The sequence below is a fragment of the Monodon monoceros genome, unplaced genomic scaffold, assembly GCF_005190385.1.
Source record: "Monodon monoceros isolate NGI ecotype Baffin Bay Population unplaced genomic scaffold, NGI_Narwhal_1 Super_Scaffold_12, whole genome shotgun sequence".
NCBI lineage: Eukaryota > Metazoa > Chordata > Mammalia > Artiodactyla > Monodontidae > Monodon > Monodon monoceros.
This window is the reverse complement of record NW_021703768.1, coordinates 161,863,980-161,933,977: the sequence shown is the minus strand read 5'-3', so window position 1 is coordinate 161,933,977 and position 69,998 is coordinate 161,863,980. Positions and strand designations below refer to the sequence as shown.

Below are 69,998 nucleotides of genomic sequence, written 5' to 3'. Positions count from 1 at the left end.
AAAGCCATGTGGCTCCCGTCATGCCTGGGAATATCCCATCTCAACCCCCACCCATCACACTCAGGCTACAGTCTAAGCTCCCAGGCTTCGCCCACAAAGCCCCCCGGCGAGGCCACTACCCCTCCTTCTGGGCCACTCTCCTCCTCCTTTAACTAGCTCCACTCCAGCCACGTGGGCTTTGTCAAAAACACCAAGCTTCTCCTGGCCTCAGAGCCTTTGCACTTGCTGTGCCCTCCGCCAGGACGGCCCTTCCTCAGGTTAGGTACTCCCTTCTCATTCCTCAGGTCTAAGCCTTAGGGTCACCTGAAGTGACCAAAACAGGGAGGAGGCACAGGGTCCGTCAGGTCTGGAAGCTCAGCCCCGGTTCCCCATCAGCAGAACTGACCCCGGGGACAGGAGAGAGGTTCCTCCCTATAGAGAAGCTGCTTCCCCAGCCCCCCAGGATCCTCCAGGGCAATTCCCTCCTCCCCCACGCCTACCTTCTTCCCCTCTGCCCACTCCAACCTCAGGCTCCCAAGCATACCTCTGTGAGGGGCCGGGGCCTCTTCTCCACTGCAAACTCCGTGTGGCACAGCTCACAGTAGCTGGTATTGGATGAGGAAAGCCATCTCTCCAGACAGCTCTTGTGCACGGCGCCCAGCGTGCCGGTGCAACCACATGGAGACAGCAAGCTCTCCCCATTTGCTCCCTCATGGCAGATCCTGCAGAATGGACCATCGCTAGACACAGAGATGGGACACATGAGTAACGATCAAGTTTCCTGCCTATGCCTACTTCACATGCACTGGATCACAAGCTCAGCATCGCCCCTATATGCTGCTACTTGGCAAACTCCTACTCATCCTTCAATGCCCGGCTCCAAATATCCTTTCCCTTGGGAAGCCTTCACAGACTCCCACAGATGGAGTGATGTGCTCCCTCCCCAAGATTCCCATGGCACCTTTTTCGGCCCAGGGTGAGCATCACTTGTACCTGCCTGCCCAGCGTCCACTCCTCCTTCTCCTACAATGCCACCCTGATTGTGCTGGGCAACCAATCCACTCTCAACTCTTGGTCCTCAAGACGACACCCCTAATGACCTCAGGCCTGACCAATCAAAACACCATACGTCCCTGGTCACAGGGGCCGATTCAGGGAACAGCATGTGTGATGCAATCAGAGCCACTGGGAATTGATTCCTGAAATTCTTTTTTTTTTTTTTTTTCCCTAAACTCCAGAACTACAGGCAGCATGGCTGATGTAAGTCTGGAGCTGCTGGCAGCAGCCTGGTCCCCACATGGAGTCTGTAAATGATGCCAAAACAGAGGGAAACAGAGGAAGGTGGAGCCAAGAGATAAGGAGAAGCAGAGTCTCAAGGACACCATCAGAAGCTCTGGATCCAGCCGCACCTGAAGGCCATGCTACCTAAGAAACCTGTGCGTCCAGGGAGAAGAGCTCCCTGGCTCTTCTGCTCTAGTGAGGCTCGGAAAACAGACATAAAAAGCGTCTGCAGGAAGCTGCTTCAGGGAAGTCTCGGCCCCAGCTTGGTCTCTGGGGATGCTGGGTCCTTCCTGGGGCAGCTCAGGAGGCCAGGGGCGTGGCCTTGGTGGCCCCAGCGGCTGTCCAGCACATGAGTCATTGTTTTCCAGACATTTCTGCCCAGAGAGAGGACTGGGGGAACACACGGAGGAGGCGGAGCAGGAGAGCTGTTTTCCAGATAACGCCAGTTTCCCCTCAGAAACTTTCTATCCTTTTCTCAGTGTCTCCTGCTGTGGGACGGGGCCTGGCTGCTTTGAAACCCAAGAGCTGAGCTGACCCCTCAGGTCTGCTTTCTGGTCCTCAATCCTGTGCCTGGGCTGCTACTTTTTCCTCCAAGGTCAAAAGGGTATGCCCGGTTCCCCTCTGCTCCCACACTCCCCACACACATCAAGTGAACAGGAAAGGGATCCTTGCTCCGGAAACCAAGCCGGGAAGTGGAAGTGACGAGGACCTTGAGGGAGAGCCACGTCGGTTTTGGGGTTTGTCCCTGAAGAACCCTACTTCAGAGGTGCAAGTTCAGAGAAAACAAAACACAAGAAAACAAAGCACACACTGATTTATGATTGAGCACTGATGAGGTCCCATGCACAATTTGGAGGGCAACATCTGGGTTAATTTTTCTCATTCTCACAGGGAGCCTGGGAGGAAGGTGCTCTTTTTGCCCCTTTTTACAGACAGGGAAACTGAGGCATCGAGGGGTTAACCTGTTTTTTGTTTTTGGTTTTTTTGGGTTTTTTTGGGTTTTTTTTTTTTCGGTATGTGGGCCTCTCACTGTCGTGGCCTCTCCCATTGCGGAGCACAGGCTCCGGACGTGCAGGCTCAGCGGCCATGGCTCACGGGCCCAGCCGCTCCATGGCATGTGGGATCTTCCCAGACCAGGGCACGAACCCGTGTCCCCTGCATCGGCAGGCGGACTCTCAACCACTGCGCCACCAGGGAAGCCCTGGGGTTAACCTGTTTGTGCAGAAGTAACACAGCCAGTCGTCGGGCACAGCTGGGATTGGAACCCAGGAAGTCACTCCAGGGCCTGTATACTCTGAGCCACTAGGCTGTCTGCCACCAATAGTAGGGCAAGAGAAATGGGCTTTACTCCCGAAATTCTGGCAGGAAAATCATGCAAATGATACAGCTGAGGAGGAAATGGGACGGGGGAGCGGGTGAGACATCCACAGATCCCAGTGGGGCTGCCCAGAGCGTGCTCCGTGGGCAGAAGGGAGATGGAAACGGAAGCCATGGGGAATCGGGCAGCGGGAGGAGGCCAGGTGGAAGGGCTGGGGGGTGTGGAAATGCTCAGGGCAGCTTCCAGGAGAGCCTGGCTCACAGACCAGGGGGCGGAGAGAACGGAGGCCTCACAGAGGCCAGAGGGGCCCCAGATGCTGGCCCTCAAGCCTGAGCCTTTGTGGATTGTCCTGGGCCCTGGAGATACCTCCTGGGCCTTCCTCTTTGTCCTCTGAAGGTTTCAGGGTCCAGAACTTTCTGCCCCACTTGGGGTGCCATGCGCCCCCAGGAATCAGGGTCTCCTCTGAAGTTAAATGGAAGGCTTGATTTTATGGTCATGGAACCAGCCAGGTGCTGGGGACAGTATCTTTCAGCTCCACCCTTGCTGCTCCCAGATGGCACATGGCTGGGAGGAGAAGTTACAGGGTGAGTGAAGAGAAGGAGGGGGACAGTGACCTGCTTGTGTGGCCTCTGCCGATCCCAGCACCTCCCAGCAGTGGCAGTGGAGGATCCTCATTTCCTCCTGGGGAGATCGGCCAGGGGGCTGTAAAGAGGGCCCCGTCCCTGGATGATGACAACCCTTTGGGAAAACAGCAGCCCTCTCTCTGGGAAGGGTTGTTCTGCCCTGGCCTTCAGTCTGGGCAAGTTGGGATTGAGTTGGGGGGCTTCCCTGGTGGCGCAGTGGTTGAGAGTCCGCCTGCCGATGCAGGGGACACGGGCTCGTGTCCCGGTCTGGGAAGATCCCACATGCCGCGGAGCAGCTGGGCCCGTGAGCCATGGCCACTGAGCCTGCGCATCCGGAGCCTGTGCTCCGCAACGGGAGAAGCCACAACAGTGAGAGGCTCCCGTATCGCAAGAAAAAAAAAAAAAGGCAGAGGGGGACTTCCCTGGCGGTCCAGTGGTTAAGACTCCGTGCTTCCACTGCAGGGAGTACGGGTTCGATCCCTGGCTGGGGAACTAAGATCCCACATGCCTCACGGTGCAACCCCAAAACAAAACAAAACAAAAAGGCAGAAGAGACAGCCGTCAAAAAGAACGAAATTTTGCCATTTGCAGCAACATGGATGGACTTGGAGGGTGTTATGCTGAGTGAAATGAGTCAGACAGAGAAAGACAATTACTATATGCTTATGTGTGGAATCTAAAAAATACAAGAAACTAGTGAGTATAACAACACACAAAGCAGACTCAGAGATATAGAGAACAAACTAGTGGTTACCAGAGGGGAGAGGGAGGAGAAGGGCAACGTGAGGGTCGGGAAGCGGGAGGTACGAACTATTGGGTGTAAGATAGGTTACAGGGATGTCTTGTACAGCACCGGGAATAGAGCCAATATTTTGTAATAACTGTAAATGGACTGTAACCTTTAAAAATTATATAAAAAATTTAAAAATTAAAAAAAAAATAGCACTACCATACAATCCAGCCAAAAAAATAAAAAATGGCAGAGGGGTAGATCGGGAGGGCCCTGCGGTTGGTCTCAGTGGGCAGAGCTGTCCTGACCACCAGCTGCCCGCGGAGGGGCCACTCTGGTACCGCTGCTTGCCTGGGTCTCTGAGGGCTGCAGGGGAGGCTGATGGGACCGAACAGGCTTCTCCTCCTTCCCCCCACACCCAAGGGGGAGCCCTAGGTTCAAGCCTCAGCTCTGCTCAGTGACACTGGCAGGGGTCCAGCTCCCTCTGGGACTCGGTTTCCCCGGGTGTAAAAAGGGAGGGTGGGGCAAGGTGACGTCAACTCTCACTGGCCCCCAGGAACCCCATGGAGGGAGACTTCCTCCCTGCCCCCCACCCCGGCAGCTCTGGCTAGGAGGCCCCTGGGCCCACCAAGGGTCCCCTTGCTCCCAGCCTGGCTCAAGAAGCACAGACCCTGTCCTGACTTCAGGGGGTCTGATGGAGATGCAGACATAAAAACCAAGACCCTGGAGGAAGCCCAGAAGGAGAACTCCAATCTCATCTGGGCTTAGGCAAGGCTTCCAGAAAGAAGTGATGCCAGGCAAAGACTTACAGGGTGACTGGCAGTGGGCTCCCTCCAAAGCACTGCAAGGCTTCCATCTGCTTCTTTTTATGTTTTGAATGAAAAGCTTATGAATTGACTCTGACACCTGCTACAACACAGATGAACCCTGAAGACATGATGCTCAGTGAAAGAAGCCATCACAAAAGGACAAATACTGTCTGATTCCACTCACAGGGGGTCCCTACAGGAGTCAAATCCACAGAGACAGAAAGTAGACGGTGGGGGCCAGGGGCTGGGAAATGAGTGTCTAATGAGGACAGAGTTTCAGTTTTGCAAGATCAAAACATTTATGGGGTTGAATGGTGGTGATGGTTGCACAACACTGTGAATGTACTTAAAGCCACTGAACTGTACACTTTAAAATGGCCAAGAGAGCTTCCCTGGTGGCGCAGTGGTTAAGAATCCGCCTGCCAACGCAGGGCACACGGGTTCGAGCCCTGGTCCGGGAAGAACCCACATGCCACGGAGCAACTAAGCCCGTGCGCCACAACTACTGAGCCTGCACTCTAGAGCCCATGAGCCACGACTACTGAGTCTGCATGCCACAGCTACTGAAGCTGCGCACCTAGAGTCCATGCTCTGCAACAAGAGAAGCCACCACAATGAGAAGCCCGCACACCGCAACGAAGAGTAGCCCCTGCTCGCCACAACTAGAGAAAGCCCGCGTGCAGCAACGAAGACCCAACACAGCCAAAGATAAATAAATAAAATAAATTAATTAAAAAAAAATAAAAATAAAATGGCCAAGAAGCTAAATTGTGTTATATCGTAACAATAAAAAAAAATTGGAAAGAAAAGCTTATGAATTAAATTGTCTCAAGTAAACATCATGAAAATACATTAAACTTGAAAAACTGGTGGCCAGATTAAATCTTAATGAGTTAAAGTGGATTTAAATTTGTGTGGGGTTTCCTTAAATCTCTTTTCCTTGGAACTGGTGACAAGTTGATGAACCAGGCAGACTCAGCTCACACGTGGGTCTGGAAGGCTGGCACTGAGGTTTAAATACATTTATCAAATGCTTATGAGGTGGCAAAGCCCCTTGCGGGCACTTTATGTGGACCACGGCCACGTACTCTCAAAACAACCCAGTGAGGAAGGTGTCCCCAGTTTAAAGATACGGGGGTGAAGCAACTTTTCCCAGGTTGTACAGGGAGAGAGGCTTCTACTCAGGACCTGAGCCCAGGCACCCTGAGTCCACAGCCAGCCATTTCCTCAAGCAGCCTCCCCAAGACGTGAGCTACTCACCAACATCGGACCTTCAGATTTTACCCAGTAATCTGGAGTTTCTGCTTTTCGTGAAGAATCAGACCTGGCTAGCCAGTTTCCACGTGGTGATTACTGGTTTATTTGCCCACCTGGCCCCTCTAGGTGGCTGGATTTCTTTTTTGTTTTTTTTCTGGCCCGCGGCTAGTGGGATCTTAGTTCCCCGACCAGAGATCGAACCCAGGCCCCGGCAATGAAAGCACCAAGCCCTAACCACTGGACCACCAGGGAATTCCCGCAGTTGGATTTCTGACCCCAGGCAGGGCTGGGAGGAAACCCCTTGGGCCCGAGAGCGAAGTGAGTGAAGGCAAAGATCCCTGCTTGGCCACCACTAACCTCGGTGTGTCCAAGGCCCGGATGACAGTTGAGAGGAGCCGGCCGTCCCTTGAAGTCACCTGTGCCACATACTGGGGTGGCCCGAGGCCCGTGGCCTCCACGACCTTGGAGAAGGCGGGGCTGTCGGAGCAGTCGCACAGGGAGCCAGGGAGGTGACAGCAGTCACCCGTCGTCATGGCCACAGGGAGCCCCGCGTCCTCAGGGCCCGAGGCCCATGGTCCCAGGAGCCTGGGGAGAGGCCGGCAGGAAGATTAAGGGCAAGGTTAGCAAGCCACACACTGAATCCAGCTCTCTGAGCCTCGGTTGCCCAATCTGTACAATGGGGCTTTGGAGGGGGCTGTGAGGATTCAATAAGGTCACACATGCAGCTCAGCCCAGGCCTGGCACATCTCAGGGGCTTGATTATATTACCTCTGACCCTCCTAAGAAAGGCCAGCCCGGCCCAGCCTGCAAAGCATGCAGGTCACCCCCAATATCACCTTTCCAGACATAATAACAGCACCTAACAGTGATTGAACACCTTCTGTGCAGCAGGCCCTGTGTTTGGCGCTTTCCAGGAACAGAACCATGCCCGCCAACCATGTAGAGACTGTTCTCCATGGATTGGATTGCTGGGCCTGGGCTCATGCCCACCTTCGAGTGGGCCAGAACTGAGCTAGAAACTTGGCCCAGCAGACCAGGATGGTGAGTCACTTTGACCCTCCTGGTTGACGGCCTCTTGTGGGGCTCTGAACTCCTTGATAACTCAGGCTATCAAGGAAGTGGCCCAGGCAGTCTCTGTCCCCACCCACCAGAGCAGCTGCTCTAACCCATGCCTCTGTCCCCAAGGAGAGGCCACCGGAGCAATCTGGAGTCTGCTCTGGGTGGGAGACTTCAGCAGGATTCTGTCCCCCACCCCAGGGTCTGACCTGACAAAAGGAACCCTTGGCAAGCTCTTCTTCCGTCACAGAACCAGCCAGCGAGTCTTGTGTGTTTCGAGAATTTCATGAAAGTAACAGAGGCCTCTTGAAGCCAATACAGGTGCTCTGGAGCTAAGGATCTCTGTCCCAAACTTGTCTTATACTCCACCGTTTGTCCCTAGGAACTATGATCCAGAGACCCCCTGAAACACTCGCTGAAGTCCCCCCACAATTGTTTTTTACCAACCCTTGCCAGCCAAACTCTGAGATCCAAAGAGGGGTGGGAGGGAAGCAGTGTAAGTCACCGGCTAACTTTTTGCACCAGGACAGTCTGCTGCCAGATCAACAGTCTCTGAACAGCTCAGCCAGAAGACCTCCAGGCTCAGCAGGCCCTTCTGAGCCTCTATAGTTGGGCTGCTGTTGGCCACACAAGCAAGTGTCAGCCCAGAGGCAGGAGGAGGCTGGGAGGAAGGCCGCATGACTGAGATAACATCCTCAGGGCAGTGGCCAGGCCTGCCATGTTGTGTACACTGCTGTCCCTTCCGAGTGCCTGCAACCAGAATTTCCAGCTCAGAGGCCAGCAGGGAAGTCGCTGGGCTACCCAAGGGAATGCAGGCAGAGGGGAATCCACTCCTCTTGCCCCTCCAAGGATTGGCCTTCACATTTCTGCAAGTGATTGGGCATCACAAGAAACATCACAGCTACTGTATATTAAATTCTATCATTTCTTTTACTGTCAGGGGAAAAACAAAAACACTGGTAAAATCTGCTAATGCAAGGCCTGCAAATCACCAAAATAATAATAGCAGCTACTGTTTATTAAGTACCTACTGCAAGCCGGGTACTGTGCTAAGCTTACTGAACTCAAACAGTTGTTATAAGTGTCCCCTTCAAAGGTCACCTCCCCAGAGAGGCCTTCCCTGACCACTCTGGTCAAAGTGCCATTGGTGTCCACATTATTGCCCTTACAGAATGTACCCCTCTCTGAAATGCTCTTTCCTTTTTTTTTTTGAGAGGCCAATGCCGCCTTTATTCCTGAGTCAGCAGCTACTGGAGAGAGTGCTCAGGCATACGGCCACAGTGGGCTCCCTCTCGATCCATTCAAGAACCGGGCAACGGCCAGACCCAGGGGGTCCAGTGACTCAGCGGCCTTAGGAACAGCGCAGAAGGCTCTCTGCCTACGGGCCTGAAATGCTCTTATTTCTTTCCCTTTTTTTCTTTTTTGGTCGCGCCGCACGGCTTGTGGGATCTTAGCTCACCGACTAGGGATTGAACCTGGACCCTCAGCAGTGAAAGAGCAGAGTCCTAACCACTGGACCGCCAGGGGATTCCCATGAAATGCTCTTATTTCTTCATCTACTGGTTTAACCACGTCTGTCTTCCACTCATCAGTGTCTCCAGCACCTGGCCCTATGTCTAGTACAGAGTTCCTGCATTAATTTTTCAGCTCCTCCTCTGTGTAAGTGCAGGGTTGGGAGAGCCAGGTCTCTTGACCCCGCCCCCCAGACCCTGGTCGGCCAGCACCCATGATGGGAATCAGAAATATTTAGAGGCTAGAGATCTGTGCAAAGCACAGAGGCTTGGGCTTGCAAGAGGCCAAACTCGAGGCTGGATGCAAGGATAGGGTGGCTGCAGCTCTGGGGCTGCTGGGATGGCAGAGTGAGCCAATGCCTCAAGCAAACTTGGCCCAGTGCTTGAGAGATGGATTTCACTGAGCCTTCACAACAAAACTATGACGTAAGTCCAATAATTACCCCCATCTGACAGGTGAGGAGACTGAGGCTCAGAGAGGGGCAGCTTCTTGCCCAAGATCACACAGCTAAGTCAGGACAGTGCCAGGATTTGAACTTAGTCCAGTGAGTGGGTCTGGGACTCAAGAAATCTGGGTTCTTTTAAGTCCTGACTCTGTTACTAATGCTGTCTGTCCTGGAACAAGACACTTGGCTTCTCTGGGCCTCATTTTTCTCCTTTGTCAAATAAGTTGATGAAGCTAGTGGACTGTGTCTGCTGAGGGCTTCCTGCGAAGGAGCAGCCAGGCTCAATTCCTCCAGCGAAGCTCGCCCTTGGCTAGGCTTGTCTGGGGTGGCGCTGGGGAACCACAACCTTTCCACACCTACCCAGACTCCTTTTTTCTGAGGGTAGGAAACCAAGGGAAGAAGAGTCAGAGGGCCCTAGCTCCCCACAGTGTCATCTCAGTCCAGCTGCCTTGCTCTCTGGGCCTCAGTTTTCTCTTCTGTATAATGGGGGTCCCAGTGAAACCCAGCTCATACATGCATAAATATGAGAAAGTCGATAAATATTAGCTCTTATGATAATTACCGTCATCAGCTTACAGAGCTGTTGGTAGGGTTTGATGAAACAAGGCACAGCCAGTGCCTGGCACACAGTAAGCGCTCAACAAATGCTCACTGCTATTATTTTTTAGGATAAACATGGAGCCTGTGAAATGCATTCATTCCTCCTCACTTACCACAGAGAGGCTCCTGTATGCCCTTCAGTACTTGAATGGCCCTGCACTGAAGGCCAGGCTCTAATCGCAGCTCTGATCATTACTCGCTGTGTAGCCCTGAGCAAAAGGCTTGACCTCTCTGAGCCTTGATTCCTCATCCGTATAGCAGGGAACGTTTCTAGTACTTCCACTTAATATTGTCGCTAGAGGACTAAATGACCTAATCCTATAAATTCTGGCTACCCCGTTTTGAGCACCCACGAACAGCAAGGCACTCTGCTAACCAAGTGCCTGGGTCATTATATTTACTATTTTCCTGGCAGAGCCCCTCTGAGGAGGAGGTTGGGGAAGGTGACTGGTCATTTACTGACCGCCTACTGTGTGCAGAGCGCTTTCCTCATTTGCCACCTCCTGATTCCTCCCAACAGCCCAATTAGGTTGGTACTAGGATGACCCGGTTTCACAGATGAGGAGACCGAGGCTCAGAGAGGCACCTACTGTGTGCCGGCCCCCAGAGGACCTCCTGCCTTCTGCAAAGACGGAAATTGCGATCACCTAGTCCCTGGGAAGGCTGAGGCCGACTGTCCGAGCCCGGCCGTCCCGCCTGGGGGCCGGGCTCGGGCCTCAAACTCGGGGCCAGCCCGCGGATCGGCACCCTCCGGCCCCATCCTCCCGCCCGTGCCTACCTGATCCGCGGCCGGGCCGGGCGGCCGCGCAGGCCCCTCCGCTTGCCCGGGCCCTGGTCCCGGCCCGGCCGGTCTCGTCAGCGCCGCTAGCTCCGCTCCGGCCGGCACCTGCGTCGGGACACCGCCCGCCAAGCAGACGGCGCCACGAACCAATGGCGACCGCCTCTCGCCTACACTGGCCAATCGCCGTAGAAGTCCCGCCCTGGGAGGCGGGGCCAGAGGCGACGGGGACGTCCTGGGCCGCACAGGCCCGGCGGCGCCGCAGCTGCTGGCCCCGCCCCTGCTGCGTCCTGGCTCCACCCCAGTCTATGCCCCGCCCCCATCCCTGGCCCCGCCCCATGCCGACTCTGGGCACGAGCGGGGCACGTGGCGCCACCTGCAGAAGACCAGTTAATAAATAAAACCATTACAGAATTCAACGCGAGGGAGGGCGGGAGGGAGTGAGACGCAAGAGGGAAGAGATATGGGAACGTATGTATATGTATAACTGATTCACTTTGTTATAAAGCAGAAACTAACACACCATTGTAAAGCAATTATACCCCAATAAAGATGTTAAAAAAAACAAAAAGAATTCAACGCGACACTAGCGAAGGGATTTGTAAGTGTTCCTCACCTCTCTTAGGCTTCTCGCCAATCCTGGGGGAGGGATGAACCGTCCGATTACATTTTACAGAGAGGAACTACAGAAGTCTAGAGAGGTTAAGGGGCCGTGGAAGAGCCTAAAGCCAACATCATTTATTTATCATTCACATTCATTCATACATACAACAAATTCATTCATTAGATGTAATAAGCATCAATAAGAGGGCCTATTATGAGCCAGGCACTGTGCTAGGCGCTGTGGACACAATGTTGAGTAAATATTGCTGCCCTCATGGACCTCAGTCTAGGGAATGACATAGACATTAAGCAGTCAATTATGTAATTCTTAATTACAAAGGTGATAAATTATAGCGAGTGAGGGAGGCATATCATGGAATATTTGGAAAGTCCAAAAGTATTTCCCTAAAGAAGCAATGGAACTGACAATGGTGAAGAGCTTGAGGTGGGATGCAAAGAGCTTGAGGTGGGATGGAGAATGGCCTCAATACTCCTTTCTTCCCCTTCCCCTGCCTTTATTGAATGTGTAGATCAGCTCAATTACCTTAATCAAATTCTTCTGTGCTGTACTAGCTTACATTTTTCAAAAATGGAACAATAAGGGCTTCCCTGGTGGCACAGTGGTTGAGAGTCCGCCTGCCGATGCAGGGGACACGGGTTCGTGCCCCGGTCCGGGAAGATCCCACATGCCGCAGAGCGGCTGGGCCCGTGAGCCATGGCCGCTGCGCCTGCGCGTCCGGAGCCTATGCTCCGCAACGGGAGAGGCCACAACGGTGAGAGGCCCGCGTACCGCAAAAAAAAAAAAAAAAAAAAGGAACAATAAATCATAACAGTTTTTAAAAGGTTACCTATAGAGGGAAGGGGTAAAATAGAAGGGACAAAGATAGAAGCTAGACTTTTAAAACTGTACCTTGTTTTGGATATCTGACTTTACAACCATGTAAATATTTTATATAACTTTAAAACAAAATTTTAAATATAAGATATCCCTAAAAACAAAAATAAGATAAAACGAATTAACCTGTGTATCCAGTTGGTGACAAAACAACGCAGAGATGAACTAGTGACTTTAAAACTCCACAGTTTGATTGTACATACCACTATATTGGTGGTGGTGGTGTTAAAATTGTTATTCTGAGCTTGTTGCACATTTAGTCTGGGATAAAGAAAAGGAGTGATTATGTTGGTGTCAAGAACTGAGCTTTTCAGAGGGAGTGAAGGAGGTACAGATGTAAGATTGATCACATTAAAGAAAAACCCTGTGGTCTTGAATTTGAATTGGGAGTATCATGATATATTTTATCTTTATAAAAAGCAAACATTTCCTATCTCTGTCCACTGAAAAAAAAGTCTGAAACAAAGACCAACCTTCTTAATAAGCACCCCATACGCCCAGATCGTGGTCTCTAAATACCATTTCCAATTGAAAGAAGCCAGGAACACTGAGGAAAAATCTGATTCTGAGTCAGGGGCAGGAAATGTACAGACAAAAATGGTACATCTTGATATACCAGAAAGGGAGTTATCAAAGACATTACCTGGTAAGATAATGTCAATGGGAGCCAATAAGAAGCTTCCATTGTCCACAAACTGGACAATTTGATCCTCAATAAGGATAATGATTGCAGATCAAAATGCATCAAATGTTCAACTTTGTGCATTTGGGTTTTTAATTTTTTATCTTAAAATAATGTCAAATTTACATAAAAGTTGCAGAAAGAATGCAAGAGCTCCCATAAACACTTTGCCCAGATTCCCCAATTGTTAACATTTTTGAATCCTTTGAGTATAAGATACACACATGGTGTCTCATTAACCCTTAATTCTTCAGTGTTTCTTTCTTTCTTTGAGGCAGGCGGGCTTCTCTCTAGTTGTGGCAAGTGGGCTCAGTAGTTGAGGTGCACGGGCTTAGTTGCCCCGACGCATGTGGGATCTTAGTTCCCTGACCAGTGATCAAACCCGCATCCCCTGCATTGGAAGACAGATTCTTAATCACTGGACCACCAGTGAAGTCCCTAGTGTTTCTTTCTTTCTTTTTTTTTTTTAACCGATTGGTTTTCTTAACTTTTTAAAATTTATTAATTAATTAATTTTTATTTTTGGCTGCGTTGTGTCTTCATTGCTCCCCTTGGGCTTTCTCTAGTTGTGGCGAGCAGGGGCTACTCTTCGTTGCGGTGCACGGGCTTCTCATTGCAGTGGCTTCTCTTTTTGCAGAGCACGGGCGCTAGGCACGCAGGCTTCAGTAGTTGTGGCACGTGGGCTCAGTAGTTGTAGCTCACAGGCTCTAGAACGCAGGCTCAGTAGCTGTGGCGCACAGGCTTAGTTGCTCCACAGCATGGGGGAATCTTCCCGGACCAGGGCTTGAACTTGTTTCCCCTGCATTGGCAGGCGTATTCTTAACCACTGCACCACCGGAGAAGTCCGTTTCTTTCTTTTTTTTTTTTTTTTTTTTTTTTTGCGGTACTCGGGCCTCTCACTGTTGTGGCCTCTCCCGTTGCAGAGCACAGGCTCCGGACGCGCAGGCTCAACGGCCATGGCTCACGGGCCCAGCTGCTCCACGGCATGTGGGATCTTCCCGGACCGGGGCACGAACCCATGTCCCCTGCATCGGCAGGCAGACTCTCAACAACTGCGCCACCAGAGAAGCCCCCCAGTTTATTTCTTAAGTAAAGCACATTCTTCCACATAATCACAGTATGATCTTCAAAATCAGGAAATTAATATGGATCCAATATCACCAGGTAATTCCCAAATCCCATTCAGAGTTTCAGTAAAGTTCTTTAAATCTCCAGCATCCGTCCCAGGATCACATGTTGTATTTTGCTGTCTAATTCAGTCTCCTGCAGTCTGGAACAATTCCTCATTCTTTCCTTGTCTTTTATGACCTTGATATTTTTGGAGATTACTGGCTAGTTATTTTGTAGAAAGCCTCTCAATTTGCTTTTCTTTAATATTTCCTCATGACATGCATTTAGGACAGAAACCACAGAAGTGATGTTGTATTCTCAGTGCATGTATCAGGAGGCAAAGAATGTTGATTTCTTCCACTACTTATAACCTACCCTAATTATATTAACCTGATTATGTTAAAACGGTGTCTTCCAGGGACTTCCCCTGAGGTCCAGTTGTTAAGACTTTCCCTTCCAATGCAGGGGGTGTGGGTTCCATCCCTGGTCAGGGAGCTAAGATCTCACATGCCTGGCGGCCAAAAAACCAAAACATAAAACGAAGCAATATTGTAACAAATTCAATAAAGGTTTTAAAAATGGTCCACATACTCAGTGGTTAAGAATCCGCCTGCCAAGGCAGGGGACAAGGGTTCAAGCCCTGGTCCGGGAAGTTCTCACATGCCGCGGAGCAACAAAGCCCGTGCGCCACAGCTACTGAGTCTGCGCTCTAGAGCCCACGAGCCACAACTACTGAAGCCCGCGTGCCTAGAGCCCGTGTTCAGCCAACGCACTGAGAAGCCCATGCACTGCAACGAAGAGTAGACCCCGCTTGCCGCAGCTAGAGAAAGTGCGCACGCAACAAGGAAGACCTAGCTCAGCCAAAAATGAATAAATAAAATAAAAATAAAAATGGTCCACATCAAAAATATATTTTTTTAAAAAAATTAATTAATTAATTAATTAAATGGGGTCTTCCAGGTTTCTCCACCATGAGTTAACGTTGCACTTATCAGTAAGTGCCTTATTGGAAAATACCGTGAAACTGATTTAACATCTGCTCCTCAACAGACCTTCACCCACCAGATTTAATATTCATTGATGATTCTTGCCTGAATTAAATTTTGTTGCTGTTGTTAGCAAAGAGGGTTTTATTTTTAGTTACAAGAATTCTGGAGGAGGATGGCTGCTGGCATTGATTTGGTCAAGTGATATTAGGGTTAATGACCTAGATTCTCTTGGCCTTTTTCTCATGTAGCTAGATGGCTGCTGTGGCTCCAGGCAGCACATCCTCAATGAAGGCAGGAAAAAGGGAGTGGCACAGAGGTGTCCACCACGTCTGTCTCTTCTATCAGATAATGGTTGCTAAATGATGATTGTTTTCTAATTCCATCTTTGGCACTTCCTTCCTTATCGGCTCAACAAGATGTTCCAGAGTGGTTTTTTTCTTGAAATTTTACCGGCCCCAGCTCTGGACTCCACCCTTTCTCCAAGGAGCTTTCCTTCTGTTAAGTGGGGAATGATATTTAGAAACCAAGATCTGGGTGCCAGGTGGGCTCATTGCTACCACAGTATCATTATTTTTTTTAAGTTTTTTTTTTTAAAAAAAACAAATTTATTTATTTATTTTTGGCTGCTGGGTCTTCGCTGCTGCGCGCAGGCTTTCTCTAGTTGCGGCTAGCGGGGACTACTCTTCTTTGTCGTGCGCGGGCTTCTCATTGCGGTGGCTTCTCTTGTTGCGGAGCACAGGCTCTAGGTACGCGGGCTTCAGTAGTTGTGCCTCACGGGGCTCTAGAGCGCAGGCTCAGTAGTTGTGGCGTATGGGCTTAGTTGCTCCGTGTCATGTGGGATCTTCCCGGACCAGGGCTCGAACCCGTGTCCCCTGCATTGGCAGGCGGATTCCTAATCTCTGCGCCACCAGGGAAGGCCAGTGTCATTATTTCTTGCTTCTCTCATTGTAATATGTTACAATATGTCCCTATATTATCTTATGTCTTTAAACCCATGAGTGCACACCAATATCTCTAATTCTACTGAAGCCCGCGCGCCTAGAGCCTGTGCTCCGCAACAAGAGAAGCCACTGCGATGAGAAGCCCCCACTCACCGCAACAAGAGAAAGCCCGCGTGCAGCAATGAAGACCCAACGCAGCCAAAAATAAATAAAATAAATAAATTTATATTAAAAAAAAGTGTCTGGCACAGAAAGAACACGCTGTGCTTAGTAAATCACTGAATGTAGAGTAACTGAAACAACATCGCTGTACTGTGACCCCCAAGGGCACAGGGTCACATCATTCTTGTTCTCAGGTATGTGCCCCAGGGCTGGCCAATCACAGAGGCTCCAGAAAGGTTTGATTTTTTTTTTTTTTTTTTGGCTACGCTGCGGGACATCCGGGATCTTAGTTCCCGTAATCAGGGATGAACCGGTGCCTCCTGCAGTGGAAGCGCAGAGTCCTAACCACCGGACTACCGGGGGAAGTCCCAGATTTCATCTTCTGACTGCTTGAAACCCTTCAGGGTGCCTCACCACTTTTCCTGGCCCTCCCGACCTCTCCTTCCACCATCCGCCCTCTCCACGCCCTGCCCCGTCCAAACCCAGGGGAGTCAGCGCCCCCAAGGGCTGTTATGAACGGCCCCCACCAGACCCGCAGCTCTCCCACCAACGGCCTTGGCCCAGGATACCCCTTTGGCCTGGACCACACACCCTTAGTTCACCACCCCTTTCGGAACATTCCCTGTGGCTCTGAGCTCCTCGGGAGAGATGTGTCTGGGCTCACCCATCCCTCCAGGCAGGGCAGCCAGTGCCTGGAGGGCGTGCATCCCCCTCTCTGGTGGCTCTCCTAGGGGTCAAGGTCACAAGTGGCTTTAGCCAGAGGCTGGAGCTTCGAGAACAGCTGCCGGCACTCAGGTGAGAGGAAACACACGTTGGGTCATGTGATCAGTGCAGGGTAGGGTGGAGGGCCCATATAGGCCTGGGGGGATGGCTATAAGCCTCCTCTGCAGTGGCAAGTGGCCCTCAAGCCAGCCCTGCCACCCGGACCAGCGGGAGAAGCTGGGTCCTGAGGAGAGGCAGAGCAACAGTTGCCCCCCGGCCTGTGCACTTCTCCTCTATCACCAGTGTGTCCCCCCCACCCCCCACCGTGGGCCCTCCTCATAGGTCAGTCTGGGATGGAGGGAGCTGGGGTGGGACTGGCATCGCCAACCTCCCTGGGCAAGGTGACAGGTGAGGTGGTGGCTAGGTGGGTGGGCAGTGGATGAAAGCAGTGAACCCCAACCGGGAGGGCTGAGAACAGGGAGCAGCGGGCACAGCCCACCCCTTCCCAAGGGGCACCCTCTAGTCTTAGGGCTGGCTGTCTAGGGCCAGGGAGTTTACCTGCCCAAGCCCTCGCCTTCCCTTCCTCCCTGCCACACGGGCAGCAAGAAGAAGGTCCACCCAACCACACCCTCACCCACCCCAGGAACCCCGTGGTCAGCTCAGGGTGCTCCGCGTTGTCCGGGGGGCGGGGGTTGGGGCTGAGCCAGGGCTGCTGGAGCTTGCAGCGAGGGACCCTGGCTCGGGAGCGCCGCCTGGTGGAGAGAAAGAAGACAAAGGCGCAGCGGCAGGTTTCTGTACAGGAAGTCGGATTATACATTTTAGTAACCGGGCGAGAGAAACGAGGCATCGGGGCAACAGTGCAGGGGCCACAGGAAGAATAAGAGATCGAGAGCTAGGGTTTGGCATAAATCTTACAAAGTGTATAAAGAATCTGTGTTTCTCTACAATAACAAAAAAACCAAAGGCTACAAGAGCGGTTGTATATACAAAACACGGAGATATTGCTTCACTTGCAAACAGGTTCCTGACCAGACAGGGAGACAAGACAGAGAGAAGGGCACAGGGAGGGGGTGGTGGGTGGAGAGCGCGCCGCGTGCAAAAAGGAGGGTAAGGTGGGGAGAGGGTCTTCTCCCAGCATAAATCTACAGGCAGGAACTGGAGTTGCGCACGCACGGGAGAGGTCGAAGGCATGTGCGCTGCTGGCTGTGCGCGGGGGAGCGGGATGCCGAGAGCCAAGAGTGTCCGTCTGCCTGGCCCCTGGCGCCTTGCTCTTCGGGCTTCAGCCTGGAATGGGGCTCTGGGTGGGGACCGGGGGCCAGCTGGGCCAGAGAGGGAGGGCGGCGATTGCTCCCCGGAGGCTACCGTGGAAAACTGGAGAAGCCTGCTCGGTGTGCCCATCCTCTTGGCCTCTGGCCGGCCCGGTCCATCCTGCCACCCTCCCCTCCCTGCCCCGCTGAGATGCCCACTGGGACCCAAGGACAGCAGGTGCAGCAGCCGGGGCTTCTAGCTTTCCTTGGGCGGGACAGGAGATGCCGCTCAACTCCTGTTCTTCGTGTGGAGCTCGATGGGAGGGCAGGAGCCAGTCACAGAGGGGCGGAGGGGGTGGGCAGGGAGGACAGGGCAGTGAGGGGTGGGCGGAGGACGAGGACGTGCACGCACGCTGAGACCAGGCGCGGGGCGGTCACAGGTTCTGGCAGCACTGCAGCTTGTTGGGTTTCTGTCCGTCGGTGGTGGGTGGCACGCTGATGTCCACCACGTTGTTTCCTGGGGACTCGTCGTGCGCTGCGCGGTCCGCGATCTGCTTCTGTGACACGATGCGGTAGATCTCTGCGGTGGGCGGGGGCGGGGAGAACGACACAGGGTGAATGCACTGTGTGCCCCCAATCTCGGTTACCTCCCCCTCCCACAGGACTCATCTGGATGTCACCTCCTCACGGTAGCGCCCTGGATGCTGAGTTGGAACCCCTTCCAAAGGCTCCCACTGTGCCCTGTGCGCCCCCATCACGTCAGGGGGAGCCATGCCATGGGCTGGGCTCCTGGAGGCTCCCTGCCCATCCCCAATGCTGGCTGTGTACTCAGCAAGGGAAGGACCCGTATCTGTTTGCAGATGTAACTCCCAGCACAGGTATCTCATTCTTTAAGATCAGAGGCCCTCCTCCCTCAGGAGAAACTCCCAGAAGCCCAGCGGCTCTGGGACCCTGAGGCCACCTGCCTCCCCAGCTGACCCTGTGGGCTGCTCTCTAGTGAAGCCATGGCAGGGCCCATCTACGGGAGCTGGGCTGAGAGGGTCTCTGTGCCCTGAGTGCCAGCAGGGGTGGGATCTGGCCTCACGCTGTGGAAGGTGCCCTGTCTGTCCTCGTGTCCAGACTGAACAGCAGTTTTAAGGAAGGAAGGTTCAGGGGCTGCGTTCTGGAGCACGTGACCCGTGTGGCTGGTGCCCTTCCCACGCCCACCCTCTGTGATCCCAGCTGGGCCCTGTGACCACCTGTGAGAATGTTCTTGAAAGCTTCCTCTACGTTGGTGGAATCCAAGGCTGAGGTCTCAATGAAGGACAAGTTGTTCTTTTCTGAAAGAGAGAATATTTGCCCAGGTGAGTCAGCTGGTGGAGGGGGGGGAGGGTAGTCCCCTATACCCTCCTCTTGGGGACCGTGGCTGCCTGTCCGCTCACCTGGCCCAGGAAATGAAGGGCTGGGGCCGAAGGGGTAGGATGGAGATGCCCACCCCTGCAGCCATGGGCACGGCCAGGGAAGATGCACCTGGTGCAGGGGAGCTGCCTGCATTCCAGATGCTTCTCGGATGCTTCAGTCAGAGTCTTGCTCTCAGGAGTGTGGCACCTAGAGGCCCTGGCCAGAGCAGATGGCCCGGACTGACACCTAGCAGCCCTCTGGCCATGCCCTCTGGCCCGGCGTGCGCTCACCTGCGAAGGCGCGGGCCTCATCCGTGGGCACGGCCCGCAGGTGGCGCAGGTCGCTCTTGTTGCCCACCAGCATGATGACGATGTTGCTGTCGGCGTGGTCCCGCAGCTCCTTCAGCCAGCGCTCCACGTTCTCGTAAGTCAGGTGCTTGGCGATGTCGTACACCAGCAGCGCACCCACGGCACCACGGTAGTACCTGCAGGGATGGGGGCAGGGCCCAGGCGTGAGCCGAGCCCGCGTCCCTGGGGGCCCCCCAGGCTCTGTGGGCAGTGGCTCCTTGGCCCGAGGGGTGGCCATCAGGGCCTTGAGGGAGGGGTGCGTGTCCTGAGGCCCCGGCTCCACTCCCCAGATTCAGCTCAGGAATGGGGAGGCCTAAGAAGGGAGGTTTGGGATCTGGGATCAGAAGACACCCACGGGGTCAGCCATCAAAAGGGGAGGAGGAAAACAGTAACTATGCAGGGAAAGGGCAGAAGCTCTAACGCCTGCCGTGGCCCTGCCCGCCCAGAGCACCAAGGAAATGGATGGACGCACATCCACTCCAAGGGATCAAGGAGCCGAGAAGGTGACCAGGCCTCGGTGGAGGGATTCCAGAAGACAGCAAGTGACTGACAGGGAATGGCCAGGAGTTGGGAGGGTCAGGGAAGAGGCAGTCGAGGGGGTCCTGATGGTGGTGTGGCCACAGGAGGGCCAGGGGTGCCAGGGCTGCACCTGGAAAAGGAAGGCTGGGAACACGGCTGGGCAGGGCGGGTCGAGCAGGCAGGCTGGGGAGCGGGCAGAGCCTGATAACAGCCCTCACCGTGTAGCCAGCACCCAGCGACACTGCAGTGCCTCAGTGGGACGCCAGGGGTCAGAGGGGCTGTGGGACATGCCCACCTGGGGTCACAGCCTGACCAAGCCTGGGCACTGGCCTTTCAGAGGGTCCCACAGCTCCTGGGGGTCTTGTCCCTCCACCGTGTGCCCCCTGCTCTCGGGTCTGTGCTCTCCCCTTCCCCCGCCCCCCCCCAGCCCAACTCCTACCCATCTCTTGGGGCCCTCGGCCTCCCCGGCCCCTCCACTCACGCCGAGGTGATGGCGCGGTAGCGCTCCTGGCCGGCGGTGTCCCAGATCTGTGCCTTGATGGTCTTGCCGTCCACCTGGATGCTGCGGGTGGCGAACTCCACGCCGATCGTGCTCTTGCTCTCCAGGTTGAACTCGTTGCGGGTGAAGCGCGACAGCAGGTTGCTCTTCCCCACGCCCGAGTCCCCGATGAGCACCACTGTGGGGGCGGGGAGGGATACGAGTGAGCCTCCCTGGGTCAGAGGGGGGGCAGCGCCCCCGAGCCAAGACCCCACACGCTGCCCACGTCCACCCACAGAACCTTCACAGTGGCGCCCCGGGTGCTGCAGACACGCGACAGCCAGTGACGGGGCAGAGTTGGAGCTGTCTTGGGGCCACTGGCCCGAGGCACCACGCTTCCTGGTACAGAAGCAAATAGGGTCCTTCAGAGCAGGGTTGCCCCTGCTCTGATGGGACACAGGGATCCAGTCATCCCGGCAGAAGGCAGCTTGGGGATCCATCAACTCCCAAACCTCCACAGTGCCCTGGTGACCTGGGCAGCCAGGCATGCCTGAGAAAGCCCCAGGGCTGGGTGACCTTGGGCAAATCACTTAACGTCTCTGGGCTGCCTTTTCCACAGGTGTGAAAAGGGAGACAGTAACGAGAGCCACGGGAGGGGGACATGGGAATGCCTGGGATCAGAACTCAGCCAGCATCTCGTACGCTAAGACGGGGCAGGGGTGGGGGGGTCAGATCGTCCTGCAGGGAGGTGGGAACAAGGGCCCTCCTGAGCAGCACAGGGCAGAGCAGGGCAGGCATAGGCGGGTCTTTCCCTCCATCCCTCCCTTTATTGAGCTTCCTGCCCCCACCTGTAGAAGCCCTGCCTCTAGGGGCCCAGCCACTCCAAGCTCTAGGCTGGAGGGTCCTGGAGGGGCTCGGGCCTGGAGGGCTGTGCTCAGACCCAGGACAAAATGGGGACTCGTGTCAGTGTGTGCATAGGTGTGTGTGCGGCGCAAAAGAAACAGCCTTTCTTTCCGGACGTCCCAGCTGGAAACCACAGGGACCCCCAAGTGTGGGCCTTAGGCTCTGGTACCCCAGGGTGGCTCTGGCTTGTGGGGAGCCACGGGGGCTGCAGACTTGGTCACCCAAGGCCCCGATGAAAAGTTTTTCCTTGATGAGAACTTCTACGTGTATGTGTTCAGATTCCTGCTGCTTCTTACCACTTTCACTGCTCCCCGACCCCAGGCCATCATCACTCCCGTCACTCCCTGTTGCTGTGACAGCCTCCTCCCTGGTGCCCGCCCTTAAATTTACTCTCAGCTTCAGCCAACAGGCTGTTTTCCTCTTGGCCGCCAGAGGGTGCCTGTGAGCACCCTGCGTGGGTCCCATCCCTCCTCTGCCTACAGCCTTCCAGGGCTCCCACCTCCAAAGTCCTCCTGGCAGCCCTCAGGGCCGTGCATGACCTGCCCCGTCCCCTCCCTGCCCTCACCTCCTGCCTCTCTCTCCCTCGCTCACTCTGCTCCAGACACACAGGCCTCCCTGCAACGCTACCCTTTGCCTGGAGTGTTCTTCCCTGGGTACCCACCAGGTTCCTGCCCTCATCTCCTCTGTGTGGCCCCTTGGATGGCACTTGATCGAGGAGGCTCCCTGAAGCCATCCTCTTAAAACCTCCCTCCCAGGACTTCGCTGACGGTCCAGTGGTTAAGACTCCACACTTCCACCGCAGGGGGCCCAGGTTCGATCCCTGGTCGGGGAACTAGATCCCTCGCGCTGCAACTACGAGCCGGCATGCCGCAACTAAAGATCCCGCACGCCGCAACTAAAACCCGGCACAGCCAAATAAATAAATAAATAAATATATTTTTAAAAACCCCAAAACCCACTCCCCCCAACACTCCCCATTCCCCTCCCCTACCTTTCCCCCATAGCTCTCCCTACCCTCTCACACTCACCAGGTTTCCCTTATAGATTTTTTCTTGTCATTCTGCCTCGAGGGCAGCCATCTCAGACAGTCTGGCTCCCTGCTGTATCCCCAGGACCTGGTGCACTGCCCGGCGCACGGGACGCACCTGAGCAATGCCTGTCGAATGAACAAACGCCAAAGTGGCTGGCGGAGCTTCCCAGGCCCACCTCCCCCGACACTGGGAGATGGCCAGGTCACCATCCTTGGGCCACAAGTAAGGAGGGAGCGGGCCAGGCAGCCCCCAGGACCCAGCACCCTCTCTGGACAGGCTGCTTTAGAGCCAAGAACAACAAGAACAGGAAGAACGTCCCGTGCTGAGAAAGCTCTGGATGTGCCATCATCTCACATATGCATCACATGACCCATTTTACAGATGAGAAACTGAGGTGCAGACGAGGGAATGACCAGCTTAAGACACGTGGTCACCAAAGGCAGAGCTGGGGTCTGAGTCCGTGCATGACTGCAGGCTCACTCCCACCCCCCAACCAAGCGCAGCAACTTGCCCAGGGCCACCCAGCTGGAGAGTGGTCCAGCAGGATGTGAATGCAGGTTTTCTGGATCCAGGGCTGAGCTCAGGGGTCTGGGTTCAGCTTCCTCCTCTCCTACCATCTGGGGTATCCTGAACCCCTAGAGTAGCTAGCAAACTCCTATTTGTCCTTCAAAATCCCTGGGTGCAGGCTTCTTCTCTTCTCCCAAACCACCACGTGGCCTAGCCCACAACACCTGTGATGACAGTGTCAGCGTCCTCCCCTGACACTGGGGGCACCCAGCATAAGAATGCCAAGTTGACTTCAGAGAAAGGTGGAAAGGGGTGAATGGACATGGGCCTGGGGCTGAGGGTCAAGGGCGCCCAGCCGTGCCAGTGGGGCCATGACTGGACTGACTGTCCACACCCTCACCCCGTCACCTCGTGCCCACGGCAGCTGCAGGAAGCTGGCCAAAGCCAGGGAGGTCTGTACATACTTCTCATATCCTCAGGAACAGAACAGGAAATGAGGAGGAGGGTCCTTTTGGGCCCTTGCCTGTATCCTCCCCACCCTCTCACTCCCTTCCCAGCCCTGTCCAGCTGTCCAGCCTCGGGGTCCCCTTTGCCACATCGGGGTTCTGCCCCGGCCCAGCCAACCATCTCCTCAGCCCCTCAGGCCGGGCCCAGCCCTAAAGGCTTTGTTACGGAGCTCTCAGGGCCACCCCAGCGACAGATGTTCATGTTATCGTGTGCAGTTGGAGGCGCTCAATACAGAGTGACCAAGTTCCCTGGCCCAAGGCCGGCCAGAGCAGAACAACGGCCACCAGCCGCTGCCCGGACAAATGGCGGGGAGGCGGGGCTGCCCCCGCAGTCCCTGGCACGCGGTGCCCAATGCAGAAGTGGCCAGCAGGGCAGCGGCCGGGCTGGTCCCGTGTGCAGGCTGGGAATGAGAATGGCATTGTCGAAGATACAAGTCATCTGTTGTCTCCAGGAAAGAAAGGGCCCTTGAGGACGCAGCCCCCAGCATTTCCACAGGAGTTGGTGGCATCACTGGCCGGGACACGGTCCCCCTGGGCACACCAGTTGGCTGGCAGAGCAGGCAAGCCCAGTTGGCAAAAACAAAGAGCTGGCACCTCCTGGAAGCCCTTGGTCCTCTGGCCCGCCCCACGACAGCGTGGCACATCTGGGGCCCCCATTCTGACACTCAGGTCACCGAGTGGCCATTGGGGGCGCTCGGCTCCCCGACTCCAGGCAGAGCAGGGCTCCACCCCTCCCCCAGGAAGCAGGCGCTGCAGATCCCAGGCCCCAGGGACTGGCAGGGGAGGAAGAGCCAGAGCTATTCCCCGGGGGAATCAGAGAGCAGAGGACAGGTGCCCCAAACCAGGGCACAGGCAGGGCCACCATTCATAATGGGGGGAGCTGGTGTGCTCGGGTCCCAGACCAGCTGGCCAGGTGTGAGGTCTGCTCAGGCTGGAGAGCCAGGAGGCTGCCTCGGGAGCACCTGGTGAGCTCTGGGGCCGGCCTGTTCCCTGGGAATGAGTGAGTGGTGGGAGCTCTGGGAAGGCCTTGGTGGCCCTTGGGGACCTAGCTGCTCGCACTGTGGCCCCTGCCGCCCAGTCCATCAGAGGAGAGTTTGGGCGCCCCCGGGGATTGATCGGCAGGCTGGGAAAATGGCCCTTCGCTGAAAAGGATAAAATGTTAGCAGAATAAATGTGAGGATCTATAATTAGGTACAAATAAACAACCTCACTCCTGGCGGGGGGTGGGGGGATGAGCAGGGAGGAAAACAAGCCACACGGGGACTGTGGGGGGTGGGGTGGAACACCCAGAGGGATCTGCTGGCCTCTGCTGGGGGGTCAGGGGAGCCAACCTGTGACGTGGCTGCCAAAAAAAGCAAGTCAGTGGTGGGAAGGCTGGAGGGGGGGGGCAGCCAGTGTCCCACGTGAGAGGTGTGGCCCCTCTGTGCCCAGGGCAGGGCCAGGGGAAGGTGACTGAAGCCTGGGGGAGGCTGGGCACGGGATGGGGGATGAGAGGATCACATCCCCCCTCCACTCCTGAAGGACTCCCCGCACCAGGCAGCAGGGCTGGGGAGATGTACGGTGAGAGTACCGGTCCTTGTCAACCCTTCTGGTCCTTGTCAACCCTTCTGGCACAGCTGTGTCCTGGACACCTCTGTACTGCCTAGGCCTGACCCTCTGCAGGCCACGGGGTCTCAGGAGGGTCTGTGGGGTGCAGTGTATTCACGTTTCAGTCTACCTGCCATATTTATGGCCAGTGATGCCATGATGGCGGCCTGCCTACCTGCTGGCTTCCTTCCTTCCTTCTATGAGTCAGAAAGAATTTCCTTTTCCTATTTAAGTGAGACAAAAACTGAGTGGATTTAAAAACAAATATTAGGGGACTTCCCTGGTGGCGCAGTGGTTAAGAATCCACCTGCCAATGCAGGGGACACAGGTTCAAGCCCTGGTCTGGGAAGATCCTACATGCCGCAGAGCAACTAAGCCCATGCACCACAACTACTGAGCCTGTGTGCCACAACTACTGAAGCCCATGCGCCTAGAGCCTGTGCTCCACAACAAGAGAAGCCACTGCAATGAGAAGCACGCGCACTGTATCGAAGAGTAGCCCCCGCTCGCCGCAACTAAAGAAAGCCCGCATGTGCACAGCAACAGACACAACACAGACAAAAATTTAAAATAAATTTATAAAAACAAACAAACAAATATTAAAAGATAATAGAGGGTCCTCCAACAAGGCGTTACGTGTGAAGGTGAGGTCTCAGAGGACCAGTTTGGTAAACGCTGACCTTGTGAGTTACACTTTCGCTTCTGACCTGGCTTGAGACAGTCAGCAGGGCACCTGCTCTACTCAGAAAAGGAGCCCAGTGGGAGAGGGCAACGGGGCAGGCAGGCACCGCCCCCGCCCCCCCCACACCGCTGTGGCACTAGTGTTTCCAGGAAGAGGACTCCGGAGATGAATCCTGAGAAGCGCACAGCCTGCTCCCTTGCCCCTGACCCAATAACTGGACTTCTGGGAACATACTTCAAGGAAATAACCCAAAGGGCAAACGATGACTCTTGCAAACACTTGGAGCTGGGTTATTTACAACAGCAAACGGCTGAAAATAACAAGTGGGGAATGACCACGGAAACACTGGGAGGAACGCCCCCTGCCCTTGTAGTAACACATCCAGGTGGGTGCCAGCCAGGACCTGGGGAGCAGCTGCCTCAGGGTGGGCTGGGTAGAGACAAGCACCAGCTGCAGCAGGACTGGCGTCCAGTCCACCTATCACCCGTCCCCAAGGCCCTGACAGAGCTTCCTCTGCCTCTAAAGTGAGACCCCAAGGTTCAGTCGGCACAAGGGCCTGGGCCCAATGCCTGCCGACCACACAGCCTCACTTGGCAGCAACGTATCAGCCTGCAGGCAGCTCCTCGAGCCCATGGTGCTGTGTGACAACTCCGGACCTTTGCATGGGGACTCGCTCTGCCCAGAAACCTTTTACCACGTGGATATCCCAGGTAGGAAGTGCTCCATCCCATTTTCTACATTCCCAAGGTCCCCAGAACCCCAGACCCAACCAGGAATAATACCATAGACACACAGTGTCACACAGGCCACACTCCCAGGGATGGCCAAGCTCCCCCAACGAGGGAAAGATGTCAATGGCTGGCATGGGAAGCACACCCTCACGCAGCAGGCAGCATGGCAAAGGTGTCCTGTGTGCATCCAGGGGTTAGCTCTCAAGGGTGACCAATGCCAGCCAGGGAGCCCAGCACAGCAGCACAGGACCTGGCCAAAGCCTAGGTTCGCAGAGAAGGTACTGGAAAGTCAGTGACCCCTAAGCTGCCTGACCTTCCTAGGCCTTACTTGAGGCTCCTAGAGTCCTCTGTTGCCTTGGCAGGGAAGATCCTCCAGCAGGTTGGAGGAGACCGTCTGACAACCCCAGTCCCAGATCTTGGCCACAAGTCCCCCCAGATACACTCCTTAAGTGGTCTGGGTTCAAATCTTGCTTTAATACTTAAACTGTCCCTCCAGTTTCCAGGTCCATAAAGAGAGATGCTGGATAATATGGATCTCACAGGGTTGTGGTGAGGATTTCAATGAATTCATGTGTGTAAAGTGCTTAGAGAAGTGCAGGTGCTTGGACAGCGCTCTCAAGAGCTCTAAGAGTTAAGACATAATTATTGCTGTTAACCACCAGGCCTGGGTTCAGCACACACAGTCCCCCGCCACCACCCCAGGTGCCCCTACACGCAATTCCGACTCTGCTCCCCAATCCAGGGTAAACACCCCCACCCCTGCCACACACGCACCTCAACCCCCATTGTCCGCCCCTCCCTTCCCGGGCTCCGCCCCCAGATGCACTGCCACCAATCAAGACTGGCCCCTCCTACTCCATGAGAGCACCACCCCCACCCGCCCACCCTAGCCCACTTATTGGACACGCCTACCACATCATAGCCCCGCCTCTAACGGACACGCCCCCATCACGAAGGGAGCTTTCCACCCAGCCCGGCCCGCCAAATGCTGGGGCGACCCCGCCCCCTCTGAATGCCCCGCCCCTAACGGCCTCTCCCACTGCCCCGGGCCCCACCCCCCTGGGCCCTGGCCCCGCCTCGGAGCATCCCGGGCCCCCAAACCTCTCTGGACAGCCTGACCTGCATGGCTGCGCATCCCGACCCGAACTTGACCAAGCCCGGCCTGCACTGGCCATCCCGGCTGCCTGGCCTGCCAGGCCCCAAGCCTCGGGCTCCGGCCTGGGCCCAGAGGCTTGGAGCGCAGCCTGGGTGCTTGCCCGGCGCCTTGCCGCCGCCCGCTCGCCCGTCTGTGCCCCACCAACCGCACCTTTGAATAGGTAGTCGTACTCGTCGTCCCGAGTCCCCATTGTCCTGGCGCTTCCGGCGGGATTGGCGACTTCGCAGCCCCACCACAAACACCCGACGGGGGCGGAGCCGGCGCCGCGCAGAGTGGCGGCCGGATGGCCAATCAGCGATGGATGGCGTAGCGACCGGCACCCAGAGAAGCCAATAAGAGGCGGAAGCAGAGCCCCCGGGGTGGGCGCCGCCGGAGATCCACCTTCTTCTCCCTCGGTCTCCTGGAGAAAGGCGGAAGGAATGCGGACCTTTATGAAGTGACGGCCTCGCCAGCCTATCACAGGGGAGATCTGGAAGGCGGGGAGGAAAACTGGAAGAATGAAACGGATTGACGGAGAGAGTAGCCAATGAGGGGTTTGATTCAGACAGTACCGGACCAGCAGAGGACCTGTCCGGGAGGGGAAATGGGGCTACGTCCAGGTAGTGTTACGCTATTTACCGTCCCGATGACGTCATAGGTCAATGCGCGCTGCTCTGCGGGCCGCCCACCCCCACCCCCCACGCCCGCTGCCCCCAGAAATGGCAGTTTCTGGGGGGACATCGGAGTGGGGACTTTTTTAGCTTAGAGGTTTCCTCTCCTCTCTGGGTTGCAGTTTTCTCCCTCTGTAAAACGGGAGAAACTCACCTTATGGAATCTTTGGAGTATGACTAGATCGTTGACCTAAACACATACTAAATCAACCACCCACTGTCTGTCATTAAGTCTTTAACAAATATTTGTAAATCCTTACTCGGTGTCAGACTGTCTGCCCTTCTCTGTCCCCTTATCCTGTTTTATTCCATCCCCCACCCCAAGGATTTATCCCTACTTGACATTAAAGTATGCATTTCTTTCTCGATCCTGTTAAAAAACAAACTTCTACTAAGTGTGAAGGTCTAATTGCCTTTATTAAAAGATTCATGAATCAAGCAGCATCTCATCTGTCAAGCAGAGATACTCCCAGAGGTTGTACAAAATGGAAGCCTTTTATAGAAAAGACGGTGAGACAAGAAGTCATGGACAATAGTGAAATGAAAGTTAATTCGGAGGAAAGTAAGCGTTCAGGTGAGGGCAGCTTCTCATTGGCTAAGTTGTGGTGTTTCCATTGGCTGGGCTTGTTGCTGGGAGGGAAGAAAATCTCTTCTCCAGTTTTAGTAAAGTAATTGCAGTTACTGTTTGGGAGTGCAAGGTACGTACATCTCTTCTGATTGGGGTCTGTAATTGATGTCTTCCTGTTTGGGGTAACTGAGGAGTGGCAGAGCATAAGAGCTCCCTCTGCAAGACTTCCTGACTCCAGTTTTAGTTAAGGTTTCCTCTTTTAAATTTTCACAATCCTATTTAGTTTCTGTCCCCCACCAACAGAACATCAGCCATGTGAGGGCAGGGGCTGTGTCTGTGGCAGTCACTGCTGTGTCCCCAGTGGGCAATAAACGTTGTGTTTTGTTTTAAAATAGTTATTTATTTATTTGGCTGCGCAGGTCTTATGGCACGTGGGATCTTCGTTGCGGCATGAGGGATCTAGTTTCCTGAACAGGGATCAGACCCAGGCCCCCTGCATTGGGAGTGCGGAGCCTTGACCACTGGACCACCAGGAAAGTCACAGAAATGTTTGATTAGTGATCATGTAAGTATAGCTCATGTGCTAATAATAATAATAATTATTATTGCCTCCTGGACCTCATCCTTGGGATGTCCATCAGGCATCCCAAACACAAATTTGGCCTCTTTTTCCCATATCCTCTCCTCCTCCTGTGACTCCATCCATTCACCCACATCATCAAAGCCAGAGGTGGTGGACTCCCCTCTCCTCATCCTTTACTCCCCTGCCCCTCTCTCCCAACCCCTCCCTCAGTTGCCTTACTCTGTCCCTCCTCCCTCTTATATTTCTGACCACTTCTCACCCTCACCACTGCCACCACCCCTATACTGGCCCTGTCATCACTTCACGGACCTGTGTAGTTTCCTGCTCCCAAAGCTCCCTGATCTGAGCTCACCTCACACAGTCTGTTCTTCCCATAGCAGCCACATGGAGTCTTTTATTTATTTATTTTTTAAATTAAATTAAAATTTTTTTGGCCACGCCGCATGGCTTGTGGGATTTTAGCTCCCCAGCGAGGGACTGAACCTGGGCCCTCAGCAATGAAAGCTGCATCCTAACCACTGGACCCCAGGCAATTCCTATTTATGTATTTTTAAATTGAAGTATAGGAACTTCCCTGGTGGCGCAGTGGTTAAGACTCTGCTCTCCCAATGCAGGGGGCCCAAGTTTGATCCCTGGTCAGGGAGCTAGATCCCACATGCATGTCACAACCAAGAGTTTGTGTGCCACAACTGAGGAGCCTGCATGCTGCAACTAAGGAGCCCACATGCCACGACTAAGGAGCCTGCCTGCCTGCTGCAACTAAGACCCGGCATAACCAAATAAATAAATAAATATATATATTTTTAAATTGGGGGTGCTTCCCTGGTGGCACAGTGGTTAAGAATCCATCTGCCAATGCAGGGGACGCAGGTTCAAGCCCTGGTCTGGGAAGATCCCACATGCTGCGGAGCAACTAAGCCCGTGCGCCACAACTACTGAGCCTGCGTGCCACAGCTACTGAAGCCCACGCACCTAGATCCTGTGCTGTGCAACAAGAGAAGCCACACAATGAGAAGCCCGTGCAGCACAATGAAGAGTAGCCCCCGCTCACTGCAACTAAAGAAAGCCCGTGCGCAGCAACGAAGACCCAACACAGCCAAAAATAAATAAATAAATTTATTTTTTTTAAATTGAAGTATAGTTGATTTACAATGTGTTAGTTTCAGGTGTACAGCAAAGTGATTCAGTGGCATATATATTCTTTTTCAGATTCTTTTCCATTATAGGTTGTTACAAGATATTAAATATAGTTCCCTGTGCTATACAGTGGGCCCTTGTTGGCTATCTATTTTATTTATTTATATACTTTTAAAATTATTTATTTATTTATTTGACTACACCGGGTCTTAGTTGCGGCAGGCAGGATCTTCTTTGAGGCATGTGGGCTTTTAGTTGCGGCGTGCGGGATCTAGTTTCCTGACCAGGGCTCGAACCTGGGCCCCCTGCATTGGGAGCGCAGAGTCTTAACGACTGGACCACCAGGGAAGTCCCTGGTTATCTATTTTATATATAGTAGTGTGTATATGTTAATACCAAACTCCTAATTTATCCCCCCCCACCCCCGAGGGTCTTTTAAAACATAAGTCAGGCCAGGCAATGCTCTATGGGCTGGAGATGCAGAGTTGAAGGAGACCAAGTCCCAGCCCTTGGGGAGCTGACAGTCTAGTGGAACAGGCAGACAAGAAGCAAGTAAACAACAGCACGCACAAGAAATTTCAGAGTGCAGTGAGCCCAGGAATAAACTGGGCTATGTGACAGCGGATCTACTTAGTTAGGGAGGCAGGGAAGGCATCCCGGAGGAGGTGGCATTTACACTGAGTCCGAGGGAGGGGGAGGAGGTGGTGGGAACAGCATTTTAGACAGACAAAACAAAGAAGTGAGAGAGAGCCCAATGGCTCTGAACGGCCAGGAGGCCACAGTGGCTGGAGAGTTGAGTCCAAGGGCCCAGAGATGAGATTAGGGGAAAAGGTGAGGCAGGCTGGAAGCCAGTCCAGGGAGGACCCTAGTGGCCTTTGCATACTCCTGGGCTGTTGGCTTGAAGCCCGGCACATTCCCACCCAAACCCCCTCCCCACCCCACCGGCATTCACCACCCAAGCTTCTTGCCTCTCGCTGCAGCCAGGTGGGGCAATGCACTGGTTCTCCAGACAGGAGCTGTGCTTCCTTCCAAGGCAGCCAGGCTTTTGCTCTCAAACAGTGCTCTCCTCCTGCGGTGCCACACCCCTCCCCCATCTTTGTAGAATTTTTATCCTTTGAAAACTGACTCATGGGGGAGGGGTGGATCGGGAGTTTGGGATTAGTAGATGCAAACTATCATACATAGAATGGATAAACAAGAAGGTCGGGGCTTCCCTGGTGGTCCAGTGGTTAAGACTTCGCCTTCCAATTCAGTGGGTGCGGGTTCCATCCCTGGTCAGGGAGCTAAGATCCCACATGCCTTGGGGCCAAAAAAACAAGACATAAAACAAGTAATATTGTAACAAATTCAATAAAGGCCTTAAAAAAAAACAACAAAAAAACAAGAATCTCCTACTATATAGCACAGGGAACTATATTCAATATCCTGTGATAAACCATAATGGAAAGAATATGAAAAAGAATTTATATATATGTATATATATATATATAAATTATACATATATATGTATAACTGAATATCTGCTGTACAGTAGAAATTAACACAACATTGTAGGGAATTCCCTGGCGCTCTAGTGGTTAGAACTTCGTGTTTTCATTGCCGAGGGCCTGGGTCCAATCGCTGGTCGGGTAACTAGGATCCCACGAGCCATATGGCCAAAAAAAACAAAACAAAAAACCCCACAACGTTGTAAATCAACTATACTTCAATAAAATAAATGTTTTTTAAAAAAGTAAACCTTAATAAACATGATTTTAAATAAGAAGAAAAAAAAAAAACTGACTCAAAAGTGACCTCCACCATGAAGGCATTTCTCCTGTCTGGGTCATGTTGTTCCCGCGCCCATCCAGCATGGCTCCTAGTAACGATAGTGTTAGTAATGATGGCTCCCGTTTATGTTGTGTGCTCACCTTGAGTCAAACGCTACTCAGACTGCTTTTCATGTAATGCTACATGAAATCCTCACAGCACCTGGAGAACAGGAAGGGGTGGTGTGGATGGGAGGGTGGGGTACCAGACCATCCCTATTTTCCGGATGCAGGGGCTGAGGCCACAGAGCTTGAGTGTCCTGTCCTGGCCCCTCCCCAGGGGAGTGATATGGTTAAGAGCGCCAGCTCTGAAGTTGGCTGGGTCAGGATTCACTTCCTGGCTCTTGTTTGGCTCCCAGCCATGGTGGTTACTCTTTCTGTCATTCCCAGTGATGGAGGGGCAGGAAATGCTGTGTTGGAGGAGGAGGTGATAGCAGAAGCAGCAGCAGCATTGGAGCAATCAGCCCTGTTTGGCAGGACCTGAGAATAAAGAGTGCACAACTGGGAGGGCTCTGCCCCCACCTCAACAGACTGGACTCCCCACCAGTTCAGCCACAGTGGTCTCAAGGGAGACCCTCCAAGCCTGCCCGATACAGAGCACCCCCGAACAAGGATCCTGAAGAGGGTCTGGCCTCCAAGTGTTGAGGAGATCGTCACCCATGCTCAGCCAGGGCTCCAGGGAAGCTAGTGTGTCCTCAACACAGAGGCTCTCCTCTAGTGAAAGAGGCCCCCACTACCTTCCCAAGGAACCCCTAGGAATATTGGAAAAATAGGTTCTCTATTAAAACAGCAGCTGGGGCTCAGGGCACAGGCAAATGCTGTTTCTCCCAAACGTGCCCTATGATAATGTGCCATATGATACGGGTGATAATCGTAAGCAGTGCATTAAATACCATTGAACCACATACTGTGAAAGTCCTACCTTTTTTCAATTCCTTTTTTAAATTTTTTAAAAAATTATTTATTTATTTTTGGCTGCATTGGGTCTTTGTTGCTGTGCATGGGCTTTCTCTAGTCGTGGCGAGAGGGGGCTACTCTTCGTTGCAGTGTGCAGGCTTCTCATTGCGGTGGCTTCTCTTGTTGTGGAGCACAGGCTCTAGGCACGCGGGCTTCAGTAGCTGTGGCACACGGGCTCAGTAGTTGTGGCTCGCGGGCTCTAGAGTGCAGGTTCAGTAGATGTGGCGCAGGGACTTAGTTGCTGTGTGGCATGTGGGATCTTCCCGGACCAGGGCTCGAACCTGTGTCTCCTGCATTACCAGGCGGATTCTTAACCACTGTGCCACCAGGGAAGCCCTCAATTCCTTTTTTTTAATGAATTAAATTTTTTATTGAAGTATAGTTGATTTACTATTTTGTGTTAGTTCCAGGAGTACAGCAAAGTAATTCAGTATACACGCACACACACACACATATATATTCTTTTTCAGATTCTTTTCCTTTATAGGTTATTACAAAATATTGAGTAGAGTTCCCTGTGCTACACAGTAGGTCCTTGTAGTTTATCTATTTTATATATAGTTGTGTGTATATGCTAATCCCAAACTCCTAATTTATCCCTCTCCCTTTTTTTTCAATTCTTGAAGACCTTTATTACCCATTAAGGAGAGAGGCTCACTCTCTCTTGCTCATATCTCTTCAACAATTATCTAATCCTCATCTCCCTTTTTGAGCTCAGATGAAGGATGAGAGCCTTTAGAAGGCAACAGGATCTTGTCAGGATTTTCTTCCCTACATACATTTCATTGTGAAATTTTTTAAACATTTAGAAAAATGGAAAGAATTGTACAGAGAATACCCAGACCCAGATCGCACTATTAACATTTTGCTTTATTGCATATCCATTTCTCTAGCCACCCGTCATCTAATTTTTTGATGCATTTCAAAGGAAGTTGAAGATTTAGGGGATCTAATGGACAGCATGGTGATTACAAGTAACACTGTATTGTACCTGAAAGCTGCTAAGAGAGCAGATCTTCAATGTTCTCACCACCAAAACAGAAAAGGTAATTGTGTGATGTGATGGAGGCGTTGGCTAATGCTAGGGTGCTTATCATTTCACAGTATATGTGTATCAAGTCAACATGTCATACACCTTAAACTTACACAATGTTTTATGTTTTTTTAAATTAATTTATTTTTGGCTGCATTGGGTCTTTGTTGCTGCACGCGGGCGTTCTCTAGTTGCGGTGAGCAGGGGCTACTCTTCGTTGCAGTGTGCAGGCTTCTCACTGCAGTGGCTTCTCTAGTTGTGGAGCACGGGCTCTAGGTGCGTGGGCTTCAGTAGCTGTGGCTCGTGGGCTCTAGAACACAGGCTCAGTACGGGCTTAGTTGCTCCGCGGCATGTGGGATCTTCCCGGACCAATGATCCAACCCGTGTCCTCTGCATTGGCAGGCGGATTCTTAACCACTGCGCCATCAGAGAAGTCCTATTGTGTGTTAATTACATCTCAATAAAGCTGGAAAAAATTTAAAAAAACAAAATTGAAGACATCAGTTCACTGCACCTCTAAAACACTTCAGCATGCATACCATTAACTAGAGTTCCATGTCTTTTTATGACTGTTGTAGCTTTTTTTTTAAGGTGAAATTTACATACAATGAAATGCACAAATCTTAAGTGTATACTCACCAAGGCAAAGGTGAATATGGGAGTAACCCACCTCTACTGAGGTTCAGAACATCACCGTCACCTGGGAAAGTTCCCTTATATCCCTTCCGAGTCAATCCCTATCCCACCTCCCACCCTTCCAGAGGCAACCACTATTCGTTTATTGTGGGGTTTTTTTTTCACCATAGGTCAGTTTTCTAGCTGGATTTTTTTTTTTTTTTTTTTGGCCTGGCGGCGGGGCTTGTGGGATCTTAGTTGCCCCACCAGAGATTGAACCCACACTGACAGCAGTGAAAGCCATGGAGTCCTAACCACTGGACGGCCAGGGAATTCCCTCTAGCTGGAATTTGAAAGCATTTGCATTGTTTTGTTTTCACCGAGTTTAGTTTTACTAACCTATTTGTGGCAGGGTTTTCCACACACTGTAAGATATATGACTACATTTTTAGAAACTGGGTCAGTAAGTCCCTATATGCCTGAGGGTGAGCTGCTTTACATCTGTCATCTGGCTTAAATATTAACAACACCCCCCCTTTCACTCTCAACAGTGTCTCCAGTTTAGACCATCAATTATAGGTCACCTTCTCTGTAATGGGAGAGGCTTTGAAGGCAAGCTTGGTGCAGGCAGGGATCTATTCTGTTCACTAGAGTATCCCAAGCACTTGGGACAGGGCCTGACCTGTAGTAGGTGCTCAAGAAATATTAGCTGAATTTTAGATACATATATATATATTTTAATATCTATTTATTTTTGGCTGCATCAGGTCTTAGTTGAGTCATGTGGGACCTTTCGTTGCAGCCAGCAGGCTTCTCTGTAGTTGTGTCACGCAGGCTCCAGAGTGCGCGGGCTCAGTAGTTGCAGCACACAGGCTCTCTAGTTGTGGCGCTCGGGCTTAGTTGCCCTGTGGCATGTGCAGTCTTAGCTCCCTGACCAGGGATGGAACCTGCGTTCCCTGCATTGGAAGGTGGATTCTTATCCACTGGACCACCAGGGAAGTCCCAAGATACATATATATATATATATTTTAAAGCCAATTTAAAGGAAAACTTCTGCAGACATGGCCAAAAATGGGAAGAATTTACCCAAAACACTGCATTAATGTCACACAGTAGAGCTGGGTTGTCCAAGATGGTGGCCATTGGCCACTGTGGCTACTAAGCCCTTAAATACGGCCAGTCCAAACTGAGATGCGCCATAAGTGTGAAATCCATACTGAATTTGGAAGACTCAGTACAAAAAGCCATGTCAAATATCTCATCAGTAACTTTTTTTTTATCAATAACTTTTATATTGACCACATGTTGAAACAGTAATATTTTGGAAATATTGGGTTCAATGAAGTATATTCCTAAATTTTTTTTTTACTTTCTTGTAAAACTTTTGTTTTTTTTCTTTTTTAAAAATGTGGCTACAGGGCTTCCCTGGTGACGCAGTGGTGGAGGGTCTGCCTGCCAATGCAGGGGACATGGGTTCGAGCCCTGGTCTGGGAAGATCCCACATGCCACGGAGCAACTAGGCCCATGAGCCACAACTACTGAGCCTGCACGTCTGGAGCCTGTGCTCCGCAACAAGGGAGGCTGCAACAGTAAGAGGCCCACGCACTGCGATGAAGAGCGGCCCCGGCTCGCCGCAACTAGAGAAAGCCCTCACACAGAAATGAAGACCCAACACAGCCAAAAATAAATAAATAAATATTTTAAAAAATGTGGCTACAAAAAAAATTAAACACACAACTCACATCGTATTTCTATCAGATGGCAGGACACTAAAAAGTTAATAGTGATTCATATGCCTAAGTATGGTCAGGAAGAGCTTCTTATTTTCTCTATTACCTGCTTCCAGAAGGACTGAATGAGGGTTTTATTTTGTAACTTTGAAAGTAAAAAATGAGATACACATCATGAAATCATAAGTGAAGGAAATTGAAATCAGCTGTCGGAGGTGGTAGGGATAACCAGCGTTGCCCTCAAGAGCCCCGGAAGCATTCACCCTCCACCCTGGGAATATGTTTATGTGGACTTTGAAAACTGTCCACTTTTTAAAACAAAAACAAAGGACGAAAAGGAACGAAATGTTCTGAGGTTGTTTTTATTCCAAGAATTCCGTGGGCTCAGCCCAGATGCCGTCGGCGCGGGCTCGCCTATAGCACCCACACGCTACAGCACCACAAGGGCGCCCGGGGCCTATGGGAGTCCTGGTCCCCCAGCCAGTCAACGTGACTGAATCCGCCATCAAGGGCCGGCCTGGCTGCCCCCGAGTGGTCCCTCTGCATCCCATACTCCTCGGGCGGGCGAGGAGTGGGCTTCAATGCCCCCGTGTCCCACGCTTTCGGGGTCTGTGCCCTGCAGCCCTGCAGCTCTGTTCTTCTCAGAGGGCATTTCCTGCAGCCCCCCACTCATCGTGGGGGCATCTCCAGTCGTGGACATCTTCTCTGTCCATGAGGTTTCAGGTGGCCCCTGCTCGGAGCCCCTGCCCAGGCAGGGAGTGGCCACATGCTGGGCCAGAATCAGAGTCCCTGTCCTCCAGGAGCCTGGGACCAGGCCCCGGCGAGGAGGCTAGGAGGCTGCTTCGGCCGCTGTGGGCTGGATCAGCATGGTGGTGGCCTGCAGCGGGTAGTAGCGGCCCCGCCAGGTCTTCCAGAAGATGCCCTTCTTAAGCTGCTGCCGCTGCCGCGGGATGGAATGGAAATACTGGCCATTAAGATTGGAGTGGCCGCAGGTACCGAACCACCAGCCACCTGCCGGGGTCAGAAAAAACGGGACTTGGTTAGGCCCATGGGTCCTTGGGCCTCCACTGGGCCCGGGATGGGGATGAGGCTGCGTGTTGGATGTCACACACTTTAGATGAGATGTCTTTGGCAGTGGTTGTCAAACTGTGTTCTGAGAAGCCCCAGGTTGTGACAAAGGCACCTCAGGGGCTCTGGGTACCCCACTTCCCGGTAACTGCAGCTTTTATGTCTGTGACCCTGGCGAGTGACTTCTCCGCACCTGGCACATGGCAAACATTTATTAAAGCCTCTCTATGACTGTCATGCATCTCACTAGTTTATATTAGATTGAACCATATGAAATTAACCACTATTCCATCCTTCTTTGACCCACCAAAAGGCGGTTTCATATATTTCGCTTCACAGGGCCCGGGCTCTGCCTCCGATTTCATTAGAACAAGATGGGGTCTGTCTCGATGGCTTTGCCACACACCAGCCACCATCCCACAAACGTCATCTCATCATATGTTCATAATAATCCTATGGTGTGGACGGTATGGTTATACCCATTTTGAAGATGGAGTAAGTGAGCGTTAAGTCAGTTGCCCAAGGGTATGCTGCACGTAAAGAGAAAAGTGGGGAGGGAATAGATGGAGTTGAAGGCAGGGGACGGATGCAGAAAGATAGGGAGGGGAGGTCCCAGCTGTGTGGCAAAGGGCAAGACAAGGAGGGACAGAGCTTGCTTGCTCACCAGAGAGGCTCTTCGCACAGTTCTTGTCTCCGCGGAGGTCGTGGTCTTGGTCCCAAGTGGAGAAAGGCAGGGAGAGGCCGCTGGGTGAGAAGGTGGTGGCACCCAGTTTGCTGGCCACGGGCGCCGTGAGCTGCAGGCTGTAGGCTGTGTCTTCGCCACCCAGGTGGACAGGGAACTGCAATGACTCGGCATTGCCCTCCCAATCCTGCAGCTGCACAGCCAGGTGGCTGCCACGCTCCCCCATGATGCGGTGCACCTTCTCCAGGCCCAGCCAGAACTCACCTACAGTGGGAAAGGCCCATCTGTGAGAACGACCCACCTCCGTGGCCCCCTCCTCCCCCTGTGCCTCTGGCCTGCAGGAAACACCCACCTTGGGGGTCTCCGAAGCCATCCTTGTAGGCGTCCCAGGGCTGGTTAAAGTCGACTGAGCCATCCTGGCGCCTCTGAATTACAGTCCAGCCTCCATCTGCCCAGAAAGGTGCAAAGTCACCAGGAGGATTCTTTTTACAAGAGACCCTGACTCCCCCATCTGGCTCCCAAACCCCAAACCACCTCTAAACCAAGGGAGAGCAATGTTCCTCTCATCCATCCCAGCAGGACTGGAGGAAGATGGTTAAAGGAGGAAGATGGGCTGGTCAGCAGGCGGAGGGCTCTGCCTGGATCTTTGTCCCAAGGATCCAGCAGGGAAGGAGAAAGCAGGGAGCAAGGGAGGGAGGGGGGGTGAGCTGCATTTGACAGAAAGACAACCGGGCCCATGATATTTGGGGTACCTGGGGGGCCAGAGCGTCCCTACCTGAGGTCATCTTGCAGTTAACCAGGAATGAGGAGGACCCCTGGGGCTGGATCTGGAACAATCCACTTTGCCTCTCTCCCTCTTCAAACAGCTCTTGGCAGTCCCTGGGCAGTCCTGCAGGGCAGACAAGGGTGGGGGCATTGAAGCAGAGAGCAGCCTTGGGGGTTCCAGGAAACAGGCATGTCTGGGGGCTGGGCAGCAGGTGACAGGGATGGGAGGGGGCAATCTAGAGCTCACGACACACCCCCCACTTGCCTAAAGTCTTCCATAGCACCCCATGCCTTTCCTCGACACAGTCTACAAGGCACCCCAGGACTGGTTGCTATACCCATCCTCCCTCCTCCTGCACTGCACGCCCACCCTCTGGCCACATAGCCTTCCTGGTACCACACCCCCCTCCTGCCACAGGGACTTTCCACGTGCTACTGTTCTGAGACCCACTTCCCTCATGCCTTTCCTTGCCTCATATTAAAGGTCCCAGCTTCTGAAAGGGATCATGTCCCTGACTATCCCACCCAGACCAGGTTAGGGGCACTGAGGACTTCCTACTCCCCAACACTGGGGTCATCTGATGGTCTCTCTCCAACTCCCCACACTGAAGGAGGTCCATGAGGCTAGAGACAATGAATGGCTCTTTGCCCACCATCTGGCACCGGTGCCCAGGCTGATCCCAGCCCACAGCAGGTGTTTACTAAAGATGCCATGAAGGAATGACTGAAGGAGCTGGACCAGAGTGGGGATGGGGCAAGAACTGCGATAAACAGGAGGGGTCTCTGCTTTGTCCAGTGGCGGGAGGGGAATCAGGCCTGGATGGGGCTTGGGGACACCACAGAGGCCCTGCCTGGGGTCCCAAGTATCAGAGAGGAAGGGGGAAGGATTGAGGAGGGAAGGAGGGAAGGAGGGAGGAGGGAGGAAAAATCGGAAGGATGGCCAGGGCACATCGGCAGACCGGGGAAGTCCCCGCCCCCAGCCCGTCCCATGCCCAGCCCAGCCCAGCCCCAGGCCAGCCCCAGCCCAGCCCGGAAAGTAGGGGAAAGGTCGCAGGGGGAGGGGAAGGCTCAGGTCGCGGGGTGAATGTGTCTACACTGTGGGAGTGGGGGCGGGCCCGGATGACTGGAGGCATTTTCTGGTCCCTGAAGCAGCTCCCCTTTCCCCTACTTTCCTCTCTTCCAATCACAACAGGCAGCCCGCCAAACCACCAATGTGGCTTCCATTAACACCAGCTGTTTGTCTCCTCAGCTCTGAACTTTCCCATACTTGGCAGGGGCGAGCCTGGAGTCCCCAAACCTACACATGACCCCCCCTTCCCCATCACATTCCCCAGCCTGGATCTATGCCTGCGGGCCCCACCCAGAAGCCACTCATACCAGGGCTACGGTTTGGGAGGGTGTAATGGACCCTTCCTGGTTGGGGAGGGGAGGGAAAGTGGTGGGACGGGGAGGTGCCGGAGCCCTCAAGACTAAAGGGCGGGAAGCCAGCAACCAGCCCGAGGGTGTGAAGAGGGAGATCTGAACTTTCACCCAGTTGGCTGCAGACTGCTGCAGATGCCAAGGTAGGAGATGGGGTAGGAGGACCACAAGGAAGCCAGCCAGCTCTGGAGCAGTAGGACAGAGACACCGGGAGCTGGGAATCTGTGTCAGATACCTACAGACATGTTAGGAGATCTGGGGTGCTATGGGGCATACACAATAAAGGAACCAGAACTTGGGGGGGGGGCGTGGGAAGTGCTGATCAGGGACTTCCGGGCCAATAGAAGGTTGTGGGACGGAAGAGGTGTGTGAGTCAGGAGCCCTGGATTTGTAAGAGATGCAAGAGTGGTGCATCTGGCCAAGGAGATGGGGGTTCCCTGCCCTAGCCTCCCCTCCTAGATCCACACTCTAAAAGCCCATGGTGGGTGGGTGGTGGCCAAACATCAGAACCTCCCCTCCCAGGCCGCCATTCTCTCTTCACCCAACGAGGGCTGCAGCCTCCAGCCTCCCTAGCTGGCACCCTTTCGTCCCCCATCCTGTCCCTCCTAGAAGGTTCCAACCTCCAGGAAGGTGTCCCTGAGCTGTACCACCCCTTTTCCCACACCCCTGCAGCTCAAGTCCCCCTCGGACCCTGTTTCCCAGCCGCCTGCTGCTCCAGTTAGTGGCCCATGGGAAATCCCAGTGGCTTGCTGGGAAGAAGGGTGGGGTGGCCCCGTGGGGCAGGGAGAGGGCTGAGGAGGGGGTGTCCCAGTCACCCCTTCACCAGAGGCCCGTCAGCCCACAGGGACGCAGGGCCGGGGCCTCTCTCCTTCTCAGTAAGGTGGACCTGACAAGGGTGGGGGGCGAGAATAGTGGGGGTTGGTTTCCAGAGAACAGCCAAGGTCTGGACACTCACTGTGCAGGCGGTTGATATTTTGAGCTGGGCCAGCAAGCTGGGCCATCTTGGGTAGCCTCTTCCTCCTGGCACGCTTGGCCACCCCGTGGCCCAGGTGCATGGGGGCCAAGTGGCCCATCTGGGACAGGACAGGAGGAGGGGGTCAGGTCTGGCTGGCTCAGGCTGCTCGACCTGCTTAGCTCCACGTCCAGACCCATAGGTCCAAACTTCAACCTCCCCACCTGGGGCAAGCATCAGGCACCTGGCTCTGCAGATTCTGGATTCTCAGGTGCTGCTTCTCCAGGTGCCGCTGCTGCTGGGCCACCTTCTGGAAGAGTTGCTGGATCCTGCTGTTCTGAGCCTTGAGCTGAGTCTGGGGAGAGTATAAAACCCTGGTGAGGATCTGGCCTTCCGCCGCCAACTTCTCCATTCATCCCCGGTCCTACTCCCAACTCTCCATCCTTTGAGGCCCGGGCAGGAGAGCCCAGGGAGTCCGGGATGCGCCCCCTCCCGTCCACACCCTTCCAGGGCAGTAGGAGCGTACGTACCTGAAAGCTGCGGAGGGTCTCCGGGACTGCATCGCCGCCGGGAGGGACCAGATTCTCCGGGGCGAACGGAGGTGCGGCTGACCCCTCAGGATCCTTGCAGGCGGCCCCGCACGAGCCCAGACGCCGCTCCAGCTCGCCCAGCTGCCCACGGGTGCGCTCCACGTGCTCGCGTAGCCCGTTGCCGAGCTGCAGGAGCCCGTGCGCCAGCACATTCACCTCGTCCCAGGAGGCGAAGCGCGGCTTCTCGGGAGGCTCCGGGCGGCCCTGCGCGCTCAGCAGCCCGGCGGTGGCAGCGCACAGCACCAGGGCTGCTCCGGCTGTTGGCGCACAGCGCATCCTTCCGGGTGGTGTGGACGCCGGGACGCGGGGATCGGAGAGGCAGGGGTGAGGGGGCGCAAGGGGGACTCGGAGGTCGAGATGAGAGGGGTGGAGACGCGGGGGCCCTGGTGGAGACTCGCTTGGGTGCAGAAGCCAGAGAGCAAAGACTCGAATCACAGCTTGGCTTGTGCCCGCTACGCCCTCTATTATAAGCACAGTGCGGGAGTAGAAGGCGGAGCCTGGGAGGCGGGGCGCGTGGAGTTCCGGGGACGGGGCGTGGGGCCGGGGGTGGGGTTCAGTGTGCTGGAGGCCGGGTAGTTTTGGGGGTGACGGGTGCCCTGGGAGGTGCAAAACTCTGGCTCCTCCCAACAGGCCCGGACGTGCGTGGTCAGCCGTGCCTTCTCTGCTGACCGTGGGAGACGTGACTTCCTCTCCCCGCGGTCCCTTTCCAAGCGCTGGAATTTCGAGCCCCTCCCCAGCCCCCGCCGCGCCCAGTGGGGAAAAGGTGCTGGTGTCAGCGGGGACGGGGCGTGCGGGCTGCATTCCTGACCCCCTCCCCAAGTCAAAAGCTGGGGAAGAGGGTCCTGGTACGCTCAGTCCAGCAGGGCTAGGCGGAAACCCGGGACCCCTCAAACATCCCCGCCTCCGGAACGCCTCCCGGAGAGCATCCCAAGACCAGACTGGCCTCCCGGGGAGACAATCTCGGGCTTTCGCGCTCCTTCCCACTCAAGGCTTGGTCGTTGCAGATGTGTTTGTGGGATTCTTTAACGTCCCTCATCCCACTCCGCACAACTTAGTGCCCAGGTGGCAGGGACCAGATTTGTCTTGTTCAGTCTCCAGCGGGTGCCTCTCTCCCCACTGCCCACGCTCTACCCTCAGGGTCTTCAGAGTGTTTGCCTGAATCAAAGCAGGAACCTTGGAACAGAAAGAGGGGATACATGGAAGGAAGGTCTCCCCATTCTCCCTCATTCATTCATTCGTTCAATAAACAGTCCTCTGCTCTCCTACATGGAGTTCCCAGGCTTGTGGAGAGACCCCAACACTCTGAGCCTTGGGTAGGGACAGAGTTGGGACAGAGGAAGAACTGAGTGAGGCTGTGAGGTGGACCACTTTCATTTCTCAAGGCTAAGCATTTATTCAACAAACTTTTACCAAAGTTCTCCCCCTCCATTCCCACCAACTTCCCTATACCTTGCCTGAAAATTGAGGCTGGCATAGAAAACCTGCCTGCCAGGAAAAACCCAGGGCACGATGGCTCAGAGAACAGGCAAGAAAAACAGAGTTGACTCAGCAGGGCTCCGAGCCAGCTCAGCCTCTGGAATCCAAAACTGTGCGCCCCATACACTTGGCTGGGCCAGATGCCAGGATAGCAGATCCCGGCAGCAGTGACAGGCAGGTGGGAAGGGCACAGAGGAAAACCTTGGCAAGGAATAGATCCAGATAGCCACCATCTGCCCTGGCAGCCGGCCTGTCCAGCCCCCAGCCCCTGGCCTCCTTCTGAGAGGGGGACATAGCTATCCAAGAGTGAGCTCTCCTCCTCCCTGGCTTCTTGCACTGAGAAAAATGATCAATTACCTTCCCAACCTGAAGGCCTCTTTCTGATCCACTTTGAAGGGGCTTCTACCTCTGTGCTGTGTTTCAGAGGGCACAAAGTACACCCAAGCCTCTTAGAGGCACCTGCAGTGAGCAGGCTACAAAAGAATTTGTCCAGGGACCCAGAGCTGGCCCTGAATTATATCTTTAAAAACTTCTCTGTGGAATATACTTCTGACCCAGCAATAACATATCACCGTGATCAATTGTTTCTTTGGTACCTGCTGTGTGCTGGTTACTATGCTGGGTCCATAATGGTGGGCAAGATGCCCCCTCCACCCAATGTAGGCTACTCTGGGTGAAGTAAATGGCATTAGAAAGGTGACATGCAGGCTGGAGTCTCTCATCAGAAAGAGAAGCAGTAAAATTGACTTTTTTTTTTTGCCTGTCTGTGGGCAGCTGAAAGGAAATCCCTGCCTTTGGGAAATTTCAGTCTGGAGCAGGACACAGTCTCATGAACAGTGTCTTTCCATCTGTATCTCTAGGACCTAGATTACGGGGGACCCCTCAGTCCCTCTCTACTAGTCTTCAATCATTGGGGCTTCTGGTGGGTTGTATGGGGGGAGCTGATCTGTCATTGGAGGGGCTGTGTATAAAAAAGTAGCAGCAGAGACTTCCCTGGTGGTGCAGTGGTTAAGACTCCATGCTCCCAATGCAGGGGGCCCGGGTTTGATCCCTGGTCCGGGAACTAGATCCCACATGCATGCCGCAACTAGGAGTTTGCGTGCCATAACTAAGGAGCCACGTGCCACAACTAAGATCTGACACAACCAAATAAATAAATAAATAAATAATGAAGTGTACAACTCAAGTAAAAAAAAAAAGTTGTGCGCTATCGTGCACTTGTTATATGCCAGGAATTGTTCTAAAGTGATTGTATATTCCCTTAATCCCAATAACAACTGCAAATGGAGCAGATACTGTTATTCTATCTTATAAATGAGGATGCAGTGAAAGACAGGTTAAGTACTTGTCCAAGTTCTCACAGTTATCTAGAAAGAGCTAGGATTTGAAACCAGGCTGCCTGACTCACAGCTCTGCTCTTAGCAGCCATGCTACCTTTATTCATAATAGCGCAGTGATCCTTGCTTCCTGATATTTACACGCTTGTGTAGTTCCTCTCCATCATATAACCAGGAGGATATTGTTGAAATGACAATGTGTGTGACTTCTGAGGTTAGGTCATAAAAAACATGTGACTTCCTTCTTGTTCTTGATTAGCTCACTTGCTCTGGGAGAAGCCAGCCACCATACTGTGAGGACACTCAAGCAGCCCTTTGGAGAGATCTGCAAGGTGAGGAACTGAGGCCTCCACCCAACAACCAGCATCAGCTTGTCTGCCACACAAGGGAGCTATCTTGGAAGCAGATCCTCCAGCCCCAGTCAAGCTTTCATATGATGTAGCCTCACTTGGCATCTGTTAGCAACCTCATGAGACTCCAAGCCAGAACCACCCAGCTAAGCTGCTCCCAAACTCCTGACCCACAGAAAACTATGAAATAATAAATGTGTCTTGTTGTTTTAAGCCACTCATTATGCAGCTAATACAGTAGCCAACATTTAAGTAGTGCCCACCCTGCACTTGGCATTATTTTATGTATTTTACATATATTCATTCACTTAATATATCCTGTAAGGTCTCTATTTTAAAGAAGGGGAAACAGAGGTACAGAGAGATCACATAGTCTGAGAGAGGAGGTGTGGGGGGAATAAAGTTTCCCAGGAAGACTAGGATTATTATTGAGCTTAAACCTGCTCCAACCGTGTTTATTTTGAGTTCTGCCAGTAGCGGACATGGAGTGCAACTAACGCTGCTCCCATGGGTTGCAATCCTGTCTCCTGCTCAAATTTGCACAGAAGCCAAGCCCCCTCTGCCAGCGCTGCTCTCCCACCCACCCCATCCCTCACCCTTTTTTTTTTGGCTCAGCCGGGTCTTCGTTGCTGCACATGGGATCTTTTTAGTTGCAGCATGCAGACTTCTTAGTTGCGGCATGCGTGCAGGCTCTAGTTCCCCGACCAGGGATTGAACCCAGGCCCTCTGCATTGGGAGCATGGAGTCTTACCCACTGGACCACCAGGGAAGTCCCCCTCACCCATGTTTTAGGCACAGATCCTGCATGATCCTATGCTGGACCCCACAGGCCAAACTCCACCTGAAGATATGCTTGGTTTGTTCTGCCCAGAATTTTGAGTATCAGGAGATTTCTAATGAAAATCCAGAATTTCTGCTTCTCTTGCAAAATTGGAAGGTCCAACAGGAGTGGTCTGCAGTCCTGCTTTTTTGCAACGGTCCAAAGCTGAAGGAGAGCTGCCGTCTTTGGCCAAGGGAAGCCCTCCCGCCCCATCACTGCTGTGCGACACAGGCCATTCCATGTTCTGTTTTTTTGCAGATTCTTTAAGCCTCTGATCATTGCCTTTGGGCTGGTGTTTTTCTGTTGCCAGTGCCAACCTCAGACCAGGGCAAGAGGGACCTCTATTATGGCACTGCACTTTGGAGGGTGAATGCCTCCACCAGGCAAGGAGTTGTGGGAGCAATGGGTATATTTACTGGAGCCCATAGACTTCCTTTTAGACCATTGAGTTTCCATTTGGGCTGGTGGAAAAGTTCTAGAACTAGGTAGAAGTTGTACAACATTGTATGTGTACTTAATGCCACTGAATTGTATACATTAAAATGGTTAAACTTTTTCTATTATGTATGTTTTACCACAATTTAAAAACTCTAATCTAAAAAAAAAAACAAATCTTATTAAAACAAAAAAGAAATAATAAATTTGAATCTGGCCTTTCATATTGTTTTGAAGGTATATTTTAAAAACTGGGAGGATAGAACATATTTTATTATTTAACAGCATTAGTGTATCAGTTTTCTTTTTTTTTTTAGAAATCAGGAGCATTTTTTTTTTAAAGCTGTGGTTTTTCTTTTTTTTTTTTTTGAAGATGTTGGGGGTAGGAGTTTATTAATTAATTAATTTATTTTTGCTGTGTTGGGTTTTCGTTTCTGTGCGAAAGCTTTCTCTAGTTGCGGCAAGAGGGGGCCACTCTTCATCGCGGTGCGCGGGCCTCTCACTATCGCGGCCTTTCTTGTTGCGGAGCACAGGCTCCAGACGTGCAGGCTCAGTAGTTGTGGCTCACGGGCCTAGTTGCTCCGCGGCATGTGGGATCCTCCTAGACCAGGGCTCGAACCTGTGTCCCCTGCATTAGCAGGCAGATTCTCAACCACTGCACCACCAGGGAAGCCCAATCAGTTTTCTTTTGCTGTGTAACAAACATTCCCCAAACTTAGTGGCTCAAAACCACATCCAGTGGACTCAGCTGAGCAGTTCTTTTCCCTGGTGATCCTCCCTCACATAAAGGAAGAGAGGCATATATATTACACACAACTATATATATATATATATATATATTCCATATATATTTCTCTTCTCTGTCTCTCTCTGTCTCTCTGTCTCTCTATATATATATGTATGCAAGATTTAATTATAAGGTAGTACCTAGTTCAGTGTATAACATTCTCAGGATTTGTAACACTTACACGAACAGACAGAAAAAATATTTTCTACTTATTATGTGTAAAGATGAGTTGCTATTTTTCTGATGCCTATTCTGATACAACTACTTTTCATGTCAAATATTTACTGTGCCCAAATGTATTCAATTAAAATCATTACTCTGTGAAATAAATAAAACAGAGATGATTCTTGTACAAAAGAGAGAGGAGTAGGGCTTCCCTGGTGGCGCAGTGGTTGAGAGTCCGCCTGCCGATGCAGGGGACACGGGTTCGTGCCCCGGTCCGGGAGGATCCCACCTGCCGCGGAGCGGCTGGGGCCGTGAGCCATGGCCGCTGGGCCTGCGCGTCCGGAGCCTGTGCTCCGCAACGGGAGAGCCCACAACAGTGAGAGGCCCGCGTACTGAAAAAAAAAAAAGAGAGGAGGAGAGAGAGAGAGAGAAACATTTATATACAGAGAGACACATGTATATACATATAATATGCACACACACACCTATTATACACATGCACATATATATAATGCACACATATACATGTATATATAAAATACACATAGGTAAAAAGATAATCACACACACTTTTGTGTGTGTGAATGATTTGAGGGTGTGCTGCAGACGTGATTAGTGCTTTTGCTAAGAACAAGGCCTTTCACTTACGTAACTGCAGCACAGATAGCAACTTGAGGAAGTTTGAGCCTGACATATTGCTGTTATCTAATCTTCAGTCCAGATTCCAGTTTCATCATGTCCTTTACAGCTGTTTTTCCCCCCCTCTGGGGTCCCATCCAGGATCACATGGTGCATTTACTTGTTGTGTCTCCTTAGTCCTCCATAATCTGGACCAGTTCCTCAATCCTTCTTTGTCCTTCACGACATTGACTTTTTAAAAATTGTTGATTTACAATGTTGTGTTAGTTTCAGGTGTACAGCAAAGTGAATCAGTTATACATATACGTATATCCACTCTTTTTTAGATTCCTTTCCCATATAGGTCATTACAGAGTATTGAGTAGAGTTCCCTGTGCTATACAGTAGGTTCTTACTAGTTATCTATTTTATATATAGTAGTGTGTATATGTCAATCCCAATCTCCCAATTTATCCCTCTTCCATTCCCCCTTGGTAACCATAAGTTTGTTTTCCACATCTGTGACTCTATTTCTGTTTTGTAAATAAGTTCATTTGTACCTTTTTTTCTTTTTTTTGGCCACACCTTGCGACATGCGTTACTTCCCCGACCAGGGATCGAACCCATGGCCCTTGCAGTGGAATGTGGGGTCTTAACACAGAACCACTAGGAAAGCCCTGTACCATTTTTTTTGACATTGACTTTTTTGAAATGCACACACTAGTTATTGGTGGAATGTTCCTCACTTTGCATTTGTCTGATGCTTCCTCCTGATTACTATGCATTTTTCGGCAGTGATATTGTGACCTCCGGGCATAGTACCAGGGGGCAAATCTGTTTGCCCATATTAGCACCGTTAATTGTGATTTTTAAAAATTTATTCTTGGGACTTCCCTGGTGGTTCAGTGGTTAAGAATCCTCCTGCGAATGCAGGGGACACGGGTTCGATCCCTGGTCCGAGAAGATCCCACATGCCACAGAGCAACTAAGCCCGAGTGCCACAACAACTGAGCCCACGTGCTGCAACTACTGAAGCCCGCGGGCCTAGAGCCCGTGTTCTGCAACAAGAGAAGCCACTGCAGTGAGTAGCCCTCGCACCACAATGAAGAGTAGCCCCCACTTGCCACAACTAGAGGAAGCCCGCACTCAGCAACGAACACCCAACGCAGGAAAAAAAAAAATTCTTTCATTGAGACATCATTGACATATAATATTATATTAGTTTCAGATGTACAACATAATGATTCGATATTATATACATTGCCAAATGATCACCACAATAAGTCTAGTTAACATCCATCATCATACAGAGTTACAAAATTTCTTTCCTTGGGAATTTCCTGGTGGTCCAGTGGTTAGGATTCTGTGGTTTCACTGCTGAGGGCCTGGGCTTAATCCCTGGTCACAGAATTAAGACCCTGCAAGCTACACGGAGCGGCCAAAAAATAAAAATTATTTTCTTGTGATGAGAGCTTTTAAGATTTACCTTTAGCCACTTTTGAATATATAATAGTGTTATTAATTATAGTTGCCATGCTGTATGTTACGACCGCAGGACTTCCTTATTTTATAACTGGAAGTTTGTATCTTTTGACCTAATTTTGATTATTTTAAGCATTTTTATTTTTTACATTTATTTTGTTGAAGTATAGTTAACTTACAATGTTAATTTCTGCTGTACAGCAAAGTGATTCAGTTATATGTATATATACATTCTTTTTCATAGTCTTTTCCATTATGGTTTATCACAGGATATTGAACATAGTTCCTTGTGCTATACAGTAGGACCTTGTGGTTTTTTCTGTTTGTTTGTTTTGCGGTACGCGGACCTCTCACTGTTGTGGCCTCTCCCGTTGTGGAGCACAGGCTCCGGACGCGCAGGCTCAGCAGCCATGGCTCACGGGCACAGCCGCTCCGCGGCAGGTGGGATCCTCCCGGACCGGGGCACGAACCCGTGTCCCCTGCATCGGCAGGCGGACTCTCAACCACTGCGCTACCAGGGAAGCCCAGGACCTTGTTTTTTATCCTTCCTATATATAATAGTTTGCATCTGCTAATCCCAAACTCCCAGTCCTTCCCTGTCCCACCCCTCCTTCCCCTTGGCAACCACAAGTCCGTTCTCTATGTCTGTTTAACCACTTAACTTTAATATTGGATGATCAGTGCTGTAATGGGGAAGCACAGGGGCCTAGAAGAGGTCAGAGAAGGGACCTATCCCAGCAGGTAAGGCTTTTTGGGCAGGGGCCCTGGGGCTGAGGAACAGTAAGATTATCCAGATGAAAAGGATATGGAATGGGTGACCCAGATTGGGGAAGAGCATGAATAATGCATTGTAGCGTGGGATATGTGACTGATTCTTCCCAGACGAGCCCAGAGGGACATTGTATGTGGACATCCCAAAACAAGGCTGCTGGCCCCCCAGGAGTGGCCCCCGCCACCCCTGGCAACTGCCCATGCCCTTTCCTGTCAGCCTTTAGTCACACCAGGTCATCAGGAGAGGTCAGTTTTAGGGCAGGAGCCTCAGAATCTCAGAGCAGAAAGAATGACTCAGATTCTGGGCTGGGGCTCCAGAAAGGAATGGAGTGGCCTCTGCCCAAGACACTCTCCCCATCGCCACCCGTCTCCCAGAGTCCTCCCAGCCTGGGAGCTTGCGTGTGTGTGAACCTGCCGCCTTTGGACACCAGGGCAAACAGCCCTGAACTCACTAAGGTAAGAATAATAATTATAACAGTGCACATTAATTTAGCACTCACCTTTATCCCATTAGGCACGTGCATAATCTATGTTTTGTCACCCTTTAATCAGCCCTGAAAACGAAAGCATTCCTTTCCCTTTTGGACTGACGGGAAAACTGTGATGTTCTGAGATGTTCACATACTTGGCCAAAGACAGACAGCTTAGAAAGGCCAAGATTTCAACCTAGTTCTCTCTAGTTCCAAACTAATGAATCTTTTTTTTTTTTAATCCTATCTGCTTTTGTAAGTTACAATTTTGAATGGGGAAGGCATTTGCATTGTGCCAAACCCCAAAACTCTAAAAATCATAGCTGGAGGACTTCCCTGGTGGTCCAGTGGCTAAGACTCCCAATGCAGGGGCCTGGGCTCACTCCCTGGTCAGGGAACTAGATCCCACATGCCGCAACTAAGAGTTCGTATGCTGCAACTAAAGATCCCGCATGCGGCAACGAAGACCAAACAAACAAATAAATATTTTTTTAAAAAAGAGAATATTAATTTTAAAAATAAATAAAATAAAAAAATAAAAACCATAGCTGGAGAAGTCTCCCTTTTCCTAATTGTGTGTCCACCTAAAACTTTGTTTGAGAATGTTTATCCAGGTTTATTCATAATCACTTTTGAAGTTTTTTTGTATGTCTAAACATTTTCCTTTTCAAAATTGTTATGGACTGAATGTCTGTGTTCCCCTAAAATTCATTATGTGGAAACCCTAATCCCCGGGTGTGATGGTCTTTGGAGGTGGAGCCTTTGGGAGATGATTAGGTCATGAGGATGGGACTCCCGTGATGGGATTGGTGCCCTTAGAAAAAGAGACAGAAGAGAGCTTTCTCTCTCTCTCCACCATATGAGAATACAGAGAGAAGGTGGCCATCTGCAAGCCAGGAAGAGAGTTCTCCCCAGGAACCGAATATACCAGCACCTTGATTTTGGACTTCCCAGCCTCCGGAACTGTGAGAAATAAATTTCTGTGTTTAAGCCACCCAGCCTGTGGCATTTTGTTATAGCAGCCCAAGAGGACTAAGACAAAAATGGTGGGGAAAGCACCTTGGCAGTATATTGTAGTGTAGTTGACATACCATAATCTGCACCTATTTCAGGTGCACAATCTAATCAACTCTGACCTATGTAAACACCTGTGAATCTGTCACCATAATCAAGGTAATGGAAATCTCTATCACACCCAGAAGCTTCCTTGTGCCTCTTAAGAACCTCTCCCACTGGCTCCTCCCACCTTCCCCAGGTAACCATGACCTGCTTTCCGTCACTACAGGTAAGTTTGCATTTCCTAGAATTTTATATAAATGGAATCACATAGAGTACATAGAATGTACTCCTTTCTTGCCTGCTTTTTTTTTTACTTAAGACAATTATTTTGAGATTCATCTCTGTTGGAATGTGTATCAATAGTATATTTATTTTTAACGTTGATATGGATAAACCACAGTTTCTGTATACATTCATCTGTTGAAGGACATTGGGGTTGTTCCAGTCTTTGTTTATTAAAAATAAAGCTGTTAAAAAAATAAAAATAAAAATAAAAATAAAGCTGTTATGGACATTCACATACACTTTTTTTTTCAATTTTTTAAAATTGAAGTATAGTTGATTCACAATGTTGTGTTAATTTCTGCTGTGCCCCAAAGTGATTCTGCTATACATATATATACATTCTTTTTTATGTTCTTTTCCATTGTGGTTTATCATAGAATATTGAATATAGTTCCCTGTGCTATGCAATAGGACCTTGTTGCTTATCCATCCTATATATAATAGTTTGCATCTGTTCATCCCAAACTCCCAATCCCTCTCTCCCCCATCCCCCCTCCCTCTTGGCAACCACAAGTCTGTTCTCTGTGTCTGTGAGTCTGTTTCTGTTTCATAGATAAGTTTATTTGTGCCATATTTTAGATTTCACATGTAAGTGATATCATATGGTATTTGTCTTTCTCTTTCTGACTTACTTCACTTTGTATGATAATCTCTAGTTGCATCCAATGTCACATACAAGTTTTTGATAGGAGAGTGCTTTCATTTCTCTTGGACAAAATTTTTTAAAATAAATTTATTTATTTATTTTTGCCTGCGTTGGGCCTTCGTTGTTGTGCGCAACTTTCTCTAGTTGCGGTGAACAGGGGCTACTCTTCATTGCGGTGCACAGGCTTCTCATTGCGGTGGCTTCTCTTGTTGCAGAGCATGGGTTCTAGGTGCGCAGGCTTCAGTAGTTGTGGCATGCAGGCTCAGTAGTTGTGGCACACAGGATTAGTTGCTCCGTGGTACGTGGGATTGTCCCCGACCAGGGCTCAAACCCATGCCCCTACATTAGCAGGCGGATTCTTAACCACTGCTCCACCAGGGAAGTCTGGAAAACTTTTTTAATTAAAAATTTTAATTTCAATCTCCCTAACACTCTTGTCCCCTATCTGTCCAGTTCCCCTCACTCATACCCAAAATCACTGTCAATAGTTTCTCCTCTGTCATTCTTGCATTTATTTATACAGATATAAGCAATTTTCCCCACTATCTTTACACAGAAGATAGCATGTCACATGTACTGTTTTGTATCTTTTTTCACTTGACATAAATCTCAGAGCTCTTATCAGCCCATAGAAGGTTCCTCATTTTTTATATAGTAGCTGAATAGTATTCCATTTATGCTTGTACTATATTTAACCAGGTCCCTATTAAGGACCTGCGTTGTCCCTAATGCTTTGCTATTACAAACCATACACTAATGAATAACCTTGCAGACTGTCATTTTGTACCTGTGCAATTATACCTGGAGAAAGAGTTTCCCAAAGTGGAATTACTAGGTCAAAAGGGATATATATTCATAATTTTGATGAATTTTACCAAATTGCCCTCCATGGAGTTGGGCCAGTATACACTGGCACCAACAATGAGAGACCACTTATGAGAGCACTTATTTTCTCTCAGCATTGTCAATAAATTACCTTATTAAACTTTGGAGTTTTGCCACTCTGATACGTGGAAAACGGCACCTCACATAGTTTAAATTTTCATCTGTCTTAGTATGAGATGACCTTTTCAGATGCTTAATAGCCATTTGTATTTCCTTTGCCCTATTAAATAATTCTTGTGTTGTTCTTTCTGTTATTGATTTCTACTAGGCAGATTAAGTCTTTGTGATATGAATTGCAAACTTTTTTTCTCAGCTTTTCATTTGTCTCTGACTTTGCTTTAAATATTTTTTGCCATACAGAAATTTTATGTGTGTATGAGAGAGAGCAAACTAATCAATTTTTAAAAATGTCTTCTAGATTGCAGGAGAAGGGATAGAATACGAGTTTGGGATTAACAGATACACACTGCTATATATAAAATAGATAACCAACAAGGACCTGCTGTATAGCACAGGGAACTATATACAATATCTTGTAATAATTTATAGTGGAAAAGAATCTGAAAAATAATATATATATAAATGTATATGTATACATTTATATATACAAATGTATATGTATACATATATATGTATCACTGAGTTACTTTTCTGTAACCTGAAACTAACACTACATTGTAAATCAACTATAATTCAATTAAAAAAATAAAGACCAGGGCTTCCCCGGTGGCGCAGTGGTTGAGAGTCCGCCTGCCGATGCAGGGAATGCGGGTTCGTGCCCCGGTCCGGGAAGATCCCACATGCCGCGGAGCGGCTGGGCCCGTGAGCCATGGCCGCTGAGCCTGCGCGTCCGGAGCGTGTGCTCCGCAACGGGAGAGGCCACAACAGTGAGGGGCCCGCATACCGCCAGAAAAATAAAAAATAATAATAAAATAAAAAATAAAGACCAAAAAAAAAAGGTCTTCTAGGTTTTGTCACAGAAAATCCTTATTGCAAGATAAAATTCTCCCTTTTTTTCCCTTGCAGAACATTTATGGTTTTATTTTCATGCTTAGTTATTTGATTGAAATTACAACATCTTAATGAGTCAGTTACACCACTTCCCTAACCAATGACTTATTGTAACAGTGATTGGCTGACAGTCTGGAAACAACCTAAGTGTTCCAACGTTAAGGAACAGCCATCAAGTGCAACAAGATTTCAAATTGCAAACTATTTCAAGGAAGTACTTAGTGACCTAGGAAAAATATAGGGTGTGTTAAACAAGAAATCCAAACTGTGTATCCAGTAGCATTCCAATATTTCTTCCGTTCCTGTTTTTTAGTTGAAGTGCAGTTAATCTACAATGTTGTGTTAGTTTCAAGTGTACAGCAAAGTGTTTCAGTTCCAATGTTTCTTTTTAAACGTGTTTATGAGAAAAGAGGCTGGCGAGGAACAGAGAAATGGACTAATAGTCTCAGGCAGGGTTTCTGTGAGAACATTCATTTATTCATTAAGATAATTGTTGATGCCCAGATCACAAAAGGGAGGCAGCTCTGCATCTCTTACTGGCAGTGCCCATCACCACCAATGAAGTCACTGTGCTGAAAAATCGAACTTGAACCTAAAAAAATTTCTAGAATGTCCAAAATCCAAAATTGCAGCAATGAGGTACCTGTGGCCCTCAAGCACTTGAAACGTGGCCATTCCAAGTTGACATGTGATGTGCTCTAAATGTAAACAACACACCAGATTTGGAAGAGTTGGTTAAAAAAAATAAAAAGTGTTAAAATATCTAAGTTTTAAATATTCATTGCATGTTGAAATCATCAAATTTTGGATATGTTAGGTTAAAATTAACTGGTCAAAATAAAGAGAAAGACAAATACCGTATGACATCACTTGTATGTGGAATCTAAAATATGACACAAATGAACCTATCTACGAAACAGAAACAGACTCACAGACAGAGAGAACAGACTTGTGGTTACCAAGGGAGAGGGGCTGGGGGAGGGAAGGATTGGGAGTTTGGGATTAGCAGATGCAAACTATTATATACAGGATGGCTAAACAAGGTCCTACTGTATAGCACAGGGAACTATATTCAATATCCTGTGATAAACCATAATGGAAAAGAATATGAAAAAGAATGTATATATATGTATAAGGAATCACTTTGCTGTACAGCAGTAATTAACACAACATTATAAATCAACTATATTTGGGAATTCCCTGGTGGTCCAGTGGTTAGGACTCTGTGCTTCCACTGCAGGGGGCAAGAGTTCCATCCCTTGGGGGCAAGTGGTGCAGCTAAAAAAATTTAAAAATAGATAAAGAAATAAATAAATAAATCAACTATACTTCAATACAAGTAATTATAAAAAATGATTAAAATAAATTTCATCTTCTTTGTTTTTGTGTTTAAAGTGGCTACTAGAAAAATTTAAATTGCACGTCATTCATATTTGTGGCTCACATTATATTTTTGGTTTTTTGTTTGTTTTTTTGTTTTTGCGATACGCGGGCCTCTCACTGTTGTGGCCTCTCCCGTTGCGGAGCACACGCTTCGGACGCGCAGGCTCAGCGGCCATGGCTCACGGGCCCAGCCTCTCCGCGGCATGTGGGATCTTCCCGGACCGGGGCTCGAACCCGCGTCCCCTGCATCGGCAGGCGGACTCTCAACCACTGCACCACCAGGGAAGCCCCACATTATATTTTTATTAGACAGCATTGGTCTAGATCTAGATAACAAATTTTACAAAATATGGAAGACAAGGGAACATCTTAAATGACACCACAGGTGTGCAGTCAGCTTAATCCAAACTGTGAGAGGATAAATCTTTTTCTTTTTAACAAGTAAATTGCAAATAAATAAATAAGAAATAAAAAATAAAAAGATGGTGAGAAAATTTTTAGATCAAAAGAGATTTTAAAACATTTTGACCAAATGCAATGTATGGATATTTAAGTATCTTTATTCAAAACATCTCTAAAATAATAAAACAAAAGATAACAAAACAAATTATAACATTTATGAGACAACTAGAAATTTGAACACTTACTGGACATTTGACGATAATAAGTTTTTAAAGTATAATAATGCTATTATGGGTATTTTAAAAAGAAATGATTCCAAAAACAAAAAAGTCCATATCTCCTAGAATGCACACTCAAATATTTACAGGTGAGGGACCATCTGGGATTTGCTTCAAAATAATCCAGGGACTTCCCTGGTGGCACAGTGGTTAAGAATCCATCTGCCAATGCAGGGGACACAGGTTTGAGCCCTGGTCCGGGAAGATCCCACATGCTGTGGAGCAACTAAGCCCTGTCTGCGTGCAGCAATGAAGGCCCAATGCAACCAAAAATAAATTAATAAGTTTATTTTTTTTAAGTTGTATGTGATTTCACCAAAATAACACTTAAAAAAAAAACAAAAACAAAGTAATCCAGATGGGAGGAAGTGGGAACCTGGGAGGAGATGAAACAAGACTGAGTTGATAACTGGTGTTTATGTTATACAATCTACTTTTTTTTTTCATTGTGGAAAAATATACATCATATAAAATTTACCATTTGAAGTATTCTGAAGTGTACAGTTTAGTGGCATGAAGTACATTTTGCTACTATTTTTGGTTTAAAAGTCTCCAAAATCAGTAGTTGTAGCCCGGGGGCTCAATTGGGATCTTAGTGGGATCTTAGTTCCCTGACCAGGGATCAAACCCTCATCCCCTGCATTGTAAGGCGGACTCTTTACCACTGGACCACTAGGGAAGTCCCTCAATTTTTTTTCCCACTATTTATTTATTTGGCTGTGCCGGGTTTTAGTTGTGGCATCAGGGATCTAGTTCCCTGACCAGGGATCCAACCTGGGCCCCCTGCACTGGGAGCGCAGGGTCTTAACCACTGGACCACCAGGGAAGTCCCTGGTAGATCCAATTTTGATGGGCTAGTGCAGCAATTTTTATTTCTCTCTTTAGTTTCTTAATTTTCTATGATGAATATGCTAATTTAAAAAATATTTATTTATTTAGGCTGCGCCAAGTCTTAGTTGTGGCATGAGGGATCTTTCGTTGCGGCATGCATGTGGGATCAACTTCCCTGACCAAGGGATCCAACCCCGGCCCTCCGCATTGGGAGCGTAGAGTCTCACCCACTGGACCACCAGGGAAATCCCATGAATGTGCTAATTTTAAGAAAGTATTTTTGTAACAATAAGAAAAAGCTAGAGATTGCCTCTTTCCTTCCTTCTTTCCTCCCTCCCTCCCTCCTTTCTTTCTCTCTTTACTTTCTTTCTTTCTCTCTCTTTCTCTCTTTTCTCCTTCTCTCTCTCTTTTCTTCCCTCCTTCCTTCCTTCCTTCCTTCCTTCCTTCCTTCCTTCCTTCCTTCCTTCCTTCCTTCCTTCCTTCCTTCCTTTCTTTCTTTTAAAAATTTTCTGAAGAATAATTCTTACCCGAAGTGGCCTCCTGGTGGCGAATCAGGGAGCAGCTCACGCGCGTTCCTTTCCGCTGTCACGGGCTCCCGGGAGGGAAGGAAAGTGCCCGTGGCTGCTGAGCGCCCCCTGTGCGCGATTCCTGAGGGCCGAGGGGCCCCCCAGAAGTGGCCTCGAGGTCTTGTCCTAGAAGATGAAGGATTCAAAGGAGGAGGCAAAGGGAGATGTGGAGGTGATGAGTAGCAACTTTCCTCTTACCCCCTCCTCCCCGCCCCCAACTTCCTCCTCCTTTCAGGCCATCTCTTTTACTTACCAGCAATTCATCCGTTCATCAATGAACTGAGCGCCTACTGTGTGCCAGGCCCTTTTTTTTTTTTGCGGTACGCGGGCCCCTCACTGTTGTGGCCTCTCCCGTTGCGGAGCACAGGTTCCGGACGCGCAGGCTCAGCGGCCATGGCTCATGGGCCCAGCTGCTCCACGGCATGTGGGATCTTCCTGGACCGGGGCACGAACCCGTGTCCCCTGCATCGGCAGGCGGACCCTCAACCACTGCGCCACCAGGGAAGCCCCAGGCCCCTTTTTAAGCACCGGGGACAAAGGCCTTGCCCTAATGGAGCTGGCACAATGGCTGTGTGAGAGAGACACAGTAAACAAATAAAGAAAATATATAGCATGTTACGTGGTGATAAGTACTAAAAAGAAAAATAAATCGAAGAAGGGAGATACAGAATGGGGGGATGTTGGCAATTTAAACTAGAGTGGTCAGGAACCGTCTCACTGGGTGTGTGAGTAGTGAAGTGAAGGATGTGAAGAGGTCAGTCAGGCAGATGTCAGGGGGAAGGGCATTCTAGAGGAGGGAATAGCCAGTGCAAAGGCCCTGAGGTTCCTGAGGCAGGAATGTTCCTGATGAGTTCGAGGAACACTAAGAAGTTTGGGTTGGCGGTGGGGGGCTGGGGGCAGAATCAGACAGAGAAAAAAATACGCAAATGTGGCAACAGGTTAGCATTTGCTGTAAGGAAGACACACACACATCTAGGTGTGTATATATAGAGAGAGAGGTATAGATATAGATACACATTTTCTTTCTGAACCTTTTTTGAGCCGGTTACAGACATGACTCTTTCTTATTCCTAAATACTTCAATTTATATTTCCTGAGAAAAAGGGCCTTCTCCTACGGAGGGTTTCTCTAGCTTATTGACACCGAGGCTGGATAATTCTCTGCTGTAGAGGGCTGTCCTACACTGTAGGATTTTTAGCCTCCCTGGCCTCCACCCACTAGGTGTCAGTAGCACACACACCCTGGCTGTGCCGGCCAAAAATGTCTTCAGACATTACATAAATGTCCCCTGGGTGACAGACAGTGCCCCTCCCCCAACCAGTGGAGAACCATTGCTTATATAACTATAGTATAATGATCACAATCAGGAAATTTAATACTGATCTAATCTTGCTACCTGAACTACAGATATTCAAATGTTATCAAAGGTTCAATAATGTCTATCTTAGTAATTTTTATTTTCTGGTCTCTGGTCCAATCCAGGATCACACATTGCAGACAGATGTCATGCCTGGAATGTCCTTTCTCCTTTCCTTATCTTTCATGACATTGACTTTTTAAAAAAATTTTATTGAAGCATAGTTGATTTACAATGTTGTGTTAATTTCTGCTGCACGGCAAAGTGACTCAGTGTTTTTTATATATATATATATATATATATTCTCTTTCATATTCTTTTCCATTGTGGTTTATCACAGAATATTGAATATAGTTCCCTGTGCTATACAGTAGGATCTTGTTGTTATCCATCCTGTATAAAATAGTTTGCATCTGCTAATCCCAAACTCCCAATCCTTCCTTCCCCCACCTCCCTCCCCCTTGGCAACCACAAGTCTGTTCTCTATGTCTGTGAGGCTGTTTCTGTTTCGTAGATAGGTTCATTTGTGTGGTATTTTAGATTCCACATATAAGTGATACCATATGGTACTTGTCTTTCCCTTTGTGACTTACTTCACTTAGTATGATAAACTCTAGGTTCATCCATGTTGTTGCAAATGGCATTATTTAATTATTTTTTATGGCTGAGTAGTATTCCATTGTATATATGTACCACATCTTCTTTATCCATTCATCTGTTGATGGGCACTTACGTTGTTTCCATGTCTTGGCTATTGTAAATAGTGCTGCTATGAACATTGGGGTGAATGTATCTTTTTGAATTAGAGTTTTGTCTGGATATATGCCCAGGAGTGGGATTGCTGGATCATATGGTAGCTCTATTTTTAGTTTTCTGAGGAACCTCTGTACTGTTCTCCGTAGTGGCTGTATCAATTTACATTCCCACCAACAGTGTAGGAGGGTTCCCTTTTCTCCACACCCTCTCCAGCATTTGTTATTTGTAGACTTTTTGACATTGACATTTTTGAAGGTCATAGGCCAGTCGTTTTGTAGAACGTCCCTGTCTGGGACATTGGGGACATTGTATTTGTCTGATTTTCCTCATCAGGTTAAGCATCTTTGGAAGAAATACCACAGAAGTGATGGTGTGTCCTTCTCTATGCAGTATATTAGGATTTGATTTGTCCATTTGCCCCATTCCTGGTCATTTTAACTATGATCACTTGATGAAGCATTATCTCTCTGTTTCTCCTCTGTGAAGTGACAACTTTTTCCTCTGTCATGAATGTGTATTTTATGGGTGGTTACACTGAAACTACACAAATATCCTGTTTCCTCATGAAACTTTCACTGACTATCTCATCCATTGAGGATTCTGACCTGAATCAACTGTCCTGATTTTAATAATTTTTTTCATATCTGTTTAATTAATTAATTTATTTGGTTGTGCCGGGTCTTAGTTGTGGCATGTGAACTCTGTTGTAGCATGCACACGGCATGTAGTTCCCTGACCAGGGATCGAACCCAGGTCCCCTGCATTGGGAGCACGGAGTCTTAACCTCTGTGCCACCGGGGAAGTCCCTTAATAACTGCTTTAAATAAATACTGAACAGGCTGAAAAGGTTGCTTCTAACATACATGTGAAGTGGGAAGAGTAACAATGAAATGCACGTCCATGTAAATTTCAACCAGGCTCAGAAAGAGATACATCGGCATATGTGAAACCCCAGCACGTTCCTGCCTGGGGATAAACATGGATTGTTCAAAGCTGGGGACGGGCGTGGGGGGCAGGAGGGCAGCAGGGAGGCCTGGGATGGTGGGGTCTTTGAGTAACTAGATGGGGAGACGGATAAATTCCAGAACTACTCAGGTGGTGAAACTAATAGGATGTGGACGGACCAGTTAGATTTTGAGCCTGGGGAGGAGGGTGGAGGGCGAAGCGGGGGACTGGGCAGAAGGAGATGCTGCCCTTTGAGACCCTCAACTGGGGTTGATGAGCCCTCAGGGCTGGGGATGTGAGTGTTGAGGGGCAGACACAGACTCTTTGGGACAGCTGGACATTCCAGACCAGGGCAGGGCTGCTCCGGAGTTTCCAATAGGCCCTTGAACTGGCAAAGGAGCTGAAGGTGGCTCCCAAGAGGCTCACGTGCGTCATGGAGTGGCCAGGAGACTAGCTCTCCTCTCCTCTGGCTCAAGCCTCAGCCTGGGATAGGGTGGAACAGAGAAGGGTCATGTGTTCTACCATCAATGGTCTTAGGAATCTGGAGGAAAACAAAACGTTATTTAAGAGATCTAATCCTCTTTTGAGACCCAGAACACATTGTTCAGTATGAGTTTTGATACAGATAAGAAGGAACATGATACTTAAAACAGATTCAAGTGATGGGGGTGTATTGGTAAACAAAGATTGCTTCTGGCACTATAGACTTGATAATTTGAAAGCTTAAGATATGAGGGAAATTATCAGATACATTGATTTAATGCTCTATTTTTATTTTTTATTTATTTATTTTTTGCGGTATGCGGGCCTCTCACTGCTGTGGCCTCTCCCGTTGCGGAGCCCAGGCTCCGGACGCGCAGGCTCAGCGGCCATGGCTCACGGGCCCAGCCGCTCCGCGGCATGTGGGATCCTCCCGGACCGGGGCACGAACCCGCGTCCCCTGCATTGGCAGGCGGACTCCCAACCATTGCGCCACCAGGGAAGCCCCTAGTGCTCTATTTTTAATGTTGACATGAAACAAAGATGGCTTTTTAAAAAATTTATTTATTTTGTTTATTTTTTTGGCTGCGTCATGTCTTAGTTGTGGCTCGCGGGGTCTTCATTGAGGTGTGCGGGAACTTTCTTTGCAGCAAAGGGCTCTTTCTGTTGTGGCACGTGGGCTTCTCTCTGGTTGTGGTGCACGGGCTTCTTCTCTAGTTGTGGTGAGCCGGCCCCAGGGCTCTGTAATTTGCTGCACACGGGCTCTCTCGTTGAGGTGCGCGAGCTCGGTAGTTGTGGCCTGGAGGCTTAGTTGCCCTGCGGCATGTGGGATCTTAGTTCCCTGACCAGGGATCAAAGCTGGAGTCCCTGCATTGTAAGGTGGATTCTTTACCACTGGACCACCAGGGAAGTCCCTGAAATGGCTTTTTCATTAAGGCTTTTACCTTCAGAACACAGTGTCTGGACTTTAAAAAGTTATTGGCACATCCCAAAGATCTGTACTGTTCTAGGGTGTGATAGCTTAGAAGTGAGTATAATTTGAACATAATGCCTTTTTAGAGTGTCAAATTCAGAACCAGGCAGATCCATCTCCTGACCCTAACTGTGGTCCTAAAGTAACTTACTTGAGGAAATTGGATCCCAGAGATTACAGGTGGGGAATTTTGAAGTGTGTCCATATTCCATTGGAGATCAAAGAAGCCCAACTAAAAGAATTGTGGACCAACTGACATGACAACTGTGGACTGAGCAAAACTTCTTTTTGAAAGGGCTGTCTTATCTTGAAGATTATGACTTTGGAGGCACTAAGGTGATTGGCAGGGGAAAGAATCAGAACATGTGAAATTCCTTAAAAAATTATTGACAAATAATTTTACCTATGTTACACATTAAAAAAAAACCTTTACACTTTGTGCAAAAAAAAAAAAAGAGAGAGAGAGAAAGAGATCAAAGATAATTGCATCTTTCCCCTTCATCCACCCAATCAAAGTGCCTTCTCCCTGTTACATACTTCCACACTAGCTGGAGAGGCTGGGACATTCTTCCAATGCTGCTCGGATATCCTTGGTCCACATGGAGTCCAAATTCACCTTTTGTTCCTTTCATTCAGCAAACAAGTATTTATAGAGCACCTTCTGTGTGCCAAGCATTGTTTGAGGCTCTGGGGACCAGGCAGTGTAGAAGACAGACAGAAAAGTTCTTGCTCATATGGGACTGACATTCCAGTGAGGAACAGATAGACATGTATAAGAAGGTGATAAGTGCTAGGGAAAAAAATTAGTGCAGGCCAAAGAGGTGTCTTGAGTGGAGAAAGCATGGGAAGGCGGCCAGGGGAGCCTCATTGTGACATTTGAACAGAGATCAAAAGAGGTGAGGCAGAAGCTGTGTGGACATCTATGGGAAGAGCATTCCAGGAAGATGGAGCAGCAGGTGCAAAGGCCCTGAGGCAGAACTGTGCCTAGTGGAGCAGAAGGAGTGAGCAGGAGAGTGAGTGGGAGGAGAGAGGAAGTCAAGAGGTGACAGAAACGGGTCATGCAGGGCATTGTGGGCCACTCTAAGGATTTTAGTTCTTACATTCTGTGAGATGGGAGCCATGAGAGGGTTTGTACAGAGGAGGGATAATGCCTTTGCCCCCAAACTGGTCCCTCCATCTTTCGACCTGGTTATAGTTCCACCCAGGCTGAAGCCCTGTCTTTCTCACCTCCCAAGTCTCACCTCCATCTGGCTCCCCTTCCACCTCCAGCTCCATCTCTCTCTCACATCCCCATTTTTATCTCGTTCAGTGTTTCTAGGAAAGGTAGGACACAACAAATGAACACAAATACACAATACCAATAGCATTCCAATATGGTGAAAGCAGCCAATTAGGAAAAGATAAGAAACAGAGCTTCTATCTACAAAAGCAGCCATCTTTGGGACTTCCCTGGTGGTCCAGTGGGTAAGACTCCACACTCCCAATGCAGGGGGCCTGGGTTCGATCCCTGGTTGGGGAACTAGGTCCCACATGCATGCCGCAACTCAGATTCCGCATGCCGCAACTAAAGATTCCATGTGCAGCGACTAAGACTCAGCGCAGCCTAAATAAATAAATATTAAAAAGAAAAAAAGCAGCCATCTTTCTCCCCCAAAGAGAATAACCTTAAGGAGGAGGGTGTGGTCTGTTTCAAGAAAACTCTAAAACTTTACTAGGAGGTTAAAATAAGACTTGGATTAATTAACTGATATGTCATGTTTATGGATGAAATGACTGAATTTTATTATGTCAGTTATATCTAAATTAATATACAGGTTTTGTTTTGTTTTGTTTTTTGGTTGCATTGGGTTTTAGTTGCAGCACGTGTTGAGGGATGTGGGCTTCTCTCTAGTTGTGGCGTGCGAGCTTTGTCTCTCTAGTTGTGGTGCGCAGGCTCCAGAGCACGTGGGCTCTGTATTTTGCGGCAGGCGGGCTCTCTCACTGAGGCGCAGGAGCTCAGTAGATGAGGCACGCGGGCTTGCCTCTCTGCTGTGGGATCTTAGTTCCCCAGCAAGGGATCGAACCCGCATCCCCTGTATTGGAAGGCGGATTCTTAACCACTGGACCACCAGGGAAGTCCCTCTCATCAGAATTTTGAGAGCAATGCTTTAATGCAAGAAGAAAATGGAGTGACATGTTTAAAGATATTCTAGCAAAGAAAATGGGAGCCAAGGATTTTATATCCAGCAAAATTGACTTTCACATATAAAGGATATAGACTGTTATCAACATGTGAGAGCTAAGGGAAGATGGTTTCCATGAGGTCTTGAGGATTCCATTTCAGATAAACAAATGTCTAGAAAGACATGTGTTTATGACTGCAAAGAGTGTGAAACATAATATTACTTGTAAACCTAAGACCGAAGGGCACTAAACAAAGAACGGTGATGTATGTAATGGATAAATGTTCTCTCAGTGTAGATGCAGTACAAATATATCTATATGATGGCAAAAGGGGAGAGTATATGCAAGAGATACTTTAAAACACTTTTAGTAACATATTGATGGTAGTATTCGCATTGTTTTTTGAGACCACTGTGTGAGCAGTGTTCATTAAAGCAAATGAATGATTCTGAGACATTCTAATTCTGTTTTCATCAGTGTTCTTAAGAACCAGGATTTTTATGAAAGAAAGGAGAAACAGATAGTATTAGTATCCTATTGCTGCTGTAACAAATTACCACAAATTTAGTGGCTCAAAACGTTAATTGATTATCTTACAGTCCTGGAGTTCAAAAGTCCAACATGGGTCTCACCAGGCTAAAAATCCAGGTGTCCTCAGGGTTGCATTCCTTCTGGAGTCTCTTGGGGAGAGTCCATATCCCTGACTTTTCTAGCTTCTAGAGGCCACCTGCAATCCTTAGCGGGTGGCCCCCCTTCCAGCAATCACAATCACTCCCACCTCTGCTTCTGTCTTCACATCTCTTTCTCTGACTCTGACCCTCCTGCCAACAATTATAAGGACTTTTACGATGACATTGGGCCCACTGGAGAATCCAGGACAATCTCCCCATCTCAAGATTCTTAACATAATCACATCTGCAAGTCCCTTTTGCCATGTAAGGTACCATGTTCATAGGTGGTAGAGGTTAGTATATGGACATCTTTGGGGGGACGTTATTCTACCAACCAGAAAGAGGTTGAGTAAAAATCATGCAGTCCTGAAATTGAACTGGAAATATGAGAATGAATTCATAAAGTATTGTACCTAATAGAATATGGACATATATATCATATGTATATGCATAAATGTACATGATAATATATTACATACATATTATAATATATTATATACAGATTATATCATGATATATAATTATGTGTTATAGGACAATATATTATATGTTCTCTCTATATTATATATATAGATATTATATAATATATATATTCCCCTCCTTTTAGCTCTTTTTTTTTTTTTTTTTTTTTTTTTTGCGGTACACGGGCCTCTCACCGCTGTGGTCTGTCCCGTTGCGGAGCACAGGCTCCAGATGCCCAGGCCCAGCGGCCATAGCTCACGGGCCCAGCCGCTCCGCGGCACGCGGGATCCTCCCGGACCAGGTCACGAACCCGTGTCCCCTGCATCGGCAGGCGGACTCCCAACAACTGCGCCACCAGGGAAGCCCCCTTTTAGCTCTTTTGACCATGAAAGTCTAGACACATGGCCAACCCAATAGCAAATGAGCATTTCTAACACCCAAACGAATATAATTTCCCACCAAAAAAAGCCCCCAGAGTTTCTGGCTGATGCCAGGTCTGGGACAGGAAATGTCCAAGATGTGCCTGGAACATCTGGTCATAGGAGACAGCAAGAAAACTATCAGAGTTGCTCCAAAAAGTTCCAACCAGTAGAGGCTCCCACTGGCCAGGTGGGCCCACCAGTGAGGATAAAGGATTGGAGCACAACATATTTAAATCCATAAGCTCATAACTACTTAACGAAAGAGCCAGCCTATAATTATTAGAGAAATGTAAATCAAAACTACAATGAGGTGTCACCTCACACTGGTCAGAATGACCATCATCAAAAAGTCTACAAATAGGGTTTCCCTGGTGGCTCAGTGGTTAAGAATCCGTCTGCCAATGCAGGGGACACGACTTTGAGCCCTGGTCCAGGAAGATCCCACATGCCGCGGAGCAACCCTGCGCCACAGTTACTGAGCCTGGGCTCTAGAGCCTGAGAGTCACAACTACTGAAGCCCGTGCGCCTAGAGCCCGTGCTCGGCAATAAGAGAAGCCACCGCCCACCGCAACGAAGAGTAGTCCCCCGCTCACCGCAACTAGAGAAAGCCTGTGTGCAGCAATGAAGACAAAAGGCAGCCAAAAAAAAAAAAAAAAGTCTACAAATAATAAACTCTGGAGAGGGCGTGGAGAAAAGGGAACCCTCCTACACTGCTGGTGGGAATGTAAATTGGTGCAGCCACTATGGAGAACAGTATGGAGGTTCCTAAAAAAACTAAAAATAGGTTTATCATGTGATCCAGCAGTCCTGGGAATATATCTGGAAAAGACGAAAACTCTAATTCAAAAAAGATACATGTGGGACTTCCCTGGTGGTCCAGTTGTTAAGAATCCGTCTTGCAATGCAGGGGACACCCATTCGATCCCTGGTGTGGAACTAAGATCCCACCTGCCATTAGGCAACTAAGCCTGCACGCCTCAACAACAGAGCCTGCACACCGCAACTACTGAGCCTGCGCACCACAAGATCCCACATGCCACAACTAAGACCCAATGAAGCCAAAAAATAAAAAATAAATAAATATTAAAAGGAAAAAAACCCAAAAGATACATGCACCTCAATGTTCATAGCAGTACTATTTACAGTAGCCAAGACATGGAAGCATACTAAGTGTCCATCAACAGATGAATGGATAAAGATGTGGTACATAAAAAAGAATGATATGTTGCCATTTGCAGCAACACGGATGGACCTAGTGATTATCATACTAATTGAAATAAATTAGACAAATACAAATATTATGATATCACATATGTGGAATCTAAAAAATAATACAAATGAACTTATTTACAAAACAGAAACAGACTCACAGACATAGAAAACAAACTTTTCTATGGAAAGGGAGGAGTGAATTAGGAGTTTGAGGTTAACAGATACACACTGCTATACATAAGATAGATAAACAACAAGGACATACTGTATAGCACAGGGAACTATATTCAATGTCTTGTAAAAACCTGTAATGAAAAAGAATCTGGGGAATTCTCTGCTGGTCCAGTTGTTAGGACTCCGCACTTTCATTGCCGAAGGTGTGGGTTCAATCCCTGGTCCGGGAACTAAGGTCCCACAAAAAAAAAAACAAAAACGACTGAGAAAGAATATATATATACTCTTCATTGTGGTGCGTGTGGGTTTGCTGTCCACCAGAAGCTAACACAATATTGTAAATCAACTATGCTTCAATCAAAAAAAGAAAAAAAAACCAGCCTAATTTATCACTTTCAGAGGATTATGGGGAATTAATTCACTATTTAGGTAAGTGGTCTCTAAATGGAAAGAATCAAGCACTCCTACATGAACGTGCCACTAGGTAACCAAATGGAACCTAAGGGAAACATCTGCAAGGGAAGAATTTTAGCTAATAAACAAGGACGAAATTCGAGGAAGAGGACATCGCTATTTTGCATTCACCACCAAGTTAGTTCTCAATGGCTGCTGGCCTCATGCAAGGAGAGACAAAGAGTGTGAGCCTGATGTTGATGGGACGAACAGCACCCACAATCGGGCCAAAGGCATCAAACCCTAGTCTCATGCCAGTTCTGGAAACAACTGCAAATTTGCCTGGAAGATGAAGGACAGAGAACCACGCCAGAGTGCACCACGAGGATGGGATCAGAACCACCCAGACCGTGGGAAACAGCCTGAGTTGTGCAATCGATTTATTGCAAGGCAGGGAAGGGATAGAGGGGAACCCATGAATTAAGAGACTTAAAAGATAAATATATATATATTTTTTGCATGTGCAAGACTAAACCACAGTGTCTAGAGATTCAAACTTCCATGATAAACTATTCAGAAATGCCAGGCAGCGACTATCACACAAGTCACAACAGTGGTTCCTTTGCGGACCGAGGAGGCACTGTGATTGGGATGCAGCCTGTTGGAGGGGCTTCTGGGGTCGCTGGTGACATGCTCTTTGTTGACCTGGGTGGGGGTTAAAATGATGTTTGCCTTCCAGCTGAGTTTCTCACACTCAGCGCTATCAACATTCAGGCCAGATGATTCTTGGTTGTGGGAGAATACCCCGTACATTGCGGGATGTTTAGCAACATCCCTGGCCTCCACCCACTAGAGACCAAGGACAGCCCTTCCCCCCACTCCATCCTGACAATCAACATGTCTCCAGTTATTGCTGAATATCTCCCAAGGGACAAAATCGCCCCTGGTTGAGAACTGCCCCTTAGGAACTCCTTAAGTTATACATTTATTTTTATGTGGTTTCTTGGATCTAGCTCTGTGTGTGTGTGCATTTTTAAATTTTTTTAATTTAATTTTTATTTCATATTAGAGTATAGTCGATTTACAATGTTGTGTTAGTTTCAGGTATACAGCAAAGTGATTCAGTTATACATATACACGTATCCATTCTTTTTCAGATTCTTTTCCCATATAGTTGATTACAGAATATTGAGTAGCATTCCCTGTGCTATACAGGGTAGGTCCTTGTTGATTATCTATTTTATACAAAGTAGTGTGTATATGTTAATCCCAAACTCCTAATTTATCCCTTCCCCCCCACCTTTCCCATTTGGTAACCATAAGTTTGTTTTTGAAGACTGTGAGTCTGTTTCTGTTTTTGTTGTTGTTGTTTTAATATTTATTTGGCTGAGCCTGGTCTTTAGTTGTGGCACACAGAATCTTCGTTGCCGCCTGCAGGATCTTCATTGAGGACTGTGGGATTTTTTTCTTTTTTTTAATTGCGGCATGTGGGAACTTTTAGTTGTGACGTGTGGGATCTAGTTCCCTGACCAGGGATCAAACCCAGGCCCCCTGCATTGGGAGCGTGGAGTCTTGACTGCTGGACCAACAGGGAAGTCCCTGTTTCTGTATTGTAATGCATTTTATTTTATTAAAAAAATTTTTTTTTAATTCCACTATAGTTTTTATGGGGGAAACTTGACAGGATTCTACAGCTTATTGGGAAGAAAAAAAAAAGACAGTGAAAATAGCCCAGGAATTTTGCAAAAAGTGGAGTATCAGATATTAAAATATATTCTAAAGCTACTGTATTTAAAACAGAGTGGCACTGGGACAAATAGAGAGATGAAT

At 49.7% G+C, this 69,998-nt stretch overlaps 3 protein-coding genes, 1 long non-coding RNA gene and 1 other non-coding gene across 5 annotated transcripts in view; 2 read left to right on the top strand and 3 right to left on the bottom strand.

Moving 5' to 3' along the window:
- MARCH2 (membrane associated ring-CH-type finger 2) overlaps positions 1-10,506 on the bottom strand; it is a 14,517-nt gene extending 4,011 nt beyond the window's left edge. Inside the window, exons 1-3 of the mRNA XM_029216372.1 lie at positions 10,389-10,506; positions 6,355-6,582; positions 524-719 (exon numbers count right to left, since the gene is read on the bottom strand). Coding sequence (XP_029072205.1) covers positions 524-719; positions 6,355-6,530 — 372 coding nt within the window. The 5' untranslated portion in view covers positions 6,531-6,582; positions 10,389-10,506. The remainder of the gene's footprint in view (positions 1-523; positions 720-6,354; positions 6,583-10,388) is intronic.
- Positions 10,507-17,261: 6,755 nt separating this feature from the next.
- RAB11B (RAB11B, member RAS oncogene family) lies at positions 17,262-28,125 on the bottom strand. Its single transcript, XM_029218288.1, has 5 exons — positions 27,697-28,125; positions 20,447-20,642; positions 19,390-19,583; positions 18,958-19,038; positions 17,262-18,299 (listed from the first exon to the last, which is right to left on the bottom strand). The coding sequence occupies exons 1-5, from the start codon at positions 27,734-27,736 to the stop codon at positions 18,154-18,156; spliced, it is 657 nt and encodes a 218-aa protein (XP_029074121.1). The 5' UTR covers positions 27,737-28,125; the 3' UTR covers positions 17,262-18,153.
- A 411-nt stretch (positions 28,126-28,536) lies between these two features.
- LOC114892928 lies at positions 28,537-36,372 on the top strand. Its single transcript, XR_003792794.1, has 4 exons — positions 28,537-28,770; positions 29,184-29,329; positions 34,143-34,295; positions 36,316-36,372. It is a non-coding gene; the product is annotated as an uncharacterized LOC114892928 (long non-coding RNA).
- Positions 36,373-36,971: 599 nt separating this feature from the next.
- ANGPTL4 (angiopoietin like 4) lies at positions 36,972-42,573 on the bottom strand. Its single transcript, XM_029218287.1, has 7 exons — positions 42,044-42,573; positions 41,758-41,868; positions 41,517-41,634; positions 39,153-39,266; positions 38,730-38,825; positions 38,360-38,641; positions 36,972-37,638 (listed from the first exon to the last, which is right to left on the bottom strand). The coding sequence occupies exons 1-7, from the start codon at positions 42,377-42,379 to the stop codon at positions 37,457-37,459; spliced, it is 1,239 nt and encodes a 412-aa protein (XP_029074120.1). The 5' UTR covers positions 42,380-42,573; the 3' UTR covers positions 36,972-37,456.
- A 19,204-nt stretch (positions 42,574-61,777) lies between these two features.
- On the top strand, positions 61,778-61,858 carry LOC114893515. The gene has a single exon (XR_003792933.1). It is a non-coding gene; the product is annotated as a small nucleolar RNA SNORA40 (small nucleolar RNA).
- Positions 61,859-69,998: the final 8,140 nt, after the last annotated feature.

Bases quoted from the DNA above. Each gene is read 5' to 3' on its own strand.
- ANGPTL4 (XM_029218287.1), bottom strand. From the start codon at position 42,379: ATGCGCTGTGCGCCAACAGCCGGAGCAGCCCTGGTGCTGTGCGCTGCC. The intron at 38,826-39,152 runs GTAGGGACGCTC...CTTTCTGGGCAG, and splicing joins TAACTGCAAGATGACCTCAG to ATGGAGGCTGGACTGTAATT. The intron at 37,639-38,359 runs GTGAGCAAGCAA...TGACCCCGGCAG, and splicing joins CTGTGCGAAGAGCCTCTCTG to GTGGCTGGTGGTTCGGTACC.
- RAB11B (XM_029218288.1), bottom strand. From the start codon at position 27,736: ATGGGGACTCGGGACGACGAGTACGACTACCTATTCAAAG. The intron at 19,584-20,446 runs GTGAGTGGAGGG...CCATCCCTGCAG, and splicing joins TACCGCGCCATCACCTCGGC to GTACTACCGTGGTGCCGTGG. The intron at 18,300-18,957 runs GTGGTCACAGGG...CGCCCACCGCAG, and splicing joins TTTCAAGAACATTCTCACAG to AGATCTACCGCATCGTGTCA.